The sequence below is a fragment of the Heptranchias perlo genome, chromosome 6 (genome assembly GCF_035084215.1).
Source record: "Heptranchias perlo isolate sHepPer1 chromosome 6, sHepPer1.hap1, whole genome shotgun sequence".
Taxonomy (NCBI): Eukaryota; Metazoa; Chordata; class Chondrichthyes; order Hexanchiformes; family Hexanchidae; genus Heptranchias; species Heptranchias perlo.
In genome coordinates, this window is record NC_090330.1 from 3,455,224 (window position 1) to 3,527,036 (window position 71,813).

A 71,813-nucleotide genomic window follows, 5' to 3' on the forward strand; every position below is an offset into this window, starting at 1 on the left:
GTAACTTTGGACCTTTGGTTCCCAAAGCTCTCCACCACTGGGGGTTTTCCTCACCTCATGTCTGGGTCTGTTGTAAACTCATTGATAGAGATTGATTGCTGTGATTAGTCAACAACTCCATTATCATTGTATCGTGTGACTACCAGGATAGTAGAAGGCAAACTAGATAGACCTCGGTCTTTTTTGATCTAGTAATTCCCATATTCCTATTTCTCCTGTTGCTAGCCCCAAAATTACTAGATTTATTTCAATCAATTTCATAACTGGGCATGCAAGATTTGATCTCATAACCTCCAGATTGCTTGTCCAGTCACATAACCACTGCAACACCCTGAGTCTGATTTTGGCAGAGCTGGTGGAGGAAGAATTACTGGCCAGGGCATTGGGAGAAGTCCCTGCTATTGAAATTGTGTCATGGGATCGTTAACATCCATCTGAAACACTATGAAAGACAGACAGGACCTTGGTTTAACATTTAATTCAAGAGACAAGACCCCAATCTTGCAACAGTCCATCAGTAATGCATTGGTGTGTCAGCCAATGCAGAAGAGGAAGAGGAAGATCCAAGACTTGAGCGGTGAGACAAAGAGGAGGAAGAAGATTCCAAGACTTGAGTGATGAGATGAAGAGGAGGAAAAAGGGAGTCTGGAGACATGAGGGACTGGGGGTGATTTTCAAAGTTCACCATTACCAATGTGCGCTCAGAAAATCACTCCATACATCTTACCACATCTATCATCAGCAAAGCACATGAGTTCAAGACTACGCACTCAGCATGTTCTAGCCAATTCTCCAGTTATGCTTCACATATTGATTGGCTCAGTGCTGTTCAAGAACAATTGTCCGGCTCATCAAACCTGTAAATGGGTTTCCTCTCCACCGGCTCAAGATAGCGCAGAGGCCATTGCTCTGGATTGCTGTGTCTGCCCCTAACTGGCCACTGGATGTCAATGAAAAGCAAGGACTCCTTCACTCCAGCTCAAAGGGGACTTTACTTTCAAGGCATAACCATTCCTCTCTGTTGAAATTCTGTCACCGAGAGACACAGGCCATCGAACTATGAGATATAATTACAGCCTGGAGCCTGCCAGTCGCAGTTAGGCTGCAAGGCATAAAATCTGATTATGGAGCCATTAATATTTCATGCAGCACTGTTACACCATTAATTGAATATTTCATGTAATATATGTACTGTTACGTCCTGTTAAAACTATATATCATTCATTTTAATTTATTCTCTTTTTTTCAAAAGAAAATTGACTACTTTGGGAATTTACTTGGCAATTTCAGGTTAGTTTCAAAAAAGTCAGTTTCAATCAATCCCATGATCTCTACGCATTGGGGCTGATTTAGAAATGGACAGCAAAGACCAGGCAGCGAATCAGCCAAGAAGCTTGAGTCTCATTTTGTCCGTCCCTCACCAAACCAATCAAGCCATAAAACCAACACCCCCTCATTGCTTGGGTTGTAAATCACTGCTTGGTATTGTACTGTCTCATATAAGAAAGAACTTGAATTTATAGCAAGAACTTGCACCTTTCACGACCACAGGACGTCCCAAAGAGCTTTACAGCCAATGAAGTACTTTTTTTGAAGTGTAGTCACTGTTGTAATCTAGGAAACGCGGCAGCCATTTTGCGCACAGCAAGGTCCCACAAACAGCAACGAGATAATGACCAGATAATCTGTTTTAGTGATGTTGGTTGAGGGATAAATGTCAGTCAGGACACCGGGGAGAGCTCCCCCTGCTTTTCTTCGAAATAGTGGTCGTGGGATCTTTTACATCCGCCTGAGCGGGCAGACGGGCTCTTGGTTTAACGTCTTATCCGAAAGACGGCACCTCTGACAGTGCAGCACTCCCTCAGTACTGGCACCGGGAGTGTCGGCCTGGATTACGTGCCGGAGTGTCTGGAGTGGGGGCTCGAACCCGCGACCTCCCGACTCAGAGGCCTGAGCAGAGTGGTGAGTGAAAGGGAGACTTAATGGGAAATACTGCCTCCTGCTGGCGGATACGATGTGCCGAATGACCTGATCACTGCACGAGCAACGTGAGTGTGAATTCACCTACGCTTCGGATCAGAGAATGCAGCGAACTCCGTCACACCTGAATGTGTTCTTGGAGATATCTCCGTTCCGCGCATTGGAATATCTAAGTGATCCTTGTGATTAAACTGAATCTTTATTCCCACGCAGCGCCTGAGTGTTACCGAGGCAACGATTAATCAAAGTAGTGGCATCTGAGCGACAGCTGCAGAATTCTCCCCCCCCCCCCCCCTCTCCCCGTCTCCCCAGTGAATATTCCATTGGTTCTTTAATTATACTTTAATCAGAGAGGAAAAGAACAATTTAAAAAATTTGAATCACATTGATCTGACACGAAGAGATTTTGAAAGCCAGATCAAATATCAGTCTATTTGATGGTGTTGTCCTTTGATGGGCTCACTGGGTAGATCCAGATGCCTGGTGTGGCATTAAGTCTCTGTTTTAAAAATAACTTCTCTTCATGATACTGGCGTTTCGTTGCCCCTTGAGAAGGTGGTGGTGACCCTCCATCTTTGTAACCCTGAAAAGTCCGTGTGGTGAAGGTACTCCCACCAGGTAGGGGAGTTCCAGGATTTTGACCCAGCCACGATGAAGGAAAGGCCGATATACGTCCAGGTCGGGATGGTGGGTGACTTGGAGGGGAATTTGGGAGATGATGGTGTCCTTCTCCTTCCCAGCGATGGAGATAGCAGGTCTAGGAAGGAAACTTGGTGAGTTGCCTCAGGAGCCAAACCAGAAACAGCCAAAAAAACGTAAGTTTTTAACTTTTATTTTAGGGTTTCTTGTGGGATGGGAGGAGCCAATGTAGGAGTGTTTGATGGGACAGTGTAGAGGGAGCTTTACTCTGTATCTAACCCGTGCTGTACCTGCCCTGGGAGTGTTTGATGGGACAGTGTAGAGGGAGCTTTACTCTGTATCTAACCCGTGCTGTACCTGCCCTGGGAGTGTTTGATGGGACAGTGTAGAGGGAGCTTTACTCTGTATCTAACCCGTGCTGTACCTGCCCTGGGAGTGTTTGATGGGACAGTGTAGAGGGAGCTTTACTCTGTATCTAACCCGTGCTGTACCTGCCCTGGGAGTGTTTGATGGGACAGTGTAGAGGGAGCTTTACTCTGTATCTAACCAGTGTACCTGCCCTGGGAGTGTTTGATGGGACAGTGTAGAGGGAGCTTTACTCTGTATCTAACCAGTGTACCTGCCCTGGGAGTGTTTGATGGGACAGTGTAGAGGGAGCTTTACTCTGTATCTAACCCGTGCTGTACCTGCCCCCTGGGAGTGTTTGATGGGACAGTGTAGAGGAAGCTTTACTCTGTATCTAACCCGTGCTGTACCTGCCCTGGGAGTGTTTGATGGGACAGTGTAGAGGGAGATTTACTCTGTATCTAACCCGTGCTGTACCTGCCCTGGGAGTGTTTGATGGGACAGTGTAGAGGGAGCTTTACTCTGTATCTAACCCATGCTGTACCTGCCCTGGGAGTGTTTGATGGGACAGTGTAGAGGGAGCTTTACTCTGTATCTAACCCGTGCTGTACCTGCCCTGGGAGTGTTTGATGGGACAGTGTAGAGGGAGCTTTACTCTGTATCTAACCCGTGCTGTACCTGCCCTGGGAGTGTTTGATGGGACAGTGTAGAGGGAGCTTTACTCTGTATCTAACCCGTGCTGTACCCGATGTTGGAGTGATTGATGCTGCCACTAAGTGGCTGAAATGGAAACTCTCCTGATCCCAGCTCGATTTTCTCTCACGTGGATGAAAACAGGAAAAAAAAAATTGTAAACGGCAACGTGGATGAATTCGAACCAGCTGACACGTGTTTCATATCCAGACATATTTGCTGCATTTCACACGGCGACCTGTGATTTCATGACACTGTAGTAACCGTCAGTCACACTGAGGAAGTTGCTCGCACAGTGTAAGCTTGTTGATGTGCCTGTGAGAGTTTACACCTCCGATTGCAATTTTCTGCCCATTATCCGGAAGCTGTAATGGGTTTTCATACACAAGCGAGATCTAATCAAGAGCTATAAAAGAAGGAGCTCGTCGTGTTGTGAGCTTTTAGCTGCCCTTTAATTGGCACAAAGTGTCGGCCTCAGCTCAGTTGATAGCATTCTCGTCTGAGTCAGAAGATCGTGGGTTCGAGACTCCCTCCAGAGACTTGAGCACATAATCCAGGCTGGCACTGGACTCCCTCTGTAGTGCCTTGTCGGAGGTGCTGTCCTCTGGATGAGACGTTGAACTGAGGCCTCGCCTGCCCTCTCAGGTGGAGTGTTGAAGGTCTCATGGCATTATCAAATAAGGGGAGTTCTCCCCGGTGTCCTGGGCCAATATTTATCCCTTAACCAACATCAGTATAACAGATTATCTTGTCATTATCTCACTGTTGTTTATGGGATCTTGCTGTGCGGAATTTGGCTGCCACGTTTCCCTACATTACAGCAGTGACTTTGAAAGGGCTTCATCGGCTGTAAAACACTTTGGGACATCCTGAGATCATGAAAGGCGCTATATAAATGCAAGTTCTTTTTTTTCTTTGCTGAAAGCCCCAGACAAAATATTTGCAAGGCCCACTCTACAGAAACCGGTTAATGCAGCACAGACTGGTTGGACACATTCCCATGAGCCCCTGCCTGCAACCGCCCCGCCCCCACACGCTCCCGCCATTGGTCGCCCGACACGTCCATCCTCGCGGTGCCCCGCCTTCCCACGGCCAATCGGAAAGCGGACAGACTCTTCATTACCCGATTGGATGATTCTTGACTGTCAGCCAAAGAGTCCAATATTTTCATAACTAATGAGCAAAAGTGTTCAAAGATTTTTTTTTTAAAAAGCACAATTTTGTTATTGCCCCTGTGATTTTTCTTCTGGGTTGTCCTGGAGATTGGTCTTTAATTCCTGGAGAGTTCAGCTAACTCTGGTCTGTGAGCCTGGGACACTACGGCATCCCGAAGGACAGCATCTAAATCATTCATCTCAATGATAAGCCATTGTGCTGCTGAAGCATCTCATAAATTCCTTGCGGATATAAGATGCAGCAATTTCAACAGGATATAGACTGGCTGACCACTACTGACTCAGGAGCAACTCCTGCACTCAATAAAAGCCTTACATTTACCAGTGCATTGTAATGAATAATTATTCTTCCTGCTCCCTAGAGCAACATTGAGAAACCAAATCATTATAACTGCAGTTGGTAGTTTGACCCACCAACTCTGCTTTTTCCACAGCCCATGTACACTCTCCCCTATCATGGACTCTACCCATCTATTTAATCTCCCCCCACAGCCCATGTACACTCTTCCCTATCACAGACTCTCCCCACCCATTTAATCTCCCCCCACAGCCCATGTACACTCTCCCCTATCACGGACTCTACCCACCCATTTAATCCCCTCCCACAGCCCATGTACACTCTCCCCTATCACGGACTCTACCCACCCATTTAATCTCCCCCCACAGCCCATGTACACTCTCCCCTATCATGGACTCTACCCATCTATTTAATCTCCCCCCACAGCCCATGTACACTCTCCCCTATCATGGACTCTACCCACCCATTTAATCTCCTCCCACAGCCCATGTACACTCTCCCCTATCACAGACTCTCCCCACCCATTTAATCTCCTTCCACAGCCCATGTACACTCTCCCCTATCACAGACTCTCCCCACCCATTTAATCTCCCCCCACAGCCCATGTACACTCTCCCCTATCATGGACTCTACCACCCATTTAATCTCCCCCCACAGCCCATGTACACTCTCCCCTATCACGGACTCCACCCACCCATTTAATCTCCTCCCACAGCCCATGTACACTCTCCCCTATCACGGACTCTACCCACCCATTTAATTTCCATATACACTCAACTCTACCATGACAAACTATTTCACCTTGTCCAGAACAGCAGACCCAGAGGACACGGCCTGCGCTTGAAGGGGGATTAATTCAAAACTAATCTGCGGAAACAATATTTCAGCGAGTGAGTGGTCAGTCTATGGAACAGGCTCCCTGGGGAGACGGTGGGAGCAGTCAGTGGTTGATTCATCCAAATGCAAATTAGATAGATTTATTTCAGACAATAACATTTTGGGATATAGTGTACGAGTAATTTGAGACATGACATGTGGTGAGTGTATGAGGTTTGGGAGGAACAGGTGACTTTGGACCTATGGTTCCCAAAGCCCTTCACCACTGGGGGTTTTCCTCGCCTCATGTCTGGGTCTGTTGGAGACTCATTGATAGAGATTGATTGCTGTGATTAGTCAACAACTCCATTATCGTTGTACCAGGATGGCAGAAGGTGAACTAGATGGACCTCAGTATTTTTACATCCAGCTATTCCCACGTTCCTAATACATCTCACACAATTTCCTTCCTTACTAAATCCTGCACTCCCCACCTCGTGTTATTCTACCCATTCAAATGAACCTTTTGCACTCAGTAAGGCGACACGCCTCAATGTTTTGGGTTAGCTGGTCTTTCTGTGAATGTTGCATTGGACCCAGAGTCACATCCCTGACTGGTACTCCTGGGTGCGGTAACTCTTGCAACGAAAGTGGCCGAGAGAGTAACTTGGGTTATGGGCCTGGGCAGGGCCTAGGGGAAGGTGGGCCCTAGAACAGGGAAGTTGCAGGGTCCAAGGGTGGTGGGAAGCATGGAGGGAGTGGAGCAAGAGGCTGAGAGGGAGAAGTGCAGGGCTTTAAGGCCTGAGGCTGGGGCAAGAGGGGAGCACATGGAGTCCAAGTCCTGAGACGAGAACGGAGAGGGAGCAATATTGGGCCTGAGACTTGTAGCCACAGCAGATTGCACTCAGAGTAGTCCTAAAGACCAAAGATAGCAAGGAGGTGGAGGGTGAGGGAAGGGGCATTTATGTTGCTGGTCTCTTTATGTTTGAGGCCCACGTGATTGTTGTTCAATACTGAGTGCGGGGGGAGAGGGAGGGGGAGGGGGAGGGGAGAGGAGGGGTCCCAGCACGACACTGCTGTAAATCAGCGGAGGGCTCTTTAAGAGGGTGTCCAGGGTCAGTCAGCATTGAGACTGACAAATCAGCTGGTTTTCTCAGAACAGTTACTCCTGGCTAATGGAATGCTGGCCTTTATATCTAGAGGGCTAGAATTCAAGGGGGCAGAAGTTATGCTGCAGCTATACAAAACCCTGGTTAGACCACACCTGGTGTACTGTGTTCAGTTCTGGGCACCGCACCTTAGGAAGGGTATATTGGCCTTGGAGGGAGTGCAGCGTAGATTTACTAGAATGATACCCGGACTTCAAGGGTAAAATCATGAGGAGAGATTACACAAACTAGGGTTGTGTTCCCTGGAATTTAGAAGATTAAGGGGTGATTTGATCGAAGTTTTCAAGATATTAAGGGGAACTGATAGGGTGGATAGAGAGAAGCTATTTCTGCTGGTTGGAGAGTCTAGGACTAGGGGACATAGTCTAAAAATTAGAGCCTGGACTTTCAGGAGTGAAGTTTGGAAACACTCCTACACGCAAAGGGTGGTAGAAGTTTGGAACTCTCTTCCGCAAATGGCAGTTGATGCTAGCTCAATTGTTAATTTTAAATCTGAGATTGATAGAGTTTTGTTAACCAAAGGTATTGAGGGATATGGGGCTAAGGCAGGTCGATGGAGTTAGGTCACAGATCAGCCGTGATCTCATTGAACAGGCTCGAGGGGATAAACGGCCTCCTCCTGTTCCTATGTTCTTCCGCTCTGATCTCCAGAAGTGGCGAGGGGCAACACTCAGAAAAGAAGAGTCATATAGATTCTGTGGACTTGCTGGGCAACTGCCTTCAAAGAGCCGGCACAGGCACGATGGGCCGAACGGCCCCTGCATGATTCTGTGATTGTGCTCATTGATGCTGAAAGGAAGCTGAAGGAAGCAACAGGATCTGATTTGCTGCTTCCGCAGGAGATGTTTCAATGGAGCTGCAAGTCTCGTTGTGGTCTTGCCATTCATCACAGCCAAGAGGCCCCTTTAAGTATCCACTTTGGACAGTGCGCAGGATAAAGGATGAACAAAGTGGTACGCAGCAACACCAGGCCGGATATGGAGAACGCGGCACGCGTACAGTGAGATAAAGCCTTCCTGACCTGCTCCCTCAAAGCGCCTCAACCATCCACAGGTCTCAGTTCAGGAGCGTGATGGGATACTCTCCACTTGCCTGGATTTCTGCAGCATCAACAATACTCGAGAAGCTCCAATGGATATTTGGACACCAAGGGAATCAAGGGATATGGGGATCGGGCAGGAAAGTGGAGTTGAGGTTGAAGATCAGCCATGATCTGATTGAACGGCAGAGCAGGCTCGAGGGGGCCGTATGGCCGACACCTGCTCCTATTTCTTATGTTCTTATTTTCTAAATTCCCTTTCGTTATCACCCCCCCGTCACCCGTTCCATCATCAACTCACTGAGCCTGCTTGGGCGCGCTTGCGGTCAGGGGAGAATTGGCCATACGGAAAATGGGCAGATTTCCGGAGTGCCCGCTGGGAATTGTCCGTAACGCTGTATTATCGGCGCTCCCCCCACCCTGCCCCTTCTCTGTGAGAGTTCCATGCCCTTTCGGGAGAGCCAGTCTACTCCCGTCTGCAGCGACCCATTAAGGTCACTTCTGCTGCACCTCCCTCTCCCCGTGACCTCTACCGAGAAGGACTAGGGCAGCAATGTTGAGGCAACACCGTCAACTCCAAGTTTCCCTCCAAGTCACACACCATCCCGACTTGGACATATATCGGTCGTTCCCTCATTGTCGCTGGGTCAAAATCCTGGAACGAAAAGGAATTGGAAAAATATTTGAAGAGCCAGCACAGGCACAATGGGCCGAATGGCCTCTTTCTGTGCTGTGTTATTTCATGGCGCTATGATCCTAACTCACCACCTACCAGCGTTGTAGAAGCACCTTCACCACACGGACTGCAGCGGGTTCAAGAAGAAGACCCACCACCACCTTCTCAAGGGGCATCTAGGGATGGGCGACGAATGCCAGCCTTGCCAGCGATGCCCACGTCCCGAGAACAAGTTTAAGAAAAACCCAGCATCTCATCACACCTACTCCTTCAACAAGCTTTTGGTCACCCCTCCTAATGTCTCCTTCTTTGGCTTGGTGTTAGTTTTTGTCTGATAATCGCTCCTGTGAGGTGGATGTTTCACTGTGTTAAAGCCACTATTTAGATGCAAGTTGTCGCTGTTGGTTTCACTGTGCACTGACAATCATTCCTTTGTCTTTCTCTCTCGTTCTTTGTTTTTACAGGGTCTTTAAGAAGTCAAGCCCCAATGGAAAGGTAAGAAACACTATTTTAACTCCATGAGCACCAATTCTCCAGCGAGTGACCTGCATTGACCATTCCTCCCATGTTTATGGCATCGCATGAGCAGGGAAAATGCTATCAGTGTAGATAGCTCAGTGCTAGCACCACCACAGGCACAATGGGCCGAATGGTCTCCTCCTCCTGTAGCAGAACTTTGTGATTCTCTTCCTCACTTCCGAGTTATTTGAGCTGCAACTTAAGCACCTCTTAAGCGAATGTGGTTCCCCCCAACAGATCTTAAGACTGTATTGTAAATCCACCCGATTGTGGAGTGAGATTGTGTGGAGGTGGAGTCTTAAATCACTTCCATTTGAGACCCCTTGCAGTGCGGCGTCAAACCGAATTTAAAAACCACCTTTAAACCTTGACGAGCAAGGGACCTCCTTAATCCTGATTCTGCGTCTTTTCTCCATAATCTCCTGATCCCCTTACTCTGCACATGTGTATCTATCTCCCTTTTAAACACCTGTAGGAACAAAAGCCTAAGAATGGTAACCCTGAGGCCTGGAGGATTTAACAGTGGGCAGCTAAAATAAATGGTTTTAGACTAGCCAGAGGGATAAGAGTATCAATCCTAGGTTGGCATTGGCCTGGCCCCACCTGGAATACTCTGTACCGCTCAGGTCACCGTGCCACATTGGGAAGATCCTGGAATTCAAGGACATTAGTGAACCAGTTGGATTTTTATGACAATCCGACAGCTTCACGGTCACTTTTACTGAGACCGGCTTTTTATTTCCAGTTTTTTTTTCTGAAAGCTGATTTCAAATTCTCAAACTGCCCTGGTGGGATTTTTCCTTCGGGGAAGGAATCCTGCCGTCCTTGCCCGGTCTGGGCCTATTCGTGACTGCAGTCCCAACACCCAACGTGGTTGACTCTTAAGTGCCCTTCTGGACCGGCTCCTTCTCGGAGCAACTAGGGATGGGCAATAAATGCCGGCATTGCCAGCAACGCCCACACCCCGAGATCTCAAAGTGTTTCTCGGGCTCGTGGGCTCCTTCAGATTTGAGTTCATTTCATCGCACTCTGCGGGCTATGAATGGAGTTTAATTTTCGTTTGCAATAAACGCTCAAGGACTTTGAACAAAGGGAGTTTGGAGCCCACACTGCCAGGGTCATTATTCATTACCGTGAACTGTGAATTAAATATCAAGTCTGTGATGTGAATCGGGACTGACAAAAGAACCAGAGGGGACACGAGGCAACATTTTTTTACGCAGCGAGTTGTTCTGATCTGGAATGCGCTGCCTGAAAGGGCGGTGGAAGCAGATTCAATAATAACTTTCAAAAGGGAATTGGATGAATACTTGAAAGAAAGAAATTTGCAGGGCTACGGGGAAAGAGCAGGGGGGGAATGGGGAGTGGGACTAATCGGATAGCTCTTTCAACGAGCTGGCACAGGCACGATGGGCCGAATGGCCTCCTTCTGCTCTGTAACATTCTATCATACCCTTCTGCAAACGGCAATTGATACTAGCTCAATTGCTAAATTTAAATGTGAGATAGATAGCTTTTTGGCAACAAAAGGTATTAAGGGATATGGGCCAAAGGCAGGTATATGGAGTTAGCTCACAGATCAGCCATGATCTTATCAAATGGCAGAGCAGGCACGAGGGGCTGAATGGCCTACTCCTGTTCCTATGTTCCTATACTATGAATTGCAGCTTCGAGCAATTTTTGTATTAACACGGAAATAGTTGGAAAGACATTAGCTGATCTGTATGGTAATAACTGAGAGCTATTTAAAAAAAACACACTGCTGTAAAAACAATTGCCGTTCAGGAAACTATGCCACCATCTCCGCAGGGCAATGAGGGATCGTCAATAAATGCTGGCCTTGCCCACATCCTGAAAACAAATTAAACAAAAATTACCCAGTGGGCTTTCAGGGAAGTTATCTATTTCCTTCTTAAGGTCGGTCCGCCCACATTAATTGTTTCTGCTGGGTGTCTCTGTTCCACAAACTCACTATTCTGTTGCAAAGCAAACAACAACAACCTGCATTTATATAGCGCCTTTAACGTAGTAAAACGTCCCAAGGCGCTTCACAGGAGCGATTATCAAACAAAATTTGACACCGAGCCACATAAGGAGATATAAGGTGACCAAAAGCTTGGTCAAAGAGGTAGGTTTTAAGGAGCGTCTTAAAGGAGGAGGGAGAGGCGGAGAGGTTTAGGGAGGGAATTCCAGAGCTTAGGGCCGAGGCAGCTGAAGGCACGGCCGCCAATGGCGGGGCGAAGGAAATCGGGGGATGCGCAAGAGGCCAGAATTGGAGGAGCGCAGAGATCTCGGAGGGTTGTAGGGGCTGGAGGAGGGTTACAGAGATAGGGAGGGGACGAGGCCATGGAGGGATTTGAAAACAAGGATGAGAATTTTAAATCTGAGGGGTTGCCGGACCGGGAGCCAATGTAGGTCAGCGAGCGCAGGGGGGGTGATGGGTGAACGGGACTTGGTGGGAGTTAGGATACGGGCAGCAGAGTTTTGGATGAACTCAAGTTTTCGGAGGGTGGAAGATGGGAGGCCGGCCAGGAGAACAAAGTAGTTTTTCTACTCACTAACCTCAACCTAGTTGAATCATGCACTCACTGGCTATGTGCATGTGTTTCATTAGCAATCTCCTTGAAGTGTGTCCACACCAAAGTATTTTTAGAGATTGAGAACACAATGCTGGCACCGTCTTGCAACTCTACGAAACACTGTTCAAAATGTGTTAATTGGGGCCATGATGAAAGTTTCCTGACAATCCAAGTGACTGATTTGAGCCAGAATCAGAATTATAAATCCAATGAGATTCCGATGTAAAAAGAAAGACAGAACTTGCATTTATATGGCGCCTTTCAAAACCTCACGACATTCCAAAGGGCGTTTACGGCCAATTAAGTACTTTTGAAGTGCAGTCATGCAGGAAATCAGGCAGCCAATTTGCACATAGCGAGCTCCCACCAACAGCAATGTGATCATGACCAAATGATCTGTCTCGGTGATGTTGGTGGAGGGATAAATATTGGGCCCCAGGGCACCGGGGAGAACCCCCCTGCGCTTCTCCGAAATATTGCCATGCGATCTTTTACCTGAGAGGGCAGACGGGGCCTCGGTTTAACGTTTCATCCAAAAGACGGCACCTCCGACAGTGCGGCACTCCCTCAGTACTGGACTGGGAGTGTCAGCCTGGACTATGTGCTCAGGTCTCTGGAGTGGGGCTCGAACCCACGACCTTCTGAGTCAAGAGGGATAAATATTGGACACGACAACTGTTCTGTCTTGAGGTCAGCGTTTTAATGCGGCCCCTCCCCCACCCACACCTCACTACAAATAGTGCCCATTAGCATTTTGTCACAGCTTTTGACACCTCCAGCACCGTGTGAGGCAAACTATAATTTTAGGGAGTTTATTTTGGTTTGAAAGAGTTTTAGCATCTGTTGGATGACATGCTGCCTGTCCACAGTCCACAGTCAGTTCCTGACTGGAATTCTTTTTTTTATAAACAGAGTTTGGGAGGTGATTTTTGGTGGTCGTGAAGAAGAGGGATGTTAATCCTTCAGAATGGAACATTTTTCTATTTTTATCATCCAGTTTTGGCCTTAAACATTCCCGGGACAGGTACAGCACGGGTTAGATACAGAGTAAAGCTGAGGGTCGCCATTGACCAGAAACTTAACTGGACCATCCACATAAATACTGTGGCTACAAGAGTAGGTCAGAGGCTGGGTATTCTGCAGTGAGTGACTCACCTCCTCACTCCCCAAAGCCTTTCCACCATCTACAAGGCACAAGTCAGGAGTGTGATGGAATACTCTCCACTTGCCTGGATGAGTGCAGCACCAACAACACTCAAGAAGCTCGACACCATCCAGGACAAAGCAGCCCGCTTGATTGGCACCCCATCCACCACCTTAAACATTCACTCCCTTCGCCACCGGCGCACTGTGGCTGCAGTGTGTACCATCCACAGGATGCACTGCAGCAAATCGCCAAGGCTTCTTTGACAGCACCTCCCAAAACTGCGACCTCTACCACCTAGAAGGACAAGGGCAGCAGGCACATGGGAACAACACCACCTGCACGTTCCCCTCCAAGTCACACACCATCCCGACTTGGAAATATATCGGCCGTTCCTTCATTGTCGCTGGGTCAAAATCCTGGAACTCCCTTCCTAACAGCACTGTGGGAGAACCTTCACCACACGGACTGCAGCGGTTCAAGAAGGCGGCTCACCACCACCTTCTCGAGGGCAATTAGGGATGGGCAATAAATGCCGGCCTCACCAGCGACGCCCACATCCCATGAACGAATTTTTAAAAATGGAGTTGAGGTACAGATCAGCAATGATCTAATTGTGTTGGGGTGGGAGGCGAGGCGTTCGAGGATTACGGTGTTGTCAGCCACTTCAAAGGCTGCAGAGAGGTCGGGGAGGACGAGTATTCCAGAGTTCCAATCCCACCTTGTCAGTTTGAGAAATTGAATTCATTTTAAGAGAAATTCTAAAAATAAAGAACTGGTCTCAGTAAAAGTGACCGTGAAGCTGTCGGATAGTCGTAAAAACCCAAACTGGTTCACTGATGTCATTCAGGGAAGGAAACCCGCCGTCTGCGGTGTGACGTCTGCGGTGTGACGTCTGCGGTGTGACATCTGCGGTGTGACGTCTGCGGTGTGACGTCTGCAGTTGTGACGTCTGCAGTTGTGACATCCGCATGTACAGGTGTACCATTTTTAATATGTTACTAGAAAATCTCCTTTGCTCCTGCCCATCGAATGTTCTGTTTCATAAGGTGAGGTATGCAATGTATTATTCTTCTGGCAGAGGGTAGATTTGTATTCCTTTAAGATTCCAAAGTCCACTTGGTCTTACGTAAATCCTGGGTGAGACCATACAACAACAACTTGCATTTATATCGCGTCCCAAGGCGCTTCACAGGAGCGAAATCAGACAAAATTTAACACCGAGTCACAAAAGGAGATATTAGGACAGGTGACCAAAAGCTTGGTCAAAGAGGTAGGTTTTAAGGAGCGCTTTAAAGGAGGAGAGAGAGGCGGAGAGGTTTAGGGAGGGAATTCTAGAGCTTAGGGCCGAGGCAGCTGAAGGCACGGCCGCCAATGGTGGAGCGATTAAAATCGGGGATGTGCAAGAGGCCAGAATTGGAGGAGCGCAGAGATCTCGGAGGGTTGTAGGGCTGGAGGAGGTTACACAGGTAGAGACTGCAGGATTCTAGCTCCTCCATTTTGTGTTCCAACTGTTTATACTTTGTTTTGAAATGTGACACAGAAATTTGAGTACAGCAACTGAAATGTGAAAAGGCTGGAAATGCAGCAATTGGACTGTGGTTTCTTAAAAAGACAGACCAGTTAAACAGATATAGGCCTTAGCAGCAGAATAATACAGTGTGCATTGCACGGCAATGATGACCCTGCTCTAACCGTGAGCAATGCCACAAGAGGCCAACCGATATTGCACTAAATGGAGCCAGTGTCATTTTGATTCCATGAATATAACTTCTTGCACCTCTTGCTTTTTCCCAGCTCACCGTCTACCTTGGAAAGAGGGACTTTGTTGACCATGTTGACTTTGTGGAGCCAGTTGGTGAGTGCACCAATGCGATCTCTGCAGATTACAAACTTTTAAATAGACTGTGGGCCCATTTATGGTTTCAGTGTCACCACCGGGTGTCAGCCGTGGCTCAGTGGATAGAACTCTCACGTCCAGAGAATTGAGCCCAAAATCAAGGCTTGACACTTCAGTGCAGCACTGAGGGAGTCCTGCGCTGTCGGAGGTGCCGTCTTTTGGATGACACGTTAAATTGAGGCCAGGACTGCCTGCTCAGTCGGACACAAAAAATCCCATGAAGGAGAGCGGTGGAGTTCTCCTGTGGCTTGGCCAACATTTATCTCTTGACCGTCACCAAAAAAACAGATTATCTGGTCATTTATCGCACTGCTATTTTGGGGACCTTGTTGAGTCAGGGAGCGGTGGCCAATTGCAGTGGTTCTATGACCCTATGGATCGAGATGGGCTTGTTTGGCCAAATGGATTTTTCTTGTTCCAAAAATTTCCAGTGTTCCCCCTTGTCTCTCAGGATGAATCGAATGGTGGCTGATGGTGCCTCAGAGTCTCCATTAACAGTTGGAAAATCAGCTCACTGCTCCTGGTTACTGGCAGAGGGAATCACTGTCGTCAACGTACTCCAATATCTTAATAGATTTATTAGTTACCAGGTTATCTCTGTGGGCCGCAGCAACTGCACTGAGGTTACCCCATGGAGGGAGAGAGGCTTGTGATTGAGTTTACAATCCTGGCTGCCAATCCCGTGCAGTACTAAGGAAGTGGTGCTTTGTGCGATATATCTAGGGGCCTGCCTCCCTGCTCTGGTGGTGCATCTGGATGTTAAAGATCCCGTGGTACAATTCGAGGAAGAACAGGATTGTTGCCTTGGTGCCCAGGCCGGCATTCCTCCCAACACTGCCAAAAAATAAATGACCTGCTCATTCACCTCATTGCTACTTGTGGGATCTTGCTGTACGCAAGGTGGCTGCCGCAGTGTGCTGCATAGGGACAGCAATGGCGCGTCAAAATAATTAATTGTATGTGAAGTGCTTTGAGACATTTCTGAGAGACGCTATAAAGCATCAAAGAAGGAACTCGCATTTCAACAGCACCTTTCACGAGCTCAGGACGTCCCAAAGCTCTTTACAGGCAAAGAAGTACTTTCTGAAGTGCAGTCACCGTTGCAATGTGGGAAATACCGCAGCCAATTTGCGCACAGCAAGATCCCACAAACAGCAAAGTGATAACGACCAGATAATCTTTTTGTAGTGATGTTGGTTGAGGGGAAAGTATTGGCCCAGGACACCAGGGAGAACTCCCCCCTGCTCTTCGACAAAATAGTGCCAAGGGATCATTTAAAGTTTCATCCGAACTGCAGCACCACCGACAGTGCTGCACTCCCTCAGTACTGCACTGGGAGTGTCGGCCTGGATTCTGTACTTAAATCCCTGGGGTGGGACTTGAGGCCACGACCTTTTGATTGGGAGGTGAGAGCACTAACCACTGAGCCGCGGCTGATATTACGTGAACGTAAGTGTTAAGAAGCATTACTGTTAGCACTCAGCACTGGAGCTTGACAAGTGCCCTCTCTCTGTTTACAGATGGTGTCGTCTTGGTTGATCCAGAATATCTGAAGGAAAGGAAAGGTAGGGATTTCGTAACACTACTCTGACAGCCATGAGAATTCTGACTTGTACCTGTGTACGAGAACCGACGCTGAGGCACACAATCCGATGTGTAACATTCCAGTTCCCGTACTACAATGAAAACAGGCTATCCTGCAATGGTAGAGACACCAGGATGGACAAATATTCTGGTGCTTTGCTTGAATCCCTTCGGTGATCAGCGAGTGTTTGTACAGAACGTTCCCTCAGGAGACTATATTGGTAGGGTGGGGTCCATGATAGAGTGTACATGGACCGTGGGCAGAGTCCATGATAGGGGAGAGTGTACATGGGCTGTGGGAGGAGATTAAATGGGTGGGTAGAGTCCATGATAGGGGAGAGTGTACATGGGCTGTGGGAGGAGATTAAATGGGTGGGTAGAGTCTGTGATAGGGGAGAGTGTACATGGGCTGTGGGAGGAGATTAAATGGGTGGGTAGAGTCTGTGATAGGGGAGAGTGTACATGGGCTGTGGGAGGAGATTAAATGGGTGGGTAGAGTCCATGATAGGGGAGAGTGTACATGGGCTGTGGGAGGAGATTAAATGGGTGGGGAGAGTCCATGATAGGAGAGAGTGTACATGGGCTGTGGGAGGAGATTAAATGGGTGGGGAGAGTCCATGATAGGGGAGAGTGTACCTGGGCTGTGGGAGGAGATTAAATGGGTGGTAGAGTCTATGATCGGGGAGAGTGTACATGGGCTGTGGGAGGAGATTAAATGGGTGGGTAGAGTCCATGATAGGGGAGAGTGTACATGGGCTGTGGGAGGAGATTAAATGGGTGGGGAGAGTCCATGATAGGAGAGAGTGTACATGGGCTGTGGGAGGAGATTAAATGGGTGGGGAGAGTCCATGATAGGGGAGAGTGTACCTGGGCTGTGGGAGGAGATTAAATGGGTGGGGAGAGTCCATGATAGGGGAGAGTGTACATGGGCTGTGGGGGAGATTAAATGGGTGGGGAGAGTCCATGATAGGGGAGAGTGTACATGGGCTGTGGGAGGAGATTAAATGGGTGGGGAGAGTCCATGATGGGGAGAGTGTACATGGGCTGTAGGAGGAGATTAAATGGGTGGGGAGAGTCCATGATGGGGAGAGTGTACATGGGCTGTAGGAGGAGATTAAATGGGTGGGGAGAGTCCATGATGGGGAATGGAAGGGCAAAGATTGGGAGAGAGGGGGGCAAGAAAAGACAAACTGAGTGTCCTCTGAATCCCTAGACACCTTGAGGACTCGTTCTCATCATTATGCTCTCCAGAGATAGCTCTTTGCCAGGCTTGTTGGTTCCAGCACCGTTTGCAGGCCGATATTGTAACCAGCTAACATTTCTTTCCCGTCTCCGCAGTGTTTGTGACCTTGACCTGTGCCTTCCGGTACGGTCGGGAGGATTTGGACGTGCTGGGACTGACCTTCAGGAAGGACCTCTTTGTGGCCAATGTCCAAGCGTTCCCACCGATAGTCGAGGAGAAGAAACCTCTGACCCGACTTCAGGAGCGCTTGATCAAAAAATTGGGCGAACATGCTTATCCCTTCATGTTCGAGGTTAGCCCTCTGGTCTTCATGTTATTACGCCAAGCGCAGAATTTATTACAGAGTTAAGAACGTGAGGGGGATGGGAGGCTCTATCTATTGTGCATTATTATACTCGTCTTATTCAAGAAGAACAACAACAACTTGCATTTATATAGCGCCTTTAACGTAGTAAAACATCCCTTGCTCCTGCTTCACTTGAACGTAATCAGACAAAATTTGACACCGAGCCACATAAGGAGATATTAGGACAGGTGACCAAAAGCTCGGTCAAAGAGGTAGGTTTTAAAGAGCGTCTTAAAGGAGGAGAGAGAGGCGGAGAGGTTTAGGGAGGGAATTCCAGAGCTTGGGGCCCAGGCAGCTGAAGGCACGGCCGCCAATGGAGGAGTGAAGGAAATCGGGGGTGCGCAAGAGGCCAGAATTGGAGGAACGCAGAGATCTCGGAGGGTTGTAGGGCTGGAGGAGGTTACAGAGACAGGGAGGGGGGGGCGAGGCCGTGGAGGGATTTGAACGCAAGGGTGAGAATTTTTAAATCGAGGTGTTGCCGGACGGGAGGGGGTCAGCGAGCACAGGGGTGATGGGGGAACGGGACTCGCTGTGAGTTAGGCAGCAGAAGACGATTGTTTCCCCTTCATGTTGCCATGTCGATTGCTCCTCACCTTTGCATTTCTCAGACAGGGATTTGGTCAGGTTTAGGGTTCATTGTTGGGATCGGGCCAATGTATTGGCCCTTTTAATTACAGCACTAACACCCAGTGGTTACCCATATGAGATGTTGCAAAGAGAACGGGGCAGATGGTTCACAAATAGAACCAGATGGGACCAGGAGTGGGGACCTTTGCTAAATGCTGTCAGTGGGCAGCACTCTCACTTCTGAGTTAGAAGGTTCTCGGTTCAAAACCCACTCCAGAGACCTGAGCACAACATCCTGGCCAAAGCTCCCAGTACCGTTCTGAGGGAGCGCTGCACTGTTGAAGGTGCCGTTTTTCGGATGAGATGTTAAACCGAGGCCCCGTCTGCCCTCTCAGGTGGACGTAAAAGATCCCATCGCACTATTTTGAAGAGTTCTCCCTGGTGTCCTGGGCTATTATTTATCCCTCAACCATAGAACCATAGAAAAGATACAGCACAGAAGGGGGCCATTCGGCCCCTTTATGTCTGTGCCGGCTCGAAGAACAACCAGGTGCCCATTCTAATCCCACCTTCCAGCACCCGGTCCATAGCCCTGCACCTTACCGCACTTTAGGTGCAGGTCCAGGTACTTTTTAAAAGAGTTGAGGGTCCCTGCCTCTACCACCAATTCGGGCAGCGAATTCCATACACCCACCACCCTCTGGGTAAAAAAGTTTTTCCTCATTTCCCCTCTAATCCTTCTGCCAATCAGCTTAAATCTATGTCCTCTAGTTCTTAAACTCTTCACTAGGGGAAACAGGTACTCCCTGTCTACTCTATCTGGGCCCCTCATAATTTTATACACCTCAATCAAGTCTCCCCTCAGCCTCCTCTGCTCCAAGGAAAACAACCCCAGCCTATCCAATCTCGCCTCTCCTCGTAACCAACATCATTAAAACACAGTATCTGGTTATTATCACATTGCTGTTTGTGGGATCTTGCTGTGCGTGTTTTGGTTGCCGCGTTTCCTATATTACCAAGTGGCTACACCTCAAAAGTACTTAATTGATTGTTAAAGGCGCTATATAAATGCAAGTGTTTTCTTTCTGCATGAAGGATGAAATAAGTTAGAACCAATCTGAACCTCCAGCACCTCACTGCCTCATAATTTGTTCAACTTTTCTCATGCAGACCTATTGAGATAATAAAAATGTACCACGCACAGCTTATACTGGAGTCATCTTTGAGAGCTGATAAAAGCACAAGGCTGGGCCAAGCGATTTCATCGACTCAAGGCACCTGCAGGAATCAAGGACGTGAAAGAAAATCAGGAGATCACAGGAGAGAAAGGCCATAGGGGTAGCGGGGAGAGATGCCGGAGAGAGTGAGACCAGGGTCCAAGGCTGGAGAGGGGGAAAGTGATTACAGGGAAATGGGAGGGGAAAAAAATAGAGCGAAAACCCAGCAGAAAAGGTGGAGTGAGAGAGAAGAAAGAAAAGCAAAAGATAAAATCTAAATAAAATAAGAGGTCCCAACCCAGCCTAGACATGGGATGACGGTCTTCTCTGTCTGCTGGCTGTAACACCATTAATTTCTGCAGCAGTTCTCCTGATCCTAATGAATCATAGAATCTTACAGCACAGAAGGAGGCCATTCGGCCCATCTTGCATGTGCCGACTCTATGAAAGAGCTATCCAATTAGTCCCACTCCCCTGCTCTTTCCCCATAGCCCTACAATTTTCTCCCCTTCAAGTATTTATCCAATTCCCTTTTGAAAGTTATTATTGAATCTGCTTCCACCGCCCTTTCAGGCAGCGCATTCCAGATCATCACAACTCGCTGCGTAAAAAAAATTCTCCTCATCTCTCCACTGGTTCTTTTGCCAATTGTCTTAAATCTGTGTCCTCTGGTTACCGACCCTCCTGCCACTGGAAACAGTTTCTCCTTATTTACTCTGTCAAAACCCTTCATGATTTTGAACACCTCTGTTAAATCTCCCCTTAACCTTCTCTGCTCTAAGGAGAACAACCCCAGCTTCTCCAGTCTCTCCACATAACTGGTAAATCTCCTCCGCACCCTCTCTAACAACATGACATCCTTCCTAAAGTGTGGGGCCCAGAACTGGGACACAATACTCCAGCTGAGGTCTAACCAGAGTTTTATAAAGGTTGAGCGTAAATTCCTTGTTTTTGTACTTATGCCTCTGTTTATAAAGCCCAGGATCCCATCCACCTTTTAACACACTCCAAAACTTTGGCGGGAGAGCTGCAGAAATCACGGAGAAACAGCATCGTTTACACGGTTTCTCCTGGGTTTTCATGGCTGAAGTTATGGCAGAGGATCCGAGGGACCCCTGTGGAAATTGAGGCCTTAAGAGGTTCCTATGTGGAATGAGTTGGACAATCTCACCCCAGCTCCCAGTAGGCAGCACAAAATTTGCCTCTGATTTGGCACGGAGTTGGCCATCTCACTCTTGAGAGGTTCCAAGTTGGCCAACGTGGCAAAATGAAGGAATGTCACACTGCTGCTTCTCTGGGAGTGGGACATAAAATCCACAGAGCTTCATCAGGTCGACTCCCTTCATAAAATCCACCGGGATCTTCATTATTATCGTTAGTGTCGTGATATGACCCAGTGATGAAAAGAAATTGATTACATTTCCATCTTTACTGAGACTGTACGTTGTTACCGTTGACGATGCCAGTCTACATCTCAGGTTGGTTTTCCAAAACGATTTAACGCCCGAAGGCCTCCGATTTCCAGATGCTCCTTTTGCAGCAGTAATTGTGGGTGTTGTTGGCACATCTGTGCCAGCCGATATGTGTCCGTCGTTCGTCGGCCGATCTCATTGTGTGTAAAGGTGAGCCCACTATTCTCGGAGGCTCAGTGAGGAGAAGGCTGCTGCTGATGGTGAGATTTTAAGACTGAGACTTTCTTTTTTTTTTACAGATTCCTCCCAACTTGCCTTGTTCAGTTACTTTGCAACCAGGGCCTGAAGATACAGGAAAGGTATATCTTCCCTCCTTTTTCTGCTTTTTCTCCTCTTTCTTTTATCCTTTCTTTTTCTCCTCACCCCTTTTTGTCAGTTTCTATTTCTCTCTTTTCTCTCTGTCCTCTCTTCCTTTCTTTCTCTCTCTTTCTCTCTGTCTTTCTCCTTTTCTCCCTTTGGCTTTCTTTCCCGATCACTGCCTTTCTTTCTTTCAAATGTAAGGAGTCTTACAACACCAGGTGAGAGTCCAACGGTTTTATTTGAAATCACAAGCTTTCGGAGCCTCAACCCCACCCACCATCTCACCATATCCTCAACCCCACCCACCATCTCACCATATCCTCAACCCCACCCACCATCTCACCATATCCTCAACCCCACCCACCTTCTCACCATATCCTCAACCCCACCCACCTTCTCACCATATCCTCAACCCCACCCACCTTCTCACCATATCCTCAACCCCACCCACCATCTCACCATATCCTCAACCCCACCCACCATCTCACCATATCCTCAACCCCACCCACCTTCTCACCATATCCTCAACCCCACCCACCATCTCAGAAACTGCATTCCTGTCCTTGGCCGGATGTATTCATTACATAGAATTACATAGAATGTACAGCACATAAACAGGCCATTCGGCTCAACTGGTCTATGCCAGTGTTTATGCTCCACAAGAGTCTCCTCCCTCCCTACTTCATCTCACCCTATCAGCATATCCTTCTATTCCTTTCCCCCTCATGTGTTTATCTAGCTTCCCCTTAAATGTATCTACACTATTCGCCTCAGCTACTCCTTGTGGGAGCGAGTTCCACATTCTCACCACTCTCTGGGTAAAGAAGTTTCTCCTGAATCCCCTATTGGATTTATTGGTGACCATCTTATATTTATGACCTCTAGTTCTGGTCTCCCCCACAAGTGGAAACATTTTCTCTATGTTTACCCCTTCATAATTTTAAAGACATCCGTCAGGTCACCCCTCAGGTTTCCAGAGAAAAGAGCCCCGGCCTGTTCAGTCTTTCCTGATAGGTATAACCTCTCAGTTCTGGTATCATCCTTGTAAATCTCTTTTTTTTTTACAGTTTCTCCAGTGCCTCTATATCATTTTTGTGCTCTGGAGACCAGAACTGTTCACCGTATTCTCAGCGTGGTCTAACCAAGGTTGTATAAAAGTTTAACAGAACTTCCAATTCCCGAGTCCAAATGGTGAACCCCAGTGGTCCCAGCACCAATCAAGCCTCTTTCTAAAGGAGTCAGCCCTGCCCTGATTGTATATGATGGGCCCATTACATCTCTTCGCTCTCATTGCCCCGAGCCCACTAACTGCTCTTGCACTCACTCTGAATATTTACTTTCATCTGCTTTAAATCACTGTGCGTCTCTCTCTTTAACTCCTCAAGGCTTGTGGCGTGGACTTTGAGGTGAAAACCTTCTGTGCGGAAAATCTGGAAGAGAAAATCCATAAAAGGTGAGGGGCTTTTTTTATTCGTTATATGAAAAAGAAAATCGGGGCAAAGTGTAAAGGAAGCTGCCGATATGACTTTTAGCCCGTTTCCCGCCCGGCGACTAAAAGTTCAAATTAGCCCCCCCATTAGCCGCCCCCCCGCCCTGCGTTATCCCCAGGGCTGGATTGAAATAAAGATTTTTTTTCTCTCCCAATGCAATATGCCTCACGCTTACAGTGTTTCATGTGTGAACGATACCGGGGCTAAAAGGGTTAAATTATGAGGACAGGTTGCATAGACTCGGCTTGTGTTCCCTCGAGTATAGAAGATTAAGGGGTGATCTAATCGAGGTGTTTAAGATGATTAAATGAGTTTATAGGGTAGATAGAGAGAAACTATTTCCTCTGGTGGGGGGGAGTCCAGAACAAGGGGGCAGAACCTTAAAATTAGAGCTGGGCCGTTCAGGGGTGATGTCAGGAAGCACTTCTTCACACAAAGGGGAGTGGAAATCTGGAACTCTCTCCCCCAAAAAGCTGTTGAGGCCGGGGGTCAATTGTAAATTTCGAAACGGAGACTGATCGATTTTTGTCGGGTGAGGGTATTAAGGGTTACGGAACCGAGGCGGGTAGTTAGAGTTAAGACACAGATCAGGCGGATCAGGCTCGAGGGGCTGACAGGCTTCACAGATTGAATGGCGGAACAGATTGAATGGCGGAACAGGCTCGAGGGGCTGAAAGGCCCCCTCCTGTGTCTGGACATTACAGTTCACAATCTCTAGAATCAAACATGTACAAACGGCCAAAGACAATCAAACCGGTGGATGATAAGTCAGGGGTTAAAATTGGTTTTGGGCGTTAGTGTAAAATAGAATCGTCAGCCCGTTTCACACCCCCCCGCCGCCTGATATTCTTTTCCACTGGAGTCTGCAGATTCGCTATCACCTCATTTCCCACTGCCTCCCAAGAACGAGTTCACCCCCGCAGTCTCTCTTTCACTTCCAGTTCCCCTTGGCCTAACTGATCTGGTGTGGAGTGATTTCATCCATATCAAGGAGTACATTTTTAAGATAATTGGCAAAAGGGCGAGGGGGTGAAGATGAGGAGAAATGTTTTTTTTTACGCAGCGAGTTGTGATGATCCGGAATGCGCTGCCTGAAAGGGCGGTGGAAGCAGATTCAATAATAACTTTCAAAAGGGAATTGGATAAATACTTGAAGGGGAGAAAATTTGCAGGGCTATGGGGGAAAGAGCAGGGGAATGGGACTAATTGGATAGCTCTTTCAAAGAGCCGGCACAGGCACGATGGGCCGAATGGTTGTATGGTACTATATCTAATCCAGCACTCACCATCCAGGTTTAAGAATCCCACCCATCACCCCTGAAGGTTGCAATGGATGTCCCATTGAAGGCCTGAGCTTTTGGCAGGTAGGTGCCTGGTTGGAGGGGGGGTGGCGGAACAGAGAGAGGTGAGACCACCAGAAGCCTCTCTCCCTCCATGACCTCAGGGCTGTTACTTGCCACCTTCCTTAAGGGGGCTCCGGGAAGTGGTAGTATCAGAAGCAGACAGGAGGGACTTCCAACTGGGACCAGCTCCCTTCACTACCATTTACTGGGATGTAATGTTTTCCGTGGCTAACCTGTCTGAACACCAACGACACCTTTGATTGCTGTGATCGTCCCCCAAGCCTAATATATGCTGTGCGTTTTTAGAACCCCTCACTCACTCACCTGACGAAGGAGGTAAGCTCCGAAAGCTCGTGATTTTCAAATAAAACTGTTGGACTGTAAACCTGGTGTTGTAAGATTCCTTACATTTGTCCATCCCAGTCCATCACCGGCATCTCCACATCATTACCATTTACATATGGCAGGTGGGGAAGGAGAGGCCAGAGGAGCAGGTCTGGACCCCGCTTTCCCCACCACCGCCCCCCCCTCCCCGAATTATCCCCATTTTCTCCCACCTCGGGGAGAAAAGTCCAGCTCCATGTCTCTGGATTGTTATAAACTTCTGATTGTTGTCATTGATTATATTGTGATGTGGAGATGCCGGTGATGGACTGGGGTTGACAAATGTAAAGAATCTTACAACACCAGGTTATAGTCTAACTGTTTTATTTGAAAATCACAAGCTTTCGGAGATTGACTCCTTCGTCAGGTGAATGTGGGAATCCTTGAACGTTTCGCATTTATATTCAGAGAACAATACCTGGTGATTACAGATAATCTTTCCAACTGCCCGTTGTCAAGGCAATCAAAGTGTTCAGACAGAGAGATGTTACCTACAGGACCACCGAATATACAAACGGCCAGAACAAAAGACAGAGAGAGAGAGGGAGAAACATCTGAAAGGAAGAGAAAGACAAAGAATGACCTGTTGTATTAAAAGCAGATAACTTTTTTTTGCTGGTGGGGTTACGTGTAGCGTGACATGAACCCAAGATCCCGGTTGAGGCCGTCCTCATGGGTGCGGAACTTGGCTATCAATTTCTGCTCGACGATTTTGCGTTGTCGTGTGTCTCGAAGGCCGCCCTGGAGAACGCTTACCCGAAGATCGGTGGCTGAATGTCCTTGACTGGTGAAGTGTTCCCCGACTGGGAGGGAACCCTCCTGTCTGGCGATTGTTGCGCGGTGTCCGTTCATCCGTTGTCGCAGCGTCTGCATGGTCTCGCCAATGTACCATGCTCTGGGGCATCCTTTCCTGCAACGTATGAGGTAGACAACATTGGCCGAGTCACAGGAGTATGAACCATGTACCTGGTGGGTGGTGTCCTCTCGTGTGATGGTGGTATCTGTGTCGATGATCTGGCATGTCTTGCAGAGGTTGCCGTGGCAGGGTTATGTGGTGTCGTGGACGCTGTTCTCCTGAAAGCTGGGTAATTTGCTGCGAACGATGGTCTGTTTGAGGTTGGGTGGCTGTTTGAAGGCGAGTAGTGGAGGTGTGGGGATGGCCTTAGCGAGGATCATATTATAATATAATCCTGGACGGCCTCCCATCTTCCACCCTCCAAAAACTTCAGCTCATCCAAAACTCTGCTGCCCCCGTATCCTAACTCTCACCAAGCCACATTCACCCATCACCCCCTGTGCTCGCTGACCTACATCGGCTCCCAGTCCAGGAACCCCTCAGATTTAAAATTCTCATCCTTGTTTTCAAATCCCTCCGTGGCCTCGCCCCCCCTCCCTATCTCTGTAACCTCCTCCAGCCCTACAACCCTCCGAGATCTCTGTGCTCCTCCAGTTCTGACCTCTTGCGCATCCCCGATTTTAATCGCTCCACCATTGGCGGCCGTGCCTTCAGCTGCCTCGGCCCAAAGCTCTGGAATTCCCTCCCTAAACCTCTCCGCCTCTCTCTCCTCCTTTAAGATGCTCCTTAAAACCTACCTCTTCGACCAAGCTTTTTCTCACCTGTCCTAATATCTCCTTACACGGCCCGGTGTCAAATTTTGTTTGATAATCGTTCCTGTGAAGCGCCTTGGGACGTTTTTACTACATTAAAGGTGCTATATGAATGCAAGTTGTTGTTGTTGTTGTTGTTGTCATCATCGTCGTCGTTGTTATAAGAACCTTGTGATACACTTCATAAACTTTGCACGCAGGAACTCGGTGAGACTGGTGATCCGCAAGGTCCAGTACGCCCCGGAGAAGCCTGGTCCACAGCCCATGGCGGAGACCACCAGGCAGTTCCTCATGTCGGATAAGCCTCTCCACCTGGAGGCATCACTGGACAAAGAGGTGAGAGACGGGTGGGTGGGACGGAGTCAGGGACGACACAGCTCCGAGATAAGGGGTTGCTTTCTGCTTTATGACTGCGTTTCAAAAATGTCTGTTAATCTCACCTCGAGGTCGACTATAAAACCCTGTAGGCAAATAAGCTAGGGGTTTCCCTCGTTTATATCTGGGGTTTCCCTCGTTTATATCTGGGGTTTCCCTTGTCCTATATCTGGGGTTTCCCTTGTTTATATCTGGGGTTTCCCTTGTCCTATATCTGGGGTTTCCCTTGTTTATATCTGGGGTTTCCCTTGTCCTATATCTGGGGTTTCCCTTGTCCTATATCTGGGGATTCCCTTGTCCTATACCTGGGGTTTCCCTCATTTATATCTGGGGATTCCCTTGTCCTATACCTGGGGATTCCCTTGTCCTATATCTGGGGATTCCCTTGTCCTATATCTGGGGATTCCCTTGTCCTATATCTGGGGATTCCCTTGTCCTATACCTGGGGTTTCCCTTGTCCTATATCTGGGGATTCCCTTGTCCTATATCTGAGGATTCCCTTGTCCTATATCTGGGGATTCCCTTGTCCTATATCTGGGGATTCCCTTGTCCTATATCTGGGGATTCCCTTGTCCTATACCTGGGGTTTCCCTCATTTATATCTGGGGATTCCCTTGTCCTATACCTGGGGTTTCCCTTGTCCTATATCTGGGGATTCCCTTGTCCTATACCTGGGGATTCCCTTGTCCTATACCTGGGGTTTCCCTTGTCCTATATCTGGGGATTCCCTTGTCCTATATCTGGGGATTCCCTTGTCCTATATCTGGGGTTTCCCTTGTCCTATATCTGGGGTTTCCCTTGTCCTATATCTGGGGTTTCCCTTGTCCTATATCTGGGGTTTCCCTTGTCCTATACCTGGGGATTCCCTTGTCCTATACCTGGGGTTTCCCTTGTCCTATATCTGGGGTTTCCCTTGTCCTATATCTTCTCTTCCCGCTCCCGCACCGTTACCTCTGGAGTCCCCAAGGATCTATCCTTGGCCTCCTCCCATTTCTCATCTACATGCTGCCCCTCGTCGACATCATCCGAAAACACAACGTCAGATTCCACATGTACGCTGACGACACCCAGCTCTACCTCACCACCACCTCTCTCGACTCCTCCACCGTCTCTGATTTGTCAAATTGCTTGTCTGGCATCCAGCATTGGATGAGCAGAAATTTCCTCCAATTAAATATTGGGAAGACCGAATATTGGGAAGTCTTCGGTCCCCGCCGCAAATTCCGTTCCCTCGCCACCGACTCCATCCCTCTCCCTGGCCACTGTCTGAGGCTGAACCAGACTGTTTGTAACCTCGGCCTCCGATGTGACCCTGAGCTGAGCTCCTGACCCCATATCCTCTCCATCACCAAAACCGCCTACTTCCACCTCCGTAACATTGCTCGTCTCTGCCCCACCTCAGCTCACCTGCTGCTGAAATACTCATCCATGCTGTTGTTACCTCCAGGCCCGACTATCCCCGGGTATCTGTTATTCTATATATAAACCCCCCGAACCCCTCGATTAGATTCCAGCCTGTAACTCACTCCCGGGTATCTGTTATTCTATATATAAACCCCCCGAACCCCTCGATTAGATTCCAGCCTGTAACTTACTCCCGGGTATCTGTTATTCTATATATCAACCCCCCGAACCCCTCGATTAGATTCCAGTCTGTAACTCACTCCCGGGTATCTGTTATTCTATATATAAATCCCCCGAACCCCTCGATTAGATTCCAGTCTGTAACTCACTCCCGGGTATCTATTATTCTATATATAAACCCTCCCGAATCCCTCGATTAGATTCCAGCCTGTAACTCACTCCCGGGTATCTGTTATTCTATATATAAACCCCCCGAACCCCTCGATTAGATTCCAGCCTGTAACTCACTCCCGGGTATCTGCTATTCTATATATAAACCCCCCGAACCCCTCGATTAGATTCCAGCCTGTAACTCACTCCCGGGTGTCTGTTATTCTATATATAAACCCTCCCGAACCCCTCGATTAGATTCCAGCCTGTAACTCACTCCCGGGTATCTGCTATTCTATATATAAACCCCCCGAACCCCTCGATTAGATTCCAGCCTGTAACTCACTCCCGGGTATCTGCTATTCTATATATAAACCCCCCGAACCCCTCGATTAGACCCCAGTCTGTAACTCACTCCCGGGTATCTGTTATTCTATATATAAACCCCCCGAACCCCTCGATTAGATTCCAGCCTGTAACTCACTCCCGGGTATCTATTATTCTATATATAAACCCTCCCGAATCCCTCGATTAGATTCCAGTCTGTAACTCACTCCCGGGTATCTGTTATTCTATACATAAACCCCCCCGAACCCCTCGATTAGATTCCAGTCTGTCACTCACTCCCGGGTATCTGCTATTCTATATATAAACCCCCCGAACCCCTCGATTAGATTCCAGCCTGTAACTCACTCCCGGGTATCTGTTATTCTATATATAAACCCCCCGAACCCCTCGATTAGATTCCAGCCTGTAGCTCACTCCCGGGTATCTATTATTCTATATATAAACCCTCCCGAATCCCTCGATTAGATTCCAGTCTGTAACTCACTCCCGGGTATCTGTTATTCTATACATAAACCCCCCTGAACCCCTCGATTAGATTCCAGTCTGTCACTCACTCCCGGGTATCTGTTATTCTATATATAAATCCCCCGAACCCCTCGATTAGATTCCAGCCTGTAACTCACTCCCGGGTATCTATTATTCTATATATAAACCCTCCCGAATCCCTCGATTAGATTCCAGTCTGTAACTCACTCCCGGGTATCTGTTATTCTATATATAAATCCCCCGAACCCCTCGATTAGATTCCAGCCTGTAACTCACTCCCGGGTATCTGTTATTCTATATATAAATCCCCCGAACCCCTCGATTAGATTCCAGCCTGTAACTCACTCCCGGGTATCTATTATTCTATATATAAACCCCCCGAACCCCTCGATTAGATTCCAGCCTGTAACTCACTCCCGGGTATCTGTTATTCTATATATAAATCCCCCGAACCCCTCGATTAGATTCCAGCCTGTAACTCACTCCCGGGTATCTATTATTCTATATATAAACCCCCCGAACCCCTCGATTAGATTCCAGCCTGTAACTCACTCCCGGGTATCTGTTATTCTATATATAAACCCCCCGAACCCCTCGATTAGATTCCAGCCTGTAACTCACTCCCGGGTATCTGTTATTCTATATATAAACCCCCCGAACCCCTCGATTAGATTCCAGTCTGTAACTCACTCCCGGGTATCTGTTATTCTATATATAAACCCCCCGAACCCCTCGACTAGATTCCAGCCTGTAACTCACTCCCGGGTATCTGTTATTCTATACATAAACCCCCCCGAACCCCTCGATTAGATTCCAGTCTGTAACTCACTCCCGGGTATCTGTTATTCTATACATAAACCCCCCCGAACCCCTCGATTAGATTCCAGTCTATGCTTGGAAGTATATACTTGGAAATATATCGCCGTTCCTTCATTGTCGCTGGGTCAAAATCCTGGAACTCCCTTCCTAACAGCACTGTGGGAGAACCGTCACCACACGGACTGCAGCGGTTCAAGAAGGCGGCTCACCACCACCTTCTCAAGGGCAATTAGGGATGGGCAATAAATGCCGGCCTTGCCAGCGACGCCCACATCCTGTGAACGAATTAAAAAAAACTCACTCCCAGGTGTCTGATATTAGATATAGACTGTGTTTTTCACGGGTTTTACACCGTGAATTTGCCAGCCTGTGATTTCCATGTTCATTAAAATGACTGGTGGGGGGAGTGGGAGGGGGTGGGGGAATTGTGGGCTAGCCAGCGTCTAGACAGAAAACCCAACCAAAAGGTGTACTTAAATCGATGAATAGAAACCCTCAAATAATTATTTTAACGCGGTGAATGCACTTTCAAACTGATAGGCCCCGATTTTAACTGCCCCCACCTGGCGGAAACCGGAGAGGGGGGGGTCAGTTAAAATAATACGAGTCTCTTACCCCCTCTTACCCCCTTCCTGCCGTACTGTATTAACCTGCTCTTTTGAGCAGGAGAACGGGGCACCCGCAAGGAAGAAATGGGGCCCTACTTTAATTTCATAGAATAACATAGAATCTACAGCACAGAAACAGGCCATTTGGCCCGACTGGTCTATGCCGGTGTTTATGCTCCACACGAGTCTCCTCCCTCCCTACTTCATCTCACCCTATCAGCATATCCTTCTATTCCTTTCTCCCTCTCATGTGTTTATCCAGCTTCCCCTTAATGATGCCTGCAGTTTTAACTGGAGGCTGTGTTTGCTCCCCCATCAGGCCCAAACCTGCCGGGAGCTGAATCGAGGGGCCAGAAGGTAAGTTTTAAAGTTTAGCTTTCCCCGTGGGCCAGGAGGGGCAGGAGTGCTCCTCCGGGCCTCACTTGCATTGGGCTATCCCCTCCCGATCCCTGCCCAGAGACTTCCCACCTCCCCCGGCTGACTGCCGGGGACCGTTCCCCTTGGGTTCCCGGCTGCGGCCTCCAGCCACTGGATGCCCACTCCTGCCCGCTGGCCAGTTGGTCAGTTTGGGCGGTTGTCCGGCGGGAGTCTGCGTAGATTTATTGAAATCAGGTCCTGCCGTTAGGATCGGCAGGGCCTCCACGTCCCCATCTACAGGGCTCCCCCGCATCCCTTCCCTCCATCCTCCCCACCCCAACACCGTGAAAATCGAGGCCATTACGTTGACAATCCAGCACGGGCTCGATGGGCCAAATGGCCTCCTCCTGTGCTGTAACCATTCTATGATTCTATGTTCTGAATGAACTCCATCGCCTGTGGGGATTTGTGTTTGAAACTTGTTCACACTTTGTCGTTCCAGATTTATTATCACGGGGAGCCGATAAATATCAATGTTCATGTGACCAACAACACCAATAAGACGGTTAAGAAGTTAAAGATCGCAGGTAGGTGGGACCGGACGCTGCTCGTACCTGAGGTCCCTCGGGTGAGAGTTGGATCATTTTACTCAAATGGCAATAGACTTGTGCAGCAGCTCATCAGAGTATGTCACTGACGTGATCACAATCGTGTTACGGATTTGCTGTGAAAATGTAACGTGTACAGGATTAGAAATAACAAGGATTAGGATAGGCCTCAATAGTGAGCAGAGGGTGGGGTTCAGTTGTGAGCCGAGGATGGGGTTCAGTTGTGAGCAGAGGGTGGGGTTCGGTTGTGAGCAGAGGATGGGGTTCAGTTGTGAGCAGAGGATAGGGTTCGGTTGTGAGCAGAGGGTACGGTTCAGTTGTGAGCAGAAGGTGGGGTTCGGTTGTGAGCAGAGGATGGGGTTCAGTTGTGAGCAGAGGATAGGGTTCAGTTGTGAGCAGAGGGTACGGTTCAGTTGTGAGCAGAGGACGGGCTTCAGTTGTGAGCAGAAGGTGGGGTTCAGTTTTGAGCAGAGGGTGGGGTTCAGTTGTGAGCAGAGGGTGGGGTTCAGTTGTGAGCAGAGGATGGGGTTCAGTTGTGAACAGAGGGTGGGGTTCAGTTGTGAGCAGAGGATGTGGTTAAGTTGTGAGCAGAGGGTGGGGTTTGGTTGTGAGCAGAGGGTAGGGTTCAGTTGTGAGCAGAGGGTGGGGTTCAGTTGTGGGCAGAGGGTGGAGTTTGGTAGTGAGCAGAGAATGGGGTTCAGTTGTGAGCAGAGGGTGGGGTTCAGTTGTGAGCAGAGCAGCAGCTCATCAGAGTATGTCACTGACGTGATCACAATCGTGTTACAGATTTGCTGTGAAAATGTAACATGTACAGGATTAGAAATAACAAGGATTAGGATAGGCCTCAATAGTGAGCAGAGGATGGGGTTCAGTTGTGAGCAGAGGGTGGGGTTTGGTTGTGAACAGAGGGTAGGGTTCGGTTGTGAGCAGAGGATGTGGTTCAGTTGTGAGCAGAGAATGGGGTTCTGTTGTGAGCAGAGGGTGGGGTTCAGTTGTGAGCAGAGGGTGGGATTCAGCCATGAGCAGAGGATGGTGTTCAGTTGTGAGCAGAAGGAGGGGTTCCGTTGTGAGCAGAGGGTGGGGTTCAGTTGTGAGCAGAGGGTGGGGTTCAGTTGTGTGCAGAGGGTACGGTTCAGTTGTGAGCAGAGGGTGGGTTTCAGTTGCGAGCAGAGGATGGAGTTCAGTTGTGAGCAGAGGATGGGTTTCAGTTGCAAGCAGAGGATGGTGTATGGTTGTGAGCAGAGGGTGGGGTTCAGTTGTGAGCAGAGGGTGGGGTTCAGTTGTGAGCAGAGGGTGGGGTTCAGTTGTGAGCAGAGGATGGGGTTCAGTTGTGAGCAGAGGGTGGGGTTCAGTTGCGAGCAGAGGATGGAGTTCAGTTGTGAGCAGAGGGTGGGGTTCAGTTGTGAGCAGAGGATGGGGTTCAGTTGTGAGCAGAGGGTGGGGTTCAGTTGCGAGCAGAGGATGGTGTATGGTTGTGAGCAGAGGGTGGGGTTCAGTTGTGAGCAGAGGATTGGGTTCAGTTGTGAGCAGAGGGTGGTGTATGGTTGTGAGCAGAGGATGGGGTTCAGTTGTGAGCAGAGGGTGGGGTTCAATTGTGAGCAGAGGGTGGGGTTCAGTTGTGAGCAGAGGGTGGGGTTCAGTTGTGAGCAGAGGGTGGGGTTCAGTTGTGAGCAGAGGGTGGGGTTCAGTTGTGAGCAGAGGGTGGGGTTCAGTTGTGAGCAGAGGGTGGGGTTCAATTGTGAGCAGAGGGTGGGGTTCAGTTGTGAGCAGAGGGTGGGGTTCAGTTGTGAGCAGAGGGTGGGGTTCAGTTGTGAGCAGAGGGTGGGGTTCAGTTGTGAGCAGAGGGTGGGGTTCAGTTGTGAGCAGAGGGTGGGGTTCACTCAGCCCTATGAACCCATGTATGACGGTGAACCATCAAATCAAGACCCATGGAGAGGGAGTGCGATCAGTCCCTGTGGACTCGGACCACTGGTAGCTCCTCCAGCAAAGGATGTGAGAGAGAGAGAGAGAGAGAGAGAGACCGAGCTCGGAAAAACAAAACACAAATCAGAAGGAACTAACTCCACCAATTGCCATTGGGTGTTTTTGAGATTGCGAGAAATGCTCAAAGCTGCGGATTGATCTTTGGTTTGTCGAATGTGCCTCTCTTGTTTTGCAGTCCGTCAGTACGCAGACATCTGCCTCTTTAACACGGCTCAGTACAAGTGTCCTGTCGCCACAGAGGAGGCAGAGTGAGTACAGTGATACAGCTCAAGGCAGGGTCAGTTTCAATCGCCTAAGGTGGGGGTAGGGGGGTGGGGTTCGGAGAGGAATTTTCCAGACTTTTTTTCCCCCCCGCTATTTGGACCTGGGTTTTTAATCTGTTTTTTTCGCCTCGCCCAGGAAATCACATGACTTCCACGTGGGGTGTGCGGAGTGTATATATTGTGATACACGAGGCATAGCAATGGTGTGGGATAGGCTGGATGGACCAAAGGGTCTTTTCCTGTCTGTCATTCTTCATATACCCAGCCTCTTCCTAATATCCATCTGGTGATCACACACCCTGGAAATTGGTTCTTGTGATGTCAGACGGAGGTGTTTGTAACTCACAGGAGGAGGCCATTCAGCCCCTCGAGCCTGTTCCAACATTCAATTAGATCATGGCTGATCTGCACCTTAACTCCACCTACCCGCCTCGGTTCCATAACCCTTAATACCCCCTTACCCCAACAAAAACCTATCGCTCTCAGCATCTAATGTTTCAGTTGGCCCCCCAGCCTCAACAGCCTTTCTAGTTATGGGTCTCTCCCGGTTTACCCTGCTGGACCTAACCCTTCTCTCTGTCTCACCGTCTCCAGTGATATTGTGGCTCCCAGCTCTACGTTTTGCAAGGTTTACACGCTGACGCCGTACCTCGTTAACAACCGGGAGAAACGGGGCCTGGCATTGGACGGGAAACTCAAACACGAGGACACCAACCTCGCCTCCAGCACCCTGTAAGCAGCTTTTCTGTTTATTTTGATCTCCAGGTAGATTTTTAAGCAGGAAGTGGCATTTCCGCATCGATGTTTTTTAAAAAAAAAAATTACAACGCCTTTCCTTGATTTTGAAAAGTCTTGGGCGTTCTGCAATTTGTCGCAATGTTCACCGTCAAATGTTGCACTGTTGGATAATCGGATGGTGCACAGTCAATTAAAACACTGTGGGGTGGATTTTCCTCCAGTATACTGTCCGAAAGCGGGCAGGAGATGCAGGAAAATCAGGCACGAAGGCCTACTACCTCAGTGTTGTCCATATCTTGGCCACTCACCACATGTGGCTAATTGAGACTCCAGATGTGGCTACTTGCATTTCTCATTAGTAAATAAAAAATGAGTAACAGACCACCTTTGTTGGACATGTGATCTCAATACTCTCCACTTGTTTGGATGAGTGCAGCTGCAACACTCAAGAAGCTCGCCACTAGGACAAAGCAGCCCGCTCGATCAGCACCCCATCCACCACCTTAAACATTCACTCCCTTCACCACCGGCGCACTGTGGCTGCAGTGTGCACCATCCACAGGATGCACTGCAGCAACTCGCCAAGGCTTCTTCGACAGCACCTCCCAAACCCGCGACCTCTACCACCTAGAAGGACAAGGGCAGCAGGCACATGGGAACAGCACCACCTGCACGTTCCCCTCCAAGTCACACACCATCCCGACTTGGAAATATATCGCCGTTCCTTCACCGTCGCTGGGTCAAAATCCTGGAACTCCCTTCCTAACAGCATTGTGGGAGAACCTTCACCACACGGACTGCAGGGATTTAAGAGAAAGGCTCACCACCACCTTCTCAAGAGCAACTAGGGATGGACAATAAATGGCGGCCTATCTATCGATTTCAGTCTTGAAAATTTTAATTGACCCCCAGCATCCACAGACTTTTGGGGGGGGAGAGTTCCAGATTCCCACTCCCCTTTGTGTGAAGAAGTGCTTCCTGACATCACCCCTGAACGGCCTGGCTCTAATTTTAAGATTGTGCCCCCATTGTTCTGGACTCAATAACCCTTCCCACAAGTCCAATGGCCTGTGGAAGCTGCCTTTCATGCAGGAAATTTAAAGGTCGCCTTCCACCCTTAAACGTTCCCGTGTGAAATCGTGAGCGTCGGAAAATTCCCAACAAATCGTGAGACACGTCAATGAACTGCGAGCGTTGAACGACTCCACAGATGGAGATGGGTCTCCGTGCACAGAGAGAAGGGGGGGTTGGGGGCGCGTTTAATCTTTGTCCCTCACCGAAATCTGATCGGAACGAGTCTAGCAGGTGGGTTGCCATTGACGTTCCATCTCATTCCTTCTCTGCAGACTAAGAGAGGCAGCAAATAAGGAGATTCTGGGCATCATTGTGTCTTACAAAGTCAAAGTGAAGTTGGTGGTTTCTCGAGGAGGGTGAGTGCTTGGGATTTTATGCCTATTCTAATGGGGTGTGTAATTTTGTTAGCTATTGTAGTTGCAATTAGTAGGGTGGAAAGAGGAAAGAGTTGGTGATTGAATCATCTTATGGGGAAATTAGTCCATTTTTTAATAACATTACAGATATTCCTCGATGGTTTAGGGAGTAGGCTCTCCTCCCAATGTGGGATTGGGTCCTGCAGCCATAGAAGGATCAAGATTCAGTCCCTGATCCATTCTGAGCTAAGCTGATTTCCGGCAATGGGGACTGTTGGAATTGGCCTCAGGGTCCCTAGGCTAGCGATTGGGGGGGTTAAAAATCAGGAAGGGTTCCCATTCCAAATTGCCATCTAATGACCAGTGGCTGGAAAATGTATATTGAATTAGGGCAGAATCAGGTGTGGCTGTAATGCCTGCCATGGTAGAATAGCCCACTGACCATAGTTTTCTCCTTGTTCCATCATTGACCAGTATCGATTCATAATGTTCCTCCAGTCCCATTACAGACCAGTACTGACCCATAACATTCCTGCAGTGCCATTACAGACCAGTACTGATTCATAGCATTCCTCCAGTCCCATTACAGACTGGTACTGACCCATAGAGTCCCTCCTGTCCCATTACAGACCAGTACTGACCCATAAAGTCCCTCCTGTCCCATTACAGACCAGTACTGACCCATAGAGTCCCTCCTGTCCCATTACAGACCAGTACTGACCCATAGAGTCCCTCCTGTCCCATTACAGACCAGTACTGACCCATAGAGTCCCTCCTGTCCCATTACAGACCAGTACTGACCCATAGAGTCCCTCCTGTCCCATTACAGACCAGTACTGACCCATAGAGTCCCTCCTGTCCCATTACAGACCAGTACTGACCCATAGAGTCCCTCCTGTCCCATTACAGACCAGTACTGACCCATAGAGTCCCTCCTGTCCCATTACAGACCAGTACTGACCCATAGAGTCCCTCCTGTCCCATTACAGACCAGTACTGACCCATAGAGTCTCTCCTGTCCCATTACAGACCAGTACTGACCCATAGAGTCCCTCCTGTCCCATTACAGACCAGTACTGACCCATAGAGTCCCTCCTGTCCCATTACAGACCAGTACTGACCCATAGAGTCCCTCCTGTCCCATTACAGACCAGTACTGACCCATAGAGTCCCTCCTGTCCCATTACAGACCAGTACTGACCCATAGAGTCCCTCCTGTCCCATTACAGACCAGTACTGACCCATAGAGTCCCTCCTGTCCCATTACAGACCAGTACTGACCCATAGAGTCCCTCCTGTCCCATTACAGACCAGTACTGACCCATAGAGTCCCTCCTGTCCCATTACAGACCAGTACTGACCCATAGAGTCCCTCCTGTCCCATCATTGATTGGCAGTAATGTAGGGTTCCTCCCATAAAAAATGCGGTTTCCTTAGTTTTGCCCAACTCTTGTAGTCACTTGTGTTTCTTAAGCTATGCTGCTTCCTCCTCAGTCAGCAGTTAATGGAGCAGGGGATGGAAAAGCACATTCGAATTTGGATAGTTTGATAATCGCAGCCAGAGTCAATAATTCTCCTTCAGAGTCAATTTTTTTTAAGGGGTGATACATGGATTATTCATAACACTGGGCCAATCACTTGGGTCCTGGTGTCAAATATATCACAGGGTGATGGGTATAGGGAGGGGGCACATGGTGCAGAGGCCTGGGCCACCTTGCCAAGGGGAGATAGGGGACATTGTAGGGTGGGTTAAACTTCCATTTGGGACTGCTTCTCTGCTCCCTCCTTGCATTTAGCTCCCAATTGGCATTAGAATCATAAAAATCATAGAATCATAGAAAGGTTACAGCACGGAAAACGGCCATTCGACCCATCGAGTCCGTGCCAGCTCTATGCAAGATCAATCCAGCCAGTCCCACTCCCCCGCCCTATCCCCTTAGCCCTGTAAAGGTTTTCCTTTCAAGTACTTATCCAGTTCCCTTTTGAAGGCCATGATTGAATCTGCCTCCACCACCCCCTCGGGCAGCGCATTCCAGATCCTAACCACTCGCTGTGTAAGAAGTTTTTCCTCATGTCACCTTTGGTTCTTTTGCCAATCACCTTAAATCTATGTCCTCTAGTTCTTGACCCTTCCGCCAATGGGAACAGTTTCTCTCTATCTACCCTGTCTAGACCCCTCATGATTTTGAATACCTCTGTCAAATCTCCTCTCAACCTTCTCTGTTCCAAAGAGAACAACCCCAGCTTCTCCAGTCTATCCACGTAACTGAAGTTCCTCATCCCTAGAATCATTCTAGTAAATCTCTTCTGCTCCCTCTCTAAGGCCTTCACATCTTTCCTAAAGTGCGGTGCCCAGAACTGGACACAATACTCCAGTTGTGGCCAAACCAGTGTTTTATAAAGGTTCATCATGACTTCCATACTTTTGTACTCTGTGCCTCTATTTATAAAGCCCAGGGTCCCGTATCACTGTTGAATTGTAGGAAACTTGGCAGCCAATTTGCACACAGCAAGCTCCCATAAACAGCAATTAGATAAATGACCAGATAGTCTGTTTTATTGATGTTGGTTGAAGGATAAATATTGGCCAGGACAACGGGGAGAATTCCGCTGCTCTTCTTCAAAACAGGACCTTTTTTTTTAACGGTCCACCTGAGCTCTCGGTTTAACACCTCATCCGAAAGGCAGCACCTGACTGACAGTGCGGCACTCCCTCAGTACTACACCGGGAGTGTCAGCCTGGATCATTGTGTGTTACTCTCTGGAGTGGGACTATGAACACATGACCTTCTTACTTAGAAAAGATAAGAGTGCTACCCACTGAGCTACAACACTTAGCTTCACTAAGAGGAGTGAGTTTTCGGTAGTTCAATGTTTGAGTGTTTTTCTTCCTCTATTTGTCGTGATGTATTTCCTTCACTGACCAAGCTGTTTTTTCCTCATGGTTTGTTGATCAAATATCTCTCTTGATCTTTATTTTAATTCCAGCATTTTGGGAGATCTTGCCACAAGGTAAATGATGATGTTTTTTTTTTGACAATCACAGCCCGTCATCCATTAGAAATTTTACCTCGTCGTGCCTCGTGGCCATTGCTTATTCTGGCTGCCAGCACAGCAGTGTCAACGTATCTCCCGCCCTGTCGATGCATGCGTTGTTTTTTTTTTTTGAGAAGCGATTGTTGTCTGCCGCACTGGCTTTGAGGATGACTGCCGTGCCTGGTACGTGACTGAGCTATGTGTGGACCTGGGAGGTGCTTGAGGAGACGTGTCCTGGACTCAGCTGTGGGGGGGGTGGGGGGGGGGGTCGGGAAGGGGCGAAGATTGGATTCAATGCCTTTGGAAGAGGGAGGGTAAAAAAACCACTGAGAGCTACTGAATGAGCAGTTTCAAAATGGCATCAGATGCCCACTTGAAAAGGCATCTCTGACAGTGCAGCGCTCCCTCGGTGCTGCACTGAAGCGTCAGCCTGGAGTTAATGCCCAAGTCTGTGGAGTGGGGCAACGTTCTAGCTCAGTGCTACCCACTGACAGCTGACACCGTATAAAGTAACAGAGAGGTTTAACTGCCCACTGGCGTGGTTTATATAAACCCCATTTAATGGAGCTTGGTGTCTGGCAGCAGCTGAGAATAGTCCCCCTCATATTCACCTTTATTCCAATTGTGATTCAGGTCAAGAAAGTGACTAAAAGTAAGTGAAGAGAATCTTAGTGTGAGGGACCTCGGGGGGTGCAATGGGATGGAATGTTGTGCTTTCAGCTACATGCACCCTTGTACACAGCAATGTGGGTTCCCCCAATACAGCCAGTTTGAACAGCACAGTTCCATTTCAATAAGTGGATAGCCTCCATCATGGCCCCCTTTTCATATGCATTATATCCAAGGCCTGGATTGTAGCTAAACTGAGCTAAACAACAACAATGGGGAAAATGCCGGAGTCTGTAATTAAGGATAGGGTGACTGAACACCTCGAGAATTTTCAGTTAATCAGGGAGAGCCAGCATGGATTTGTGAAAGGTAGGTTGTGCCTGACAAACCTGATTGAATTTTTTGAAGAAGTGACTAAAGTAGTGGACAGGGGAATGTCAATGGATGTTATTTATATGGACTTCCAGAAGGCATTTGATAAGGTCCCACATAAGAGACTGTTAGCTAAGTTAGAAGCCCATGGAATCGAGGGAAAAGTACGGACTTGGTTAGGAAATTGGCTGAGCAAAAGGCGACAGAGAGTAGGGATAATGGGTAGGTATTCACATTGGCAGGATGTGACTAGTGGAGTCCCGCAGGGATCTGTCTTGGGGCCTCAATTATTCACAATATTTATTAACGACTTAGATGAAGGCATAGAAAGTCTCATATCTAAGTTTGCCGATGACACAAAGATTGGTGACATTGTAAGCAGTGTAGATGAAAACACAAAATTACAAAGGGATATTGATAGATTAGGTGAATGGGCAAAACTGTGGCAAATGGAATTCAATGTAGACAAATGTGAGGTCATCAAAAAAGGATAGAACAGGGTACTTTCTAAATGGTAAAAAGTTAAAAACAGTGGATGTCCAAAGGGACTTAGGGGTTCAGGTACATAGATCATTGAAGTGTCATGAACAGGTGCAGAAAATAATCAATAAGGCTAATGGAATGCTGGCCTTTATATCTAGAGGACGAGAGTACAAGGGGGCAGAAGTTATGCTGCAGCTATACAAAACCCTGGTTAGACCGCACCTGGAGTACTGTGAGCAGTTCTGGGCACCGCACCTTCGGAAGGACATATTGGCCCTGGAGGGAGTGCAGCGTAGGTTTACTTGAATGATACCTGGACATCAAGGGTTAAGTTATGAGGAGAGATTACACAAATTGGGGTTGTATTCTCTGGAGTTTAGAAGGTTAAGGGGTGATCTGATCGAAGTTTATAAGATATTAAGGGGAACAGATAGGGTGGATAGAGAGAAACTATTTCTGCTGGTTGGGGATTTTAGGAGTAGGGGGCACAGTCTAAAAATTAGAGCCAGACCTTTCAGGAGCGAGATTAGAAAACATTTCTACACACAAAGGGTGGTAGAAGTTTGGAACTCTCTTCCGCAAACGGCAATTGATACTAGCTCAATTGCTAAATTTAAATCTGAGATAGATAGCTTTTTGGCAACCAAAGGTATTAAGGGATATGGGCCAAAGGCAGGTATATGGAGTTAGATCACAGATCAGCCATGATCTTATCAAATGGCGGAGCAGGCACGAGGGGCTGAATGGCCTACTCCTGTTCCTATGTTCCTATGTTCCTAACTTGCATTTCTCTAGCGCCTTTAAGGCAGTAAAACGTCACAAGGCGCCTTCGCTCCCTGTTGCGTTTTCCATAGTTGACTGCCGTGGCCAGCCAGTTCTTTGAAGGAAGGGTAAAACAGGCCAGGAGTCACTGACCTCCTCCCAGGATTGCAAGATCGCTGAATGAGCAGCAAATCGGAAATCCGTTCACAAAAAGTTCGACTGATCAGGATGGGGGATGGTGTCACAGGGCAGGGGGACTGATAGTCTTCACTGAAATGATCATTTAAGGAGCAGTCATTGAATAGTTTGCCTTGAATTGCGTGGCACAATGCAAACAACGTCCAATTGGCCCCGCTCTGTGGGGTTCTCGCATGTGTTACCGTCAGGGCGTGCGCTGGCAAGAACTAAAGAAAGCCCCGGGGTATTGTAGGGAAGGACCGTATGTGTAAATCTCTCAGGAGACATTGACAGCAACAGTACAGCTGAAAGAAATCCCTGTAACTCGAGCTTTGTGATTGTGTCTGTTGCTAATAAGCTCCCTTGTCTTGTCGAAGTGCGTGATATTTAGCTGCTCATTCGGTCAGTGCCTGCTGAGCGTGAAAGTCAACTCATTAACTGTGCTCCGAGCGTTAAACCAACTCCAAACATTCGTTCTTCCAGGTTTTCTTTTATTCTTTTTTGCTCTCATGCTTTCTTTCACAATCTCTCTCTCTCTTTCTCATTCTTACATTTCCTTCCTTCTTTCTTTCCTTCCTTCTCTCCCTCTCTTTCTCGCTCTCTTTCTTTCTTTTGAAGGCACTGACTCACCAGCAATTCTCCACTCCCTCGTTCCTGGCAATCCTGGCTGATTTATCCTTTCTGTAGTTCAGGACACTGAGCCCTGTTGTAATATTCTTACCGCCGCCCCAACTGAGATTGGCTAAGGATGGGCAAGAAATTGCATCCAGAGCCTTTCTGATTTGTATGCGTAATAACTGTCCCTCTTTCTCCTTTTCCTTTTAAGTTTCCTTTTCTAGGATTCTCCAGTTCAGTCTTTCCCCTCTGTTCCAGATGAGTCACTCTTGTATTGTCCCAACGAGAGCAGCTTCCCTTGTCCGTGGCAGTGTGAGAATTCTGGAAAATAAAAAAAGCCGGTCTCAGTAAAAGCGACCGTGAAGCTGTCTGATTGTCGTAAAAACCCAACTGGTTCACTGATGTCCTTTTAGGGAAGGAAACCTAAAAGACCCGGTCTGGGCCTATACGTGACTCCAGTCCCCACACCCAATGTGGTTGACTCTTAAGTGGCCAAGCAAGCCACTCAGTTGCACCTGCTGTGCTTTAAGAAGAAGGCCCACCACCACCTTCTCAGGACATCGAGAGACGGGCAATGAATGCCGGCCTCGCCAGCGACGCCCACATCCCGAGAATAATTTTTAATTCCTCAGGGCAGTGTCCTAGGCCCAACCATCTTCTGCTGCTTCATCAATGACATTTCCCTCCATCATAAGGTCAGAAATGGGGATGTTCGCTGATGATTGCACAGTGTTCAGTTCCATTCGCAACCCCTCAGATAATGAAGCAGTCCGTGCCCGCATGCAGCAAGACCTGGACAACATCCAAGCTTGGGCTGATAAGTGGCAAGTAACATTCGCGCCAGACAAGTGCCAGGCAATGACCATCTCCAACAAGAGAGAGTCTAACCACCTCCCCTTGACATTCAACGTCATTACCATCACCGAATCCCCCACCATCAACATCCTGGGGGTCACCACTGACCAGAAACTTAACTGGACCAGCCACATAAATACTGTGGCTACAAGAGCAGGTCAGAGGCTGGGTGTTCTGCGGCGAGTGACTCACCTCCTGACTCCCCAAAGCCTTTCCACCATCTACAAGGCACAAGTCAGGAGTGTGATGGAATACTCTCCACTTGCCTGGATGAGTGCAGCTCCAACAACACTCAAGAAGCTCGACACCATCCAAGATAAAACAGCCCGCTTGATTGGCACCCCATCCACCACCCTAAACATTCACTCCCTTCACCACCGGCGCACTGTGGCTGCAGTGTATACCATCCACAGGATGCACTGCAGCAACTCGCCAAGGCTTCTTCGACAGCACCTCCCAAACCCGCGACCTCTACCACCTAGAAGGACAAGAGCAGCAGGCACATGGGAACAACACCACCTGCACGTTCCCCTCCCAGTCACACACCATCCCGACTTGGAAATATATCGGCCGTTCCTTCATCGTCGCTGGATCAAAATCCTGGAACTCCCTTCCTAACAGCACTGTGGGAGAACCTTCACCACACGGACTGCAGCGGTTCAAGAAGGAGGCTCACCACCACCTTCTCAAGGGCAATTAGGGATGGGCAATAAATGCCGGCCTCGCCAGCGACGCCCACATCCCGTGAACGAATTTAAAAAAAAAAAATTTTTGAAAAAGTGGCCGTTATCCGACTGTGCAGCACATCATGGTTGGGGCCCGATCCTGTTCTCCCCGACTCCCACATGCCCCCCTTTCAACGGGATTCACTGTACAACAATTTCTTACCTATTTGTCTTCCTTCTTGTCCTCTCTCTCTCTTTCTCTCTCCCTCTCTTCCCTGTGCACTTGTTTGATTCTGAAGGAGCATCTCCATCTCACAATCTTGGAGCACACGGTACCGTCAAGGAGCATAAAACGGTGGCGGGGGGTGGCGGGGGGCGGCATTTTTCCGAGTTTGCTCCCCTCTCCCTCACATTTCGGGGAAAAAAAACAACCGTACGGAAATGACGAGCAGGAAGAGGTCCACCGAGCCTGCCCCACACTCATTGGCGCCCGGAGCACCATGACTGGACACTTCCTACCCTGCTTCCCCCACTCTCTCCGCCCCCCCACCCCCCTCACCCAACCCCACGGCCGTGTGATTTTCCGTGAGCAGCAAGAAAAACGGAAAAAGAAACCCAGGGCCGATAAAGGGGAAGGAACAAAACTCGAGAGAATTCCTCTCCGAGCCCCCGCCCTCAGGCGGTCGAAGACAGTCCAGGAGACCACTCGGACCACAGACTGGATGTCGGCCGGTTCCGCTTTTCCCGGAGAGCAGTGAGCCTCTGGAATGTGTTGCCGGCTGGTGAGGTCGGCGCCGACTCTCTGCCTCCGAGAGGGAGCTGGACTGGTTCCTGACCGGGGCAGAGATCGCATCATAGAGAAGGTCAGTGTCCTTATCGATAACACTCGGTCCGTGTGACCTCCTGCACCGGTTTCCATCGCCTGAGGGAGGGGGGGGGGGGGTCAAGAGGAAATTTCCAGAGTATTTTTTTCCCTTAATGGCCCTGAGTTTCTTTTCTGTTTTTTTGTCTCTCCCCGGAGATTACATGGCTGCGGGGGATGGGTGTGAGGGAGGGAGGGAGAGGGGCTGCGGGGGGGGGGGGGGTGGGTTTGAGGGAGGGAGGGAGGTCAGGGGAGGGGCTGCGGGGGTGGAGGCGAGGGAGGGAGGTCGGGGAGGGACTGAGGGGGTGGGTGTGAGGGAGGGAGGGAGGGGGAGGGGCTGTGGGCGTGGGTTTGAGGGAGGGGAGGGGGAGGTGCTGTGGGGGTTGGTGTGAGGGTGGGAGGTCGGGGGAGGGGGTGTGGGGGTGGGTGTGAAGGAGGGAGGTCGGGGGAGGGGGGTGTGGGGGTGGGTGTGAGGGAGGGAGGTCGGGAGACGGGGTGTGGGGGTGGGTGTGAGGGAGGGAGGGAGAGGGGGTGTGGGGGTGGGTGTGAGGGAGGGAGGGAGAGGGGGTGTGGGGGTGGGTGTGAGGGAGGGAGGTCGGGAGAGGGGGTGTGGGGGTGGGTGTGAGGGAGGGAGGGAGAGGGGGTGCGGGGGTGGGTGTGAAGGAGGTCGGGAGAGGGGGTGCGGGGGTGGGTGTGAGGGAGGGAGGGAGGGAGAGGGGGTGTGGGGGTGGGTGTGAGGGAGGGAGGGAGAGGGGGTGCGGGGGTGGGTGTGAGGGAGGGAGGTCGGGAGAGGGGGTGTGGGGGGTGGGTGTGAGGGAGGGAGGGAGAGGGGGTGCGGGGGTGGGTGTGAGGGAGGGAGGGAGAGGGGGTGCGGGGGTGGGTGTGAGGGAGGGAGGGAGGGAGAGGGGGTGTGGGGGTGGGTGTGAGGGAGGGAGGGAGAGGGGGTGCGGGGGTGGGTGTGAGGGAGGGAGGTCGGGAGAGGGGGTGTGGGGGTGGGTGTGAGGGAGGGAGGGAGGGAGAGGGGGTGTGGGGGTGGGTGTGAGGGAGGGAGGGAGAGGGGGTGCGGGGGTGGGTGTGAAGGAGGTCGGGAGAGGGGGTGTGGGGGTGGGTGTGAGGGAGGGAGGGAGGGAGAGGGGGTGTGGGGGTGGGTGTGAGGGAGGGAGGGAGAGGGGGTGCGGGGGTGGGTGTGAGGGAGGGAGGGAGAGGGGGTGTGGGGGTGGGTGTGAGGGAGGGAGGGAGAGGGGGTGCGGGGGTGGGTGTGAAGGAGGTCGGGAGAGGGGGTGCGGGGGTGGGTGTGAGGGAGGGAGGGAGGGAGAGGGGGTGTGGGGGTGGGTGTGAGGGAGGGAGGGAGGGAGAGGGGGTGCGGGGGTGGGTGTGAGGGAGGGAGGGAGGGAGAGGGGGTGCGGGGGTGGGTGTGAGGGAGGGAGGTCGGGAGAGGACGTGTGGGGTGGGCGTGAGGGAGGGAGAGAAGGGGAGTGGCGGCAGGGGCGGGTCTGAGGGAGGGAGGTCGGGGGAGGGGGTGCGGGGGTGGGTGTGAGGGAGGGAGGGAGGGAGAGGGGGTGCGGGGGTGGGCGTGAGGGAGGTCAGGGGAGGGAAGAAGTGTCCGTCCATCATGGTGAGTGGGGCAGTCTTGATAGACCAGCTGGTCTTTCCCTGCCCGTCAATTTTGTGTGTTCATGTGCGTACGTTAAATGTTAATCCACTCACCGTCTATACGGTGCGATCTCTGATCACGATTTTCCGTCCATTAAGACGGATTCGAAGCTCAGAAAGTTGCTCCCACACCACCAGGACCACCAGAGGGTAAGAGGGGGCTTTGAGATCACTGCACATCCTTAACCATCTGCTTCCACTTCCCTTTCAGTGACGTGGTCGTTGAGCTGCCTTTTACTTTAATGCACGCCAAACCCGAGGAAGAAGCAGTCGACAGGGAAGGTAATGATTATCACAACGCGGGGCCAGAGTAACACTGCTAATGCTGCACTCCGGGAACTAAAGCTGGAAAACGCTTTGAAATATGCAGCAGTTCGACCGATATCCAACAACTATTTGCATTTATATAGCGCCTTTAACGTAGTAAAACGTCCCGAGGCGCTTCACAGGAGCGATTATCAAACAAAATTTGACTCCGAGCCACATGAGGAGATATTAGGACAGGTGACCAAAAGCTTGGTCAAAGAGGTAGGTTTTAAGCAAAAGGAGGAGAGAGAGGTAGAGGGCGGAGAGGTTCAGGGAGGGAATTCCAGAGCTTAGGGCCGAGGCAGCTGAAGGCACGGCCGCCATTGGCGGGGCGATGAAAATCGGGGTTTGGAAGAGGACAGAATTGGAGGAGCGCAGAGATCTCGGAGGGCTGGAGGAGGTCACAGAGATAGGGAGGGGCGAGGCCATGGAAGGATTTGAACATAAGGATGAGAACATGTTAAAACTTTTGGGTTTGAGGTCCCGATGAAGGGCCTATCCCCGATTCTGTGGTGGGGGGAAGGGGCAACGGTGTCGTTCGTGGAAGATCCGCAGACAGTTTGGAGAAACGGGATACACCATTTCACTGGGGTTCCTGCAGATCTCCCTCCAAAGTAATGGTGGACAATCAGGAGAACTCCCACGGAAATTCAGCCCCTTTAAGAACCAAGGCGGGGGTAGATGGCGCCAAGATACAGATCGGCCATGATCTAGCTGAGTGGCGGAACAGGCTTGAGGGGCTGAATGGCCTCCTCCTGTTCCTATGTTCCTAAGCTGGTGTTAAATTGGAGGCTCACTCAGAGTGGATATCGCGAGACTGATAGTGGAAAATGGACTTAGTTGGAAATGAGAATCGGGCCGTTCCTGTAACGGGAAACAGACCCTCAAACATCAGATGTTACTCCCGAGCAGCATTGAAAACCTGCTCCCAGAATTGTAGAGGAGGCCATACCGAATCAAGGGAATTGCAGTTAGCTGGACCTTATTTGACGTTGACCTTCGATTATTAGGATGAATTTTTTTGATGCCACAACACGACAGTGCCTTCAACTGAAGGGTGAGCGTTGTCTCTAAAGTCAGCTCCTGGTTAAAAATTGCCATGACGTGGCTTCTAAATATGTAACTCTTCGAACCCTTCAAAATCCCGAAACTCAAAAGCCTCACAGTCTTGTAACCCGCAAAAGGTGGGGGTGTGGGGGGGGAGTGTTAGGGAGATAAGGGCGGTGGTCTCTCTCGGTGGTCTTATTCAGCAATGACAATCTAAAATGAGAAAACGTCCAACGGTTAACGTGCACTCAACAAACTGTACTCTCACCCGTGGAGATCTTTGTCTTTTTCTGATCTGTGAATATTCTGTCTGTTTCAGTCCCAGAAAATGAAGTTCCGATAGACACCAATCTGATTGAATTTGATACCAAGTAAGGTCCAAAGTCCTTCGTCTGAGCATGAAACCGCCGGTGTGTCCTGCATGTCATCATTCAGTGTTCCACGTGTCGTTCTGTGTCTCTCGTTCTCCCTGCCTTTTCAACGTTGCTCTGCCTTTGCCTTGCCCTTTGCCAAAGGAAAGCACAATTTGCGTTTGTTGTTCCCCTGTTTGGATAAGTGCTGCATTGATGCGTCTGTCCGGTTTCCGCTCAAGATGAGGTCATCTAACTTAGCTCAGGCCAGGGATAAGAACATAAGAAATAGGAGCAGGAGCAGGCCATTCGGCTCCTCGAGCCTGCTCCGCCATTCAATAAGATCATATGTAAGGAATCTTACAACACCAGGTTATAGTCCAACAGTTTTATTTGAAAATCAGAAGCTTTCGAAGCCTCCGAAAGCTTGTGATTTTCAAATAAAACTGTTGGACTATAACCTGGTGTTGTAAGATTCCTTACATTTGTCCACCCCAGTCCATCACCGGCATCTCCACATCATCAATAAGATCCACTTCCTGTCCAATCCCCATATCCCTTGATTCCAAAAATCTTTTGAGTCCAAAAATCTATCGATCTCAGTCTTGAATATACTCAACAACTGAGCATCCACAGCCCTCTGGGGTAGAGAATTCCAAAGATTCACAACCCTCTGAGTGAAGAAATTCCTCCTCATCGCAGTCCTAAATGGCCGACCTCTTATCCTGAGACTATGACCCCTAGATTTAGACTCTCCAGCCAAGGGAATCAATCTCTCAGCATCTACCCTGTCAAGCCCTCTTAGAATCTTATATGTTTCAAGGAGATCACCTCTCATTCTTCTAAACTCCAGAGAGTATAGGCCCATTCTACTCAATCTCTCCTCATAGGACAACCCTCTCATCCCAGGAATCAATCTAGTCTATCTCACATCCACAAGCGCTCGGCCCAGTAGAAGTCAATGGATAGGAAGCAGGAGAGAGAGCACTGGCTGATTTCTCCTCTCCCTTGCAACTTCTGAGACCAATTGTGGTCCTTCAGTTAGAATCATAGAATCATAGAATGGTTACAGCACAGAAGGAGGCCATTCGGCCCATGGAGCCCGTGCCCGCTCTCTGCAAGAGCAATCCAACTAGTTCCACTCCCCCATCCAAACCCCGTAGCCCTGATAATATTTTCCCTTCAAGTACTTATCCAATTCCCTTTCGAAGGCCACAATTGAATCTGCCTTCACCACCCCCTCGGGCAGCGCATTCCAGATCATAACCACCTGCTGCGTAAAAAAGTTTTCCCTCATGTCGCCTTTGGCTCTTTTGCCAGTTGCCTCTCAAGTGGAGACTATCTAACTCGGCTGAGGCCAGGGACTGAGCACCATACTATCCCGCCGTGCATGGCTCAATGCATTTCCTGGCAAGGCCACTCGGGGGGGGTGCTGGGCGTGAAACGTGGCAAAATAGCTTGACTATATTTAAGCAGAAGCAAGAAATACATAGAATTTACAGCACAGAAACAGGCCATTCGGCCCAAGTGGTCTATGCCGGTGTTTATGCTCCACACGAGCCTCCTCCCTCCCTACTTCATCTCACCCTATCAGCATATCCTTCTATTCCTTTCTCCCTCATGTGTTTATCTAGCTTCCCCTTAAATGTATCTGTACTATTCACCTCAACTACTCCTTGTGGGAGCGAGTTCCACATTCTCACCACTCCCTGGGTAAAGAAGTTTCTCCTGAATTCCCTATTGGAATTAAGAAACTGCTCCCTAGTGACTATCTTACATATATGGCCCCTTAGTTTTCGACTCCCTCGCAGGTGGAAACATCTTCTCTACGTCCACCCGATCAAACCCCCTTCGTAATTTTAAAGACCTGTTCATTCACTTCACATCCCTCTTCCATTTCCAGTGATGATGACATTGTCTTTGAGGATTTCGCTCGCCAGAGGCTGAAGGGATTGAAAGACGACAAAGATGAAGAAGAAGAAGGAGTGAATTCACCACAACTCAACGACCGATAAACCCAACCCCGAATCACTTAGAAACGCGGTGATTTTGGTACATGAAAGCTGCTGTAGTTTTTTTCTTTTTTCTTGTTTTTGTTTAAAAAAAAAACAAAACAGAGGCCTACGGATAAACTCGGGCCTAAAACTCAAAGGCTCAAAACAGTAGACTGGTGCAGCGATGATCTCAGTTCCTCCGCAGCCGCTTCAGAAGTTAAGGCCTCAGGCTCCAGGGCCCTCATCTAAGGGTTGCCAACCCTCCAGGATTGGCCCTGGAGTCTCCAGGAATTGAAGATTAATCTCCAGGACACTGCGAGCAAAAAAAACACCATTGGAGAAAAACCATAGAGACAGGCATTCAAAAAAATGGTGTGTTTTGTTTTTCATTTTCTTCCAACACTTTTGTTTATTAGCTATAGAAATATTGGAAATGGGATTAAAAAAAAAGGCCTGTTCGATTAAACTGAACCGTTGGAGGCAGGAGGCCTTGTGATGGAACCTCCAGCGAGATGTCCAACCAGAGGCCATAGATCTGAGGACAAGCTGAATATTTTCAACCGAAAGCAAACAATAAAACACAAGAAGCAAAAGTGCTCTGCAAACCATATCTTTATTAAAGCATGACATTGAATTATATAGAATGTACAGCACAGAAACAGGCCATTCGGCCCAACTGGTCTGTGCTGGTGTTTATGCTCCACACGAGCCTCCTCCCACCTTACTTTATCTCACCCTATCAGCACATCCTTCTATTCCTTTCTCCCTCATGTGTTTCTCTAGTTTCCCCTTAAATGTATCTATACTATTCGCCTGAACTACTCCTTGTGGGAGAGAGTTCCACATTCTCACCACTCTCTGGGTAAAGAAGTTTCTCCTGAATTCCCTATTGGATTTATTAGTGACTATCTTATATTTATAACCCCTAATTCTGGTCTCCCCCTACAAGTAGAAACATTTTCTCTTCGTCTACCCTATCCAACCCTTTCATAATCTTAAAGACCTCGATCAGGCCATTTTATTTCTGTTGTTTGCCAAACACTGTGTCAGAATGATGCAAAGATCAAGGCAAAACTCATCACTGGCCAATGAAAATGGCATAAGAACATCAGAACATAAGAAACAGGAGCAGGCCCCTCGAGCCTGCTCCGCCATTCAACAAGATCATGGCTGATCTTCTCCATCAACTCCATTTTCCTGCACCATCCCCATAATCCCTCAATGCCTTTAATATCTGGAAATCTACCGATCTCTGTTTTGAATGTACTCAACGACTGAGCCTCCACAGCCCTCCGGGGCAGAGAACTCCAAAGATTCACCACCCTCTGAGCGAAGAAATTTCTCCTCATCTCGGTCCTAACTGTGACCCCCTGGTCCGAGACTCCCCAGCCAGGAGTGACACTTGGCGCTACCTTCGCCCCTTTCCATCCGACCGTGACAGCCCGTGTTTGTTTAGAAGTTGAATCTTTTATGCGCACCGCATGTTATGTCGGGGTTGCCAACTCCGATTGGGAGTATTCCTGGAGGTTTCATCGCATGACCTCCCGCCCTCACTCTCTCGCCCCAATCAAACGGATTTTTTCTCCCCCCCCCCCCCATTTCCAGGACTTTTCCAACAAAACTGTTCAAAGAAAGTGGATAAAACACACAATTTTTTTTTTTCTCCCTGGGGATTTTGCTCACAACAGTGTCCAGGAGATTAATCCTTAATTCCTGAAGACTCGAGGACAATCCTGGAGGGTTGGCGACCCCCTAATGTTATGCCCGTTCCAAAATTCAAATTGATGCCAGTTCAAGTCAGTTTAAACGGGTTGTAACTGGAGTTGCAAACAGGTGCCTGCATTTCTGGTACCACAAATCGAGGTATTCTATAAACAAACGTCATAAAATGGTTGATCAATTTTGCCCTCTTCATTTTTCGACAAACATGTTTCCACAATCTGCACTGAAAGCCATTATTCACCGACTACACGTGACGCCATTGCTTTGAATATGATCTGCAGGCCTCCTCCCTCCTGCAAGGTAGCATTAAGGAGAGTCGAAGGTTAAATCTCATTCATGCGGCAATCCAGTTGGAAGCTTTTGATTGATACGAAAGAGCGAAGGTGGGAACGCACAGGCTCGTCTGACCAATACCCACTCACTTTTTGCCGTCCAGCTTCCCCCTCGAATTAGTCGTGGGTTTCCGCCTCCGTTGGTCCAATGGGTAGTCCGTTCCCGTGAAGTGGGAAAAGGGCCGTTTGGACCAGCAAGACCGTCCGTCCACAGGTAATGGACAACCTGCCCTCTCCCGGACTCCACCTCACCCATTTCGTACACGGAGGAAACAGTCTGCACAAATACTCCCTGAACCCTCAAAGATAATCAAGCAAAACTAAGTCATGTCCTGTAGAATATTTGATCATCTCAGTCTAACCTATCGCGGTAACTTAAATTCTCTGACTTTCAGTTTTAGTTGGCAGCCATCTTTGATCAGATGTTTAAAAGATCTCATTTAAGAAATGAAGATATGAACACACGAAATTGAGGGGCAGGAAAAGACCTGCTGGTCCATCAAGCTTGCCCCACACACCATGATGGCCGCACCATCATGAGTAAACACTTCCTGCCCTCCCCCGACCTCCCCCTCTCACAACCGACCCCGCTGCACCTCCCCTGACCTCCCTTTGCCTCCCCCACCTCACCGCTGCTGCCACAGTCCCTCCTACGGCCTCCTTCTCCCCCCCACTTCCCCCGCAGCCATGTAATCTCCTGGGAGAGGCCAAAAAAACAGAAAAAAAAAACCCAGGGCTAATAAGGGAAAAAATACACTGGAAAATTCCACTCCAACCCCTCCCCCCCCCCCCGCTCTCCCAGTCCAGGAGATCACATGGACTAAGTGTTATCTGTAAAGCCACTTACCTTCTATATGAGGCGATCGATTGATGGGCCAATATAGAGGGAGCTTTACTCTGTATCTAACCCGTGCTGTACCTGCCCTGGGAGTGTTTGATGGGACAGTGTAGAGGGAGCTTTACTCTGTATCTAACCCGTGCTGTACCTGCCCTGGGAGTGTTTGATGGGACAGTGTAGAGGGAGCTTTACTCTGTATCTAACCTGTGCTGTACCTGCCCTGGGAGTGTTTGATGGGACAGTGTAGAGGGAGCTTTACTCTGTATCTAACCCGTGCTGTACCTGCCCTGGGAGTGTTTGATGGGACAGTGTAGAGGGAGCTTTACTCTGTATCTAACCCGTGCTGTACCTGCCCTGGGAGTGTTTGATGGGACAGTGTAGAGGGAGCTTTACTCTGTATCTAACCCTGTACCTGCCCTGGGAGTGTTTGATGGGACAGTGTAGAGGGAGCTTTACTCTGTATCTAACCCTGTACCTGCCCTGGGAGTGTTTGATGGGGCAGTGTAGAGGGAGCTTTACTCTGAATCTAACCCTGTACCTACCCTGGGAGTGTTTGATGGGACAGTGTAGAGGGAGCTTTACTCTGTATCTAACCCGTGCTGTACCTGCCCTGGGAGTGTTTGATGGGACAGTGTAGAGGGAGCTTTACTCTGTATCTAACCCATGCTGTACCTGCCCTGGGAGTGTTTGATGGGACAGTGTAGAGGGAGCTTTACTCTGTATCTAACCCGTGCTGTACCTGCCCCCTGGGAGCACCTAACAGAACGGTGGAGGTGGAACTTTACATTTAACTCTTGCTTGTGCCCAATGTGGGAATACTTGACGCTAACACTGGATGCAAATCACGGAATAACTTGCCGTACCCCATCATCACTAACATTGACGCTCACACAAAAAAGTAAATCAAAACCTCGCTTTAAAAGATAAGTACTGGGCTTGATGTGAAGCAACATGAGATCACACTGTACCAGTCTATTATAAACTTAAAATAGTGCCATCTTTCTCACTTAGTGACAAGCTTAACGTTCACGATAGCATTGAGCATGCTGTGTTATGTTGGCTTTTCTATGTCCTATTAAGAGTAATGATGATTATAATTTGCTGCAGTTTGTGCCTAAGGACATGTAAAGACAGATTTTTGGTGGCTATACATTCCAGTAAGTAGACGGGTGACCAAAGTCAGATGTCGGCCATTTTTACAAAGAGGATTGTCCGTACAGGGAGTTGCCTTGCAATTAATGTGTTAACCGCACCGCCGTTGTACTGTACCTGCGTTATGTGACGACTTTCACGTTCAGATGACCAAGGAACGTTCGGGTGAATTCACTCAGTGGGGGTGGGTGGTGATATGACCCCCCTTGGCTCGATTCTCTGACCCACGTTCCCTTGAAGCATGGCTCCTCGCTGGGAGGGGGGCATGGGGGGGGTGGGTAGGGGGTGGTGAAATGGGTCTCGGCTGCTGGTCCAAAATTGACATGACAGCCAATGGGCAGCCTCTTACCATTCGCTTCATTGACTTATAGAATCATAGCAATGATACAACACAGGAGGAGGCCATTCGGCCCATCGTGCCTGAGCCGGCTCTGTGAAAGAGCTATCCAATTAGTCCCACTCCCCCCTTGCTCTTTCCCCATAGCCCTGCAAATTGTTTCCTTTTCAAGTATTTATCCAATTCCCTTTTGAAAGTTACTATTAAATCTGCTTCCACCGCCCTTTCAGGCAGCGCGTTCCAGATCATAACAACTCGCCGCCTAAAATCATTTCTCCTCATCTCCGCTCACCCTCCCACTGGCGTTTTCGCCGATTATTTTGAATCTGTGCCCTCTTCAATGGGAAGGAAAATTGGGCGGGATGTAAAACTGGCTTCCGATTGGCTAATGCCCATTTTGAGCCACCGCCCAAGGACCAATTCCCCTTCTCCCTCCCCTCCCCCAGCAAATCTACCCGGCAACAATATGGGTGTGAGAGCTTTGAAGTGACCGAGCTTCAATTACCCGACCAGATGTGTTTATACGCTCATTGACTTGCGAAATGACGGTTCAAGATAATTGCTGTTTATTCCGTATAACAAAATAGCATTTCTCCCTCTCCGATCTTCTCCCCATCTCCCCTACTTCCTGATGAAGTATGTTCCAAGGGCATCGGGTGCCCCTCTCCCCTCACCACCCCCCCACCCCCCCCCGGTAGTTCCTCCCAACTAGCTGGTCTTAACTTGTGAGGCCGGCCGATGATGGGTAACGGGCTGCTTAGGTTGTGGAGGACGTCTCACCTGAACTGAATCCTGTCCTCCCCAATGCCCACGTTGGCAGGAAGCCAATGGCCGGTGAGCAGGAGTGGGAACCTTGTCCCATTTTCCTAGCTAGCCCAGGGGCGGTGACGGGGGTTGTAGTTCCGTGCCTCGTGTGTCAGTGCCTCTCTCGTAGTTCTTCTGTTGTAAGCCTCCCCTTGGCCGAGCAGCCCTGACTGAGGTGGGAGGCTGAGACCCTCCCGATTTGCACTGCACAGGGCGGTGTATTCACCCACTGAGCCATCAGCACACCTATGGCTGGACCTTCTTTCTTGGCTCACATTCATCACTCGAAGCTCCCTTATACACTCCTTCCGTTCACAGCCTCTGCACTATCTCCTTCAACACAGGGGCAGAGGATGGAGCAGTAGAAGTGACCTTAGTTGCTGCATCTACAGCTTGTTGTTGTTATTAACACCCTCAGCTCAAATGTCTAAGGACTGAGATGGAGGGTGTTGAAAATTAATTTGTGCATCCACGTTTTAGGGACTAGGCTCCTGGCAACAGATCAAGTTCTTCACACCTGTGAAATGCATCAGTGATGGAACCAAATGTTGTTTTCTCATTCCATCATTTCTTAACTCTTGCCTTAACCCTAAAACTAACCCTAACACTAACCCTAACACTAACCCTAATCCTAGCCCTAACCGACTCTAACACTAATCAACACTAACACTAACCCAAACACTAATCAACACTAACACTGACCAACACGAACACTAACCCGAACACTGACCAACACTAACACTAACATGAACCAACACTAAGACTATCCAACACTAACACTAATACTAATCAACACTAACACTAATACTAATACTAACACTAACCAACACTAACACTAACACTAACCCTAACACTAATCAACACTAACACTGACCAACACTAACACTGACCAACACTAACACTGACCAACACGAACACTAACCAACACGAACACTAACATGAACCAACACTAAGACTATCCAACACTAACACTAATACTAATCAACACTAACACTAATACTAATACTAACACTAACCAACACTAACACTAACACTAACCCTAACACTAATCAACACTAACCCTAACACTAATCAACACTAACACTAATACTAATCAACACTAACACTAACACTAATACTAACACTAACCAACACTAACACTAACCCTAACACTAATCAACACTAACACTAATACTAATCAACACTAACACTAATACTAACACTAACGCTAACCCTAACACTAATCAACACTAACACTAATACTAACACTAACCAACACTAACACGAACCCTAACACTAATCAACACTAACACTAACCAACACTAACACGAACCCTAACACTAATCAACACTAACCCTAACACTAATCAATACTAACACTAACACTAACCAACACTAACACTAACACTAACACTAACCAACACTAACACTAACTAACCTAACCCTAACACAATCACTATCCAGAGCTACAAGTGAAGCGTAAGCCGGACATTACGTTTATTGTTTAAGGGGAGCAGGAGAGGGGGAACAATGACCGATGATAAATTATTTTCATTAAAAGTCAAGTCATCGGAAGTGAATTCCTGCTCTAACTTCAGCGGAAGATCCGGGTAATCCCGTCCCGGAGAAACGATGGGGAGAAATCCCCGCGGAAACTCAACCCCGTGGTGTCTAACTCCCTGCGAGTGCAGGTTTCTGACAGATTGTCCACCGTAACTCAGCGCCCAGGCAGACCTTCCGTACAGTATGTTGGTGCGATCGGGACCAACTGATTGAATGAACTCAAAGGACATTGTATTTTAATGACTGTCCTTAGCCAGTTTGAAGCTCCATTAGCAGTATTATTACTATTAATAACTTAACCTTAATTTTTATTAATGGAATAAATAATGCCTTTTTATTTATTATGCAGATAGACTTTGTGTGATTCATGTTTGATAATACAATATGTATTAGTATTTATGAATTCCGATGTTAGACTCTATATGCCAATTGGACAGTTTTAACTTGGACGTGCTGTATTTTTGTACGCTGGAGACTCAGTACCATTCACTAATGTTGCCTCTCTGTTTTCTCCGTGGTTTTAATGAACTGTGATGTACTAAACCTCTTTGAAGTATAAATAAATGATTATAGTTTATCTAAGACAATCTTCATTTGGTGTGGGCTGTGGTCTCTTAACCGTCCAGTTCCCTCTCGGGCCGGGTGGCAGCTCTGCGTCCAGTTCTGGGCGCCCAGACACGGGGTCGGGACGGACACTCGGACGCTGCAAGGCAGCGAGAAGAAGCACAACGAGTTTCATCTCCTCCCCCCACCACCCCACCTCCAACCCCTCCCCAAGTGTCTGGGGTCATGAGGAAAGACCGGAGAGACGCGGGCTCTTCAACCGTGAAATGAGACATCTTTTACAAGATTGTAAACGGTGTGGTGAGTCATTTTTAAGATAAACTGTGAGAGTAGAACAAAGAGGGACACAGTAAAAGGCGAAGCTAGAGTGGATGTGGGAACTTTCGTCCTCACGCAAAGAGTCAGCAACATGTGGGATGGACTCCCAGATGCAGCAATGGAAGCAAAATCCCTGGAATCATTTAAGATTGGATGCTGCACAGAATCATAGAACCATACAATGGCCCTTCGGCCCATCGTGCCTGGGCCGACCCGATGAAAGGGCTATCCAATTAGTCTCACGTCCCCCCCACCTTTTCCCATAGCCTGCAAATTTTTCCTTTTCAAGATTTTACCCAATTCCCTTTTGAAAGGAGAATGGGGGAACTCTCTGGGTAGATGAGCTGAGATTTGCCGAGTTTTGTGATCTTGGCAAACTAATGCGAGCCATATTGGGCAATGGGTAATTTTGGTGGACCAGCCGAATTACCCGTTGTGCAGTAAGTCAGAAGATAGGCCATTTTATAACGATCAGGGCATCATTTCACGTGATGCCCGCTGTATTAATCTGCTGCTAAGATGGAGTTTGTGCTTCCAGCTTGGTGCCTCGTTTGACTGATGTGTCGTTAAGAGGGCGAGGACTATAGGGATGGAGCCCTCTTTCCGATGCAGACTCTTGTCTAGTGAGTTTCCATGCTAGGAGTGCATGGTCCTTGTCTCTCATTATGGCCACAGGGCCTAACTGTTGTTAATAAGGGTATCTAGAGGTAAATTGGAAGAACATAAGAACATAAGAAATAGGAGCAGGGGTAGGCCATACGGCCCCTTGAGCCTGCTCCGCCATTCAATCAGATCATGGCTGATCTTCGACCTCAACTCCACTTTCCCGCCCGATCCCCATATCTCTTGTTTCCCCTAGAGTCCAAAAACCTATCCATCTCAGCCTTGAATATATTCAATGACTCAGCATCCACTGCCCTCTGGGATAGAGAATTCCAAAGATTCACAACCCTCCTCATCTCAGTCTTAAATGGCCGACCCCTTATCCTGAGACTGTGTCCCCTGGTTCTAGACTCTCCAGCCAGGGGAAAATACCTCTCAGCATCTACCCTGTCAAGCCCCCTCAGAATCTTATGCGTTTCAATGAGATCACCTCTCATTCTTCTAAACTCCAGAGGGAGCTAAATGACTCCTCCCCAAAGGCAGAAAAACCAACAGGAAATGACTGGCTTTCTTTTTATTAAGTTTTTTCTTGCCATTACTACAAAGTGAGGCACTTGGAAGTGTGGTTCTGAAGTGTGAGGGGCTCACAGCTTATATATGTGGATAGAACGGACAGAAGGCTGAATGACCTTTCACCTCTCGGACCTGGGTTCAAATCCAGCCCAAGGCTGATAGGATAAAAGTCTCCAAAATGGACATGTGCCTTAGAGGGTTACACACTACGACGTAATGACTGTCAGCCATCAGAACCAAACTGGTTGATTCCATTGTTACAAATGAAAATTGGTAATACATCTGAGTGAGACAAGCCTCGTAGGAGATGGTTTTGGATTTGGGCCAGTAATTAGCTATCATCTTAGGTGCTATGGGGGTGCTCACTAAAATATCCAACATTGCTAGCTGGCAAACCAAGTAATACATTGGGATATGGAGACGCTGCTCCACTTTGATCATCAGAATGGTGGTAGCATTTGCCGCCAGTGTTGAGATGTAGACAACCAGGACAAGAAGGAAGGGGAAAGGGTGTAGCTCACCTTCCTTGGTAAATCCAGAAGGGACAAATTCAGAAGGATGAATAAAGCTGCGATTGGTGTTTCCCAACGTAGGCCAGCTTCTCAATGTGACGGTGGAACTAGGAAGGAACAATCAGAAGAAAAGGAATAAGATTATTTTTGGCCAGCTGGGTGTTGGAAAACTCATCATCGAGTTTAAGCGACTTCAAAAGAAGCTACTGAGAAACCTACAGTTCTGATGCCCTGCTATTCTCTCTCAGTAGGAGTATTCCCTGGGTCCAGGGAACATAGGAGCAGATTGCCAAGGCTTTGGGAACTCACCCCCCGCAAGAACTTTGACTTTTGTCAATGCATTTGCAGGTGTACATCTGGACTTCAACCAACTAATATTCATAGAGGAAAGAAAGAGTTTGTGTTAATATAATGCCTTTCACATCCTCAGTACATCCCAAAGCACTTCACAATCAATGAGTTATTTCTGAAGTGTAGTCACTGTTGTTCTGTAGGAAATGATGATCAACCAATAATGATTTCTGTGTGACATTATCAGTGAACGTCTATTGGTTTAACAAAAAAACCCCAGAAACTACTAGAAATTCAGAGAATGATAGGTTCATGTTTTTGGCTTGACTCCTCATCAGATATCCAGCGTTTGCTTTGTTAAAAATTAACATTTTAATTATAGTCCTATGTTTTACAAATTATATTGTGTTTGGGTAAGTGTCAGCCGTGGCTCAGTTGGTGGCATTCTTGCCTCCGATTTAAAAGTTTGTGGGTTCAATCCTCATTCCAGAGACTTGAGCTCAAAGTCTAGTTGGACACATCCCGGTGTCAGTGCCGAGGGAGAGCTGCACTGTCGGAGGTGCTGTCTTTCAGATGAGATGTTAAACCGAGGCCCCGTCTGCTCTCTCAGGTGGATGTAAAACATCCCCACGGCCACTATTTGAAGAAGAGCAAGAGAGTTCTCCCCGGTGTCCTGGGCCAATATTTGTCCCTCAACCAACATCACTAAAACATCTGGTCATTTATCACATTGCTGTTTGTGGGATCTTGCTGTGCGCAAATTGGCTGCCGCGTTTCCCTACATTATAACAGTGACCACACTTCAAAAGTACTTCATTGGCCGTATGGAGCTTCGGGACGTCCTGAGGTGGTGAAAGGTGCTATAGAAATGCAAGTCTTTACTTTTGTGAGTTAATCACTGCCATCTATATTGACCAATAAATCTCCTCCTGCACTGTCTCAATTAACCTAAGTGCTTGTGACTCAAAATTATTTTTTTTAAATTTCAACTTTCTCTACTCTCCTAAACGCCCTGCGTGTACAATGTCATCTTTCCAAGCTACCTTCTAATTCCCTCTTCGAATACTTTATGGATTCTGCTTCAACAGAATTCCAAATCCTTCCATGGGAATAACCTTCCTCTGCTGAAACGTCCCTGATCCTGAGATCTTGCTCCTACAATCCCAGGGCGGGCAATGGTTTTTTCTTTCAATGGCAAAGGATATTTGGAAGTTATTCCGCTGAAAAAATACAAGTATCAAGAGGAGAGGAGGAAGAAAATGCCTTAAACTCTTACCTGATGCATCTGCAAAACGGACAGTTATTTTCTGAGGACGTGCATGATTTTGTATCGTCCAGGACCTTCCCGAGTGAGTGGGATGTGACGCTGTGAGGTGTTGTTCTCGTTCCCACTTCTCCTTTGAGAATCCACATGATTGCACAAGTGGGAAAAGTGAATGGATGACACCAGGGACTTGTTCACCAGGGGACACTATTATTGGTGGAATGGTTAATTGACTGTAGACATGTAGGTCAGCAGCGAGGGAAATTATAACTGTCAAATTAAGCCACGAGATTTTCATAGAATCATAGAATGATGCCGCACAGAAGGAGGCCATTCGGCCCATCATGCCTGTGCCGGCTCTTTGAAAGAGCTATCCAATTAATACCATTCCCCTGCCCTTCCCCAACAGCCTTACAAATTTTTCCTCTTCAAGTATTTATCCAATTCCCTTTTGAAAGTTATTATTGAATCTGCTTCCACCGCCCTTTCAGGCAGCGCATTCCAGATCAGAACAACTCGCTGCGTAAAAAAATTCTCTTCATCTCCCCTCTGGTTCTTTTGACGATCACCTTAAATCTGTGTCCTCTGGTTACTGCCACTGAAAACAGTTTCTCCTTATTTACTCTACCAAAACCCTTCATGATTTTGAACACCTCTATCAAATCTCCCCTTAACCTTCTCTGTTCCAAGGAGAACAATCCCAGCTTCTCCAGTCTCTCCACGTAACTGAAGTCCCTCATCCCTGGTACCACTCTGGTAAATCTCCCCTGCATCCTCCCTAAAGTGTGATGTCTAGAATTGAACACAATACTACAGCCGGGGCTTAGCCAGTGTTTTACAAAGGTTTAGCGTAACTTCCTTGTTTTTGTACTCTACGCCTCTATTAATAAAGCCCAGGATCCCATATGCTTTTTTAACAGTTTTCTCAACTTGTCCTGTCACTTCCAAAGATTTGTGTACATTCACACCCAGGTCTTTTTGTTCCTGCAACCCCTTTAAAATTACACCATTTCATTTATGTTGCCTCTCCTCATTCTTCCCCTCAAAATATATCACTTCGCACTTCCCAGTGTTAAATTTCATCTGCCATGTGTCTGCCCATTTCACCAGTCTGTCTATGTCCTCCTGAAGTGTGTTACTATCCTCCTCACTAAAATTATACCCTCTACACCCAAATCCAGGTCATTAATATATATCAAAAAGAGCAGTGGTCCTAATACTGACCCCTGGGGAACACCACTATATACTTCCCTCCAGTCTGAAAAACAACCGTTCACCACCACTCTCTGCTTTCTGTCTCTTAGCTAATATTGTATCCATGCTACCACTGTCCCTTTAATCCCAAGGGTTTCAGTAGCAAATATTTGACAACAGTTAAGAGATTGTGTACAGAAAATAAAAGTTAACTTCAACATAGCTTCATATTTTATTCTTTCTCTCCATTAGGCAGCTTTTTCAGTTATTACATAGACTTCCATGAACAGAAACAGGCCATTCGGCCCAACTGATCCATGCTGGTGTTTATGCTCCACACGAGCCTCCTCCCACCCAACCTCATCTCACCCTATCAGCATATCCTTCTATTCCTTTCTCCCTCATGTGTTTATCCAGCTTCCCCTTAAATGTATCTACACTATTCACCTCAACCACTCCCTGTGGCAGCGAGTTCCACATTCTCACCACTCTCTGGGTAAAGAAATTTCTCCTGAATTCCGTATTGGATTTACTAGTGACTACCTTATATTTATGACCTCCTAGTTTTGGACTCACCCACAAGTGGAAACATCTTCTCTACGTCTCCCCGATCGAACCCCTTCATAATTTTAAAGACCTCTATCAGGTCACCCCTCAGTCCTATCTTTTCTGGAGAAAAAAGCCCCAGCATGTTCAATTTTTCCTGATAGGTATAACCTTTAAGTTCTGGTATCATCCTAGTAAATCTTTTTTGGACCTTCTCCAGTGCCTCTATATCCTTTCGATAATAAGGAGACCAGGACTGTGCACTGTACTCCAAGTGTGGTCTATCCCAATGATATCCATTTCTGTCAATTAATATAGATAAGATAGAGTTCCAAGCTCCTACTCCTGGTGCACTGGGTAAATGCAGGATTGTGAGACTGAGTTATACAGACAAGGGAAGGGCCTGTTTCAGGCTGTGTTGCCAACTGATTGCAACTTAACCAACAACGGAGGCAATGCAATCAGCATCTGCATTTTTGGACTAGGGAGGAAGAATATTGTCTTCTGATCTCAACGCAACAAACCCTATTTCTCATGTTCTGATGGGAAAGTGGGGTTGAGGTCGAAGATCAGCCACGATCTGATTAAATGGGGGAGCAGGCTCGGGGGGGCCGAATGGCCTACTCCTGCTCCTATTTCTGATGTATCATCTAGGTTCAGGGCATGAAAAGCCATGGGTGAAGCATCTCAAAGCTTCCAGCATCTTTGAAACGATAGCTGAGTCCACAAGAGGGTTGAGCCTCACACAAGTAAGAGGGTAAAAATATACACTAGAAAAGGAAAAATTTGCGGGCCTACAGGGAAACGTTGTTTGATAACTCTCCTGCAAAGCACCTTTGGACATTTTACCACGTTAAAGGCGCTATATGAATGCAAGTTGTTGTTGTCGTTGAGAGATGGAGCTTTAATGACCGGAGCACTGCTGTAACAAGTCCGGCCTAGGTTATCTGCTCAAGTGCTGGAGCGAGGCTTGAAACCGCAAGGTTTCGCTGGAAGGTGAGCAAGTGTCAGCCCTGGCTCAGTGGGTAGCACCCTCCCCTCTGAGCCAGTAGGTCGTGGGTTTAAATCCCGCTCCAGAGACTTGAGCGTAAAATCCAGGCTGGCAATCCCAGTGCGGTACTGAGGGAGCGCTGCACTGTCGGAGGTGCCGTCCTTCGGCTGAGACGTTGAACCGGGGCCCCGTCTGCCCCCTCAGGCTGATATAAAAGGTTCCGTGGCACTATTTTGAAGAAGAGCAGGGGAGTTCTCTCCGGTGTCCTGGGGCCAATATTTATCCCTCAATCAACATCAATTAAAAAAACAGATTATCTGGTCAATATCACCTTGCTGTTTGTGGGATCTTGCTGTGCGCGAACTGGCTGCCGCGTTTCCTACGTTACGACAGTGACTACACTTCAAAAGTACTTCATTGGCTGTAAAGCGCTTTGGGACGTCCTGAGGTCGTGAAAGTCACTATATAAATGCAAGTCTTTCTTTTCTTTTCTCTTTATGCGTGAACGTGAAGTAATTGAGAGAATTTTTTTTTTTAAGTAGGCTGATTATACGAATTTCTCCGACGGGTCATCGACCTGAAACGTTAACTCTTGTTTCTTGCTCCACAGATGCTGCCTGACTTGCTGAGTGCTTCTTATTATTATTCTTTCTGAATTCCTCCATTAGGTGGCACCAAGACACAAATTATACTTCATGTGGTCGAAACAAGCAAGCTTTCACTTTATTAACACTGGATCAGTGTTGTCCAATACATTAACTACTAGTCACAGGTGGCTCTTTGGGCATCGCGGCCTGCCTAAAGGCATATGTGATCAGTAAATAAAAAATGTAATAACAGACACAGTCGTTGGGTGTGCGATCTCAATCCTCGTATTCTCACGGCGGATGAATGTGAAATTTTTTGTGCGTTTGTTGAAAAGCAGAGTGAGGGAGGGTTTTTTTTTTGATTGTTGTGAGTGCTTCACTTCCTTGCTTACTGAACGGTGCTACGTTTTTGTCCAGTAAATATACACGTGTGTGAGGTGCATTTACCTGTTTTGTGCGTACGGCATTTTCTGCTAAAATTAGTAGCAACGTCTGTGGCTAGTCAGCGATTTCTATTGGACCACGCTGGGTGAGATTTTCCAGGTCCACACCCAGCGCGAGCGCGGATCGGAACGGCATGTGCAGCAGGCCCGCCATTGTCCCGCACAGCCTTTCCACCATCTACAAGGCACAAGTCAGGAGTGTGATGGAATACTCTCCACTTGCCTGGATGAGTGCAGCTCCAACAACACTCAAGAAGCTCGACACCATCCAGGACAAAGCAGCCCGCTTGATTGGCACCCCATCCACCACCCTAAACATTCACTCCCTTCACCACCGGCGCACTGTGTCTGCAGTGTGCACCATCCACAGGATGCACTGCAGCAACTCGCCAAGGCTTCTTCGACAGCACCTCCCAAACCCGCGACCTCTCCCACCTAGAAGGACAAGGGCAGCAGGCACATGGGAACAACACCACCTGCACGTTCCCCTCCAAGTCGCACACCATCCCGACTTGGAAATATATCGGCCGTTCCTTCATCGTCGCTGGGTCAAAATCCTGGAACTCCCTTCCTAACGGCACTGTGGGAGAACCTTCACCACACGGACTGCAGTGGTTCAAGAAGGCGGCTCACCACCACCTTCTCAAGGGCAATTAGGGATGGGCAATAAATGCCGGCCTCGCCAGCAACGCCCACATCCCGTGAACAAATTAAAAAAAAACACTCGTGGCCGGACAGGGACTTTTGAAAATCTACCCTCCGACAATTAAAACAAATAAGAAACAGTCTGCGCCTTCTGAACAGAGTTGGCAAAAGTGGCAGCTGAGGAATGTTCAGGAGCAGTCGGGTTTACAGCTTCTTGAATGACCTGAAAGAGAAAGTTTCTGACAGTAATTACGGCAGCTTTGAAGTTTCATTTCCAAAGGTCAAGTCGGTCTCTTTAAAGGATGTGGAGAGGAAGGTCGAAGGTCACCGACTGGAAAGGTTAACCCTACATTTCCCTCTCCACAGCTGTTGCCTGACCGACTGAGTGTTTCCGGCATTTTCTGTTTTAATTTCAGATTTTTGCTTTTTCTTTTACTTCAAAGGATGTAATTGTTTTTTCCTGATGACCATTCACAACCATTTTATTGGATGAAAAGTGTGAAATTACATGATTCCATTATTGTACACAGCATTTTTATATATATATATATATATTATTCCCTGGCCACAAACTCCAACCCTCTCCCTGGCCGCTGTCTGAGGCTGAACCAGACCGTTCACAACCTCGACCTCCTATTTGACCCTGAGATGAGCTTCCGACCACATATCCACTCCATCACCAAGACCGCCTACTTCCACCTCCGTAACATCGCCCGTCTCCGCCCCTGCCTCAGCTCATCTGCTGCTGAAACCCTCATCCGTGCCTTTGTTACCTCTAGACTGGACTATTCCAATGCTTTCCTGGCCGGCCTCCCACCTTACACCCTCTGTAAACTTTAGCTCATCCAAAACTCTGCTGCCCCGTATCCTAACTCGCACCAAGTCCCGTTCACCCATCACCCCCTGTGCTCGCTGACCTACATTGGCTCCCGGTCCGGGAACGCCTCGATTTTAAGATTCTCATCCTTGTTCAAATCCCTCCATGGCCTCACCCCTCCCTATCTCTGTAACCTCCTCCAGCCCTACAACCCCCGAGATCTCTGCGCTCCTCCAATTCTGGCCTTTTGTGCATCCCTGATTTTAATCGCTCCACCATTGGCGGCCGTGCCTTCAGCTGCCTAGACCCTAAGCTCTGGAATTCCCTCCCTAAACCTCTCCGCCTCTCTCTCCTCCTTTAAGACGTTCCTTAAAACTCTTTGACCAAGCTTTTGGTCACCTGTCCTAATATCTCCTTTTGTGGCTCGGTGTCAAATTTTGTTTGATAATCGCTCCTGTGAAGCACCTTGGGACGTTTTACTACGGTAAAGGTGCTATATAAATGCAGGTTATTGCTGTTATATGTAACTTAAACATGTTATTTTCAGTACACGAATTTTTCCCTTCTGATTTTCTTTCCACCTCTCTCGGAGGCCCTCAGTCACCCCAGGATACAGTTCCCTGTCACTGACTGTTCTCACCCAATCACCAGTTCTTCATTTGTGAGCCTACTGTTGCTATTTGACCACGAGGATGAAGCGGGCACTTCATGTTTGGGCTCTCTCTCTATTTCTGTCTCTGTTTCTCTGGGTGTATCTGTGTGTGTGTGTGAGCTTCTTTCTGTCTCTAGCTCTCCATGTCTCACTCTCCATTCCTATCCTTCTGCATATGATTCTCTCTCTCTCTATCCCTGTCTCTCTGTGTGTCTCTCCCTCTTTCCCTCTCTGTGTGTCTCTCCCTCTATCTCTCTCTATCCCTGTCTCTCTCTCTCTCTATCCCTGTGTCTCACTCTCTCTCCCTCTATCCCTGTCTCTCTCTCTCTCTTTCCCTGTGTCTCACTCTCTCTCTATCCCTGTGTCTCACTCTCTCTATCCCTGTCTCACTCTCTCTCTATCCGTCTCACTCTCTCTCTATCCCTCTATCCCTGTGTCACTCTCTCTATCTTTGTCTCCGTTTATGTGTGTCTCCCTCTATCCCTGAATATCTGTGTCTCTCTCTCCATCCCTGTCTCTCTCTCACTCTCTCTATCTATCCCTGTGTCTATCTCTCTCTCTCTATCCATCTATCCCTGTGTGTGTCTCTCTCTCTATCCCTGTGTGTGTGTCTCTCTCTATCCCTGTGTCTCTCTCTCTCTCTCTCTATCCCTGTGTCTCTCTCTCTCTCTCTCTATCCCTGTCTCTCTCTCTCTCTCTCTCTATCCCTGTCTCTCTCTCTCTCTCTCTATCCCTGTCTCTCTCTCTCTCTCTCCCTATCTATCCCTGTCTCTCTCTCTCCCTCTCCCTATCTATCCCTGTCTCTCTCTCCCCCTATCTATCCCTGTCTCTCTCTCTCTCTCTCTCTCCCTGTGTGTGTCTCTCCCTCTCCCTGTGTGTCTCTCTCTCTCCCTGTGTCTCTCTCTCTCCCTGTATCTCTATCTCTCTCTATCCCTGTGTGTGTCTCTCTCTCTATCTGTGTCTCTCTCTCACTCTCTCTATCCGTCTCTCTCTCACTCTCTCTCTCTATCCCTGTCTCTCTCTCTCTCACTCTCTATCCCTGTCTCTCTCTCACTCTCTCTCCCTGTCTCTCTCTCTATCCCTGTCTCTCTCTCTCTGTGTCTCTCTCTCTATCCCTGTCTCTCTCTCTCTCCCTGTGTCTCTCTCTCTATCCCTGTGTCTCTCTCTCTATCCCTGTGTCTCTCTCTCTATCCCTGTGTCTCTCTCTCTATCCCTGTGTCTCTCTCTCTATCCCTGTCTCTCTCACTCTCTCTCCCTGTGTCTCTCACTCTCTCTCCCTGTGTCTCTCTCTCTATCCCTGTCTCTCTCACTCTCTCTCCCTGTCTCTCTCACTCTCTCTCCCTGTCTCTCTCACTCTCTCTCCCTGTCTCTCTCTCACTCTCTCTATCTATCCCTGTCTCTCTCTCACTCTCTCTATCTATCCCTGTCTCTCTCTCACTCTCTCTATCTATCCCTGTCTCTGTCTCTATCCCTGTCTCTCTCTCTCTCCCTGTGTGTCTCTCTCTATCCCTGTCTCTCTCTCTCTCTGTGTCTCTCTCTCTATCCCTGTCTCTCTCTCTATCCCTGTGTCTCTCTCTCTATCCCTGTGTCTCTCTCTCTATCCCTGTGTCTCTCTCTCTATCCCTGTGTCTCTCTCTCTCTCTCTATCCCTGTCTCTCACTCTCTCTCCCTGTCTCTCTCACTCTCTCTCTATCCCTGTCTCTCTCTCTCTCTCCATCTATCCCTGTCTCTCTCTCTCTCTCTCTCCCTGTGTGTGTGTCTCTCTCTCTCTCCCCCTGTGTCTCTCTCTCTATCCCTGTGTGTGTGTCTCTCTCTCTATCCCTGTCTCTCTCCCTCTCTCTGATTGATTCTCTCTCTCTCTCCCTGTCTCTCTCTCACTCTCTCTCTCTATCCCTGTGTCTCTCTCTCTCTATCTCTGTCTCTCTCCCTCTCTCTGATTGATTCTCTCTCTCTCTCTCTGTGTCTCTCTCTCTATCCCTGTGTGTGTCTCTCTCTCTCTATCCCTGTCTCTCTCCCTCTCCCTCTCTCTGATTGATTCTCTCTCTCTATCCCTGTCTCTCTCCCTCTCTCTGATTGATTCTCTCTCTCTCTCCCTGTCTCTCTCTCTCTATCCCTGTCTCTCTCTCTCTCTATCCCTGTCTCTCTCTCACTCTCTCTCTATCCCTGTCTCTCTCTCACTCTCTCTCTCCCTGTCTCTCTCTCTCCCTGTGTCTCTCTCTCTCCCTGTCTCTCTCTCTCCCTATCCCTGTCTCTCACTCTCTCTCCCTGTCTCTCTCTCTCTCCCTGTGTGTCTCTCTCTCTCCCTGTGTCTCTCTCTCTCTCCCTGTGTCTCTCTCTCTCTCCCTGTGTCTCTCTCTATCCCTGTCTCTCTCTCACTCGCTCTCTATCCCTGTCTCTCTCACTCTCTCTCCCTGTCTCTCTCTCTCCCTGTCTCTCTCTCTCTCCCTGTCTCTCTCTCTCTCCCTGTCTCTCTCTCTCTCCCTGTCTCTCTCTCTCTCCCTGTCTCTCACTCTCTCTCTCCCTGTCTCTCACTCTCTCTCTCCCTGTCTCTCTCTCTCCCTCTCCCTGTCTCTCTCTATCCCTGTGTCTCTCTCTCTCTCTCTATCCCTGTCTCTCTCTCACTCTCTCTCTCCCTGTCTCTCTCTATCCCTGTGTCTCTCTCTCTCTCTATCCCTGTCTCTCACTCTCTCTCTATCCCTCTCTCTCTCTCACTCTCTCTATCTATCCCTGTCTCTCTCTCTATCCCTGTCTCTCTCTCTCTCCCTGTGTGTCTCTCTCTATCCCTGTCTCTCTCTCTCTCTGTGTCTCTCTCTCCATCCCTGTCTCTCTCTCTATCCCTGTGTCTCTCTCTCTATCCCTGTGTCTCTCTCTCTATCCCTGTGTCTCTCTCTCTATCCCTGTGTCTCTCTCTCTATCCCTGTGTCTCTCTCTCTATCCCTGTGTCTCTCTCTCTCTCTCTATCCCTGTCTCTCACTCTCTCTCCCTGTCTCTCTCACTCTCTCTCTATCCCTGTCTCTCTCTCTCTCTCCATCTATCCCTGTCTCTCTCTCTCTCTCTCTCTCCCTGTGTGTGTGTCTCTCTCTCTCTCCCCCTGTGTCTCTCTCTCTATCCCTGTGTGTGTGTCTCTCTCTCTATCCCTGTCTCTCTCCCTCTCTCTGATTGATTCTCTCTCTCTCTCCCTGTCTCTCTCTCACTCTCTCTCTCTATCCCTGTGTCTCTCTCTCTCTCTCTCTCTCTCTATCTCTGTCTCTCTCCCTCTCTCTGATTGATTCTCTCTCTCTCTGTGTCTCTCTCTCTATCCCTGTGTGTGTCTCTCTCTCTCTATCCCTGTCTCTCTCCCTCTCCCTCTCTCTGATTGATTCTCTCTCTCTATCCCTGTCTCTCTCCCTCTCTCTGATTGATTCTCCCTCTCTCTCCCTGTCTCTCTCTCTCTATCCCTGTCTCTCTCTCTCTCTATCCCTGTCTCTCTCTCACTCTCTCTCTATCCCTGTCTCTCTCTCACTCTCTCTCTCCCTGTCTCTCTCTCTCCCTGTGTCTCTCTCTCCCTATCCCTGTCTCTCACTCTCTCTCTCCCTGTCTCTCTCTCTCTCCCTGTGTCTCTCTCTCTCTCCCTGTGTCTCTCTCTCTCTCCCTGTGTCTCTCTCTCACTCGCTCTCTATCCCTGTCTCTCTCTCACTCGCTCTCTATCCCTGTCTCTCTCACTCTCTCTCCCTGTCTCTCTCTCTCTCCCTGTCTCTCTCTCTCTCCCTGTCTCTCACTCTCTCTCTCCCTGTCTCTCACTCTCTCTCTCCCTGTCTCTCTCTCTCTCTCTCCCTGTCTCTCTCTATCCCTGTGTCTCTCTCTCTCTCTCTCTCTATCCCTGTCTCTCTCTCACTCTCTCTCCCTGTCTCTCTCTATCCCTGTGTCTCTCTCTCTCTCTATCCCTGTCTCTCACTCTCTCTCTATCCCTCTCTCTCTCTCTCTCCCTGTCTCTCTCTCTCCCTGTCTCTCTCACTCCCTGTCTCTCTCTCTCTCCCTGTCTCTCTCTCTCTCTCTCTCCCTGTCTCTCTCACTCCCTGTCTCTCTCTCTCTCCCTGTGTCTCTCTCTCTCTCTCCCTGTCTCTCTCTCTCCCTGTGTCTCTCTCTCTCTCTATCCCTGTCTCTCTCTCTCTCTCTCTCCCTGTCTCTCTCTACCCCTGTGTCTCTCTCTCTCTCTATCCCTGTCTCTCTCTCACTCTCTCTCTATCCCTGTCTCTCTCTCACTCTCTCTCTATCCCTGTCTCTCTCTCACTCTCTCTCTATCCCTGTCTCTCTCTCACTCTCTCTCTCCCTGTCTCTCTCTCTCCCTGTCTCTCTCTCTCTCTCTCCCTGTCTCTCTCTCTCTCTCTCTCCCTGTCTCTCTCTCTCTCTCTATCCCTGTCTCTCTCTCACTCTCTCTCTATCCCTGTCTCTCTCTCACTCTCTCTCTATCCCTCTCTCTATCCCTGTCTCTCTCTCACTCTCTCTCTATCCCTGTCTCTCTCTCACTCTCTCTCCCTGTCTCTCTCTCACTCTCTCTCCCCCTGTCTCTCTCTCTCCCTGTCTCTTTCTATCCCTGTGTCTCTCTCTCTCTCCCTGTCTCTCTCTATCCCTGTCTCTCACTCTCTCTCTCTCCCTGTCTCTCTCTCTCCCTGTCTCTCTCTCTCTCCCTGTCTCTCTCTCTCCCTGTCTCTCTCTCTCTCTCTCTATCCCTGTCTCTCTCTCACTCTCTCTATCCCTGTCTCTCTCTCACTCTCTCTCTATCCCTGTCTCTCTCTCACTCTCTCTCTCCCTGTCTCTCTCTCTCTCTCTCTCTCCCTGTCTCTCTCTATCCCTGTGTCTCTCTCTCTCTCTCCCTGTCTCTCTCTATCCCTGTGTCTCTCTCTCTCTCCCTGTCTCTCTCTATCCCTGTGTCTCTCTCTCTCTCTCCCTGTCTCTCTCTCTCCCTGTCTCTCTCTCTCTATCCCTGTCTCTCTCTCACTCTCTCTCTCCCTGTCTCTCTCTCTCTCTCTCTCCCTGTCTCTCTCTA

General features: G+C 48.6%; 1 protein-coding gene across 1 annotated transcript; it reads left to right on the forward strand.

The window, feature by feature from the left end:
- The first annotated feature begins 18,002 nt into the window (after positions 1-18,002).
- Positions 18,003-50,804, forward strand: LOC137322431 (beta-arrestin-1). Its single transcript, XM_067985352.1, has 11 exons — positions 18,003-18,091; positions 21,641-21,700; positions 23,087-23,154; positions 26,727-26,862; positions 31,756-31,840; positions 34,020-34,092; positions 34,702-34,839; positions 36,192-36,275; positions 46,576-46,646; positions 48,037-48,088; positions 49,971-50,804. Exons 1-11 carry the CDS (start codon positions 18,083-18,085, stop codon positions 50,080-50,082), a joined length of 888 nt encoding a protein of 295 aa, XP_067841453.1. The 5' UTR covers positions 18,003-18,082; the 3' UTR covers positions 50,083-50,804.
- Positions 50,805-71,813: the final 21,009 nt, after the last annotated feature.

Coding starts and splice junctions, on each gene's coding strand:
- LOC137322431 (XM_067985352.1), top strand. Junction 36,276..46,575: donor TTGGTGGTTTCTCGAGGAGG/GTGAGTGCTTGG, acceptor CTTCCCTTTCAG/TGACGTGGTCGTTGAGCTGC. Junction 46,647..48,036: donor AGAAGCAGTCGACAGGGAAG/GTAATGATTATC, acceptor TGTCTGTTTCAG/TCCCAGAAAATGAAGTTCCG.